Source organism: Trichosurus vulpecula, chromosome 1 (assembly GCF_011100635.1).
Source record: "Trichosurus vulpecula isolate mTriVul1 chromosome 1, mTriVul1.pri, whole genome shotgun sequence".
NCBI classification, from domain to species: domain Eukaryota; kingdom Metazoa; phylum Chordata; class Mammalia; order Diprotodontia; family Phalangeridae; genus Trichosurus; species Trichosurus vulpecula.
The window spans coordinates 382,557,489-382,614,956 of NC_050573.1; the positions used below are offsets into that span (position 1 = coordinate 382,557,489).

General features: G+C 41.7%; 1 protein-coding gene across 1 annotated transcript; it reads right to left on the reverse strand.

Moving 5' to 3' along the window:
- Positions 1 to 12,074: 12,074 nt before the first annotated feature.
- ACAA2 (acetyl-CoA acyltransferase 2) lies at positions 12,075 to 45,341 on the reverse strand. The gene is made up of 10 exons (XM_036765333.1): positions 45,105 to 45,341; positions 38,333 to 38,499; positions 36,235 to 36,363; positions 33,127 to 33,243; positions 32,333 to 32,480; positions 29,360 to 29,535; positions 25,151 to 25,280; positions 20,072 to 20,142; positions 16,660 to 16,814; positions 12,075 to 12,728 (listed from the first exon to the last, which is right to left on the reverse strand). The coding sequence occupies exons 1-10, from the start codon at positions 45,112 to 45,114 to the stop codon at positions 12,644 to 12,646; spliced, it is 1,188 nt and encodes a 395-aa protein (XP_036621228.1). The 5' UTR covers positions 45,115 to 45,341; the 3' UTR covers positions 12,075 to 12,643.
- Between the last annotated feature and the right edge of the window lie 12,127 nt (positions 45,342 to 57,468).

The following is a 57,468-nucleotide window of genomic DNA, read 5'->3' on the forward strand; positions in this document are numbered from 1 at the left end:
TGGTAGCTAACCTGTGAATAACCAGAGCCACAGACTCATTTTCCACAATATTAAGGAAAAAGAGAAATCCCTTTGAGCATCAAATCCAACAGCTAGAGAAAAGTTTGAGTGGTTGGAATATAATAAAAATAAAGCTTCAGAGGAGTATAATGAACACTTGGGGGTGGAAGCAGAGATACAGAATGGAGTACCAGCTCCCCCACCTCCCCAGCTGTGTGACCATGGGCAAGTCACTTAATCTATCTGAGGTTCATAAGATCTTAGAGCTCTAAGGGACTTTAGAGTTCATTTAGTCGGAGCATCTCATTTTATAGATGAGGCAAGCGAAGCCCAGAGACCTGAGGCCACACGCACGTGTACACGCACGCGCGCACGCACACGCGCGCGCACACACACACACACACACACACACACACACACACAGAGTCAGTGCAGAGTTGGAATTTAAATGTAGATTCTCTACCTCTGACTCTGGATCAAATGTTCCTTCCCCTGCACCAAGATGGCTCTTCCATGGTGCCACAATGTCTCAATGTCCTTATCTGTAAAAGGTGGATAGGAATACTTGCATTATCTACCTCATGGAGTCATTGTGAGTAAACCATAAAATGCTTTATAATGTTATAATGGAGTACTATCCCTTCTCATCTCCATCTCTGGGCTTCCCTGGCTTCTTGTAAGTCTCAACTAAAAGTTCCTCTTCTGCTTTTCCAACCCCTCTTTATTCCAGTGCCATTCTCCTTTTATTTCCTTTTATCCTGTAGATGGTTTGTTTGAACATATCTGTTTGTACATATGGCAGCTAGGTGGCACAGTGTATAGAGTGCTGGGTCCTGGGGTCAGGAAGACTCATCTTCTTGAGCTCAAATTTGGTCTCAGACACTTCCTAGCTGTGCAACCCTGGGCAAGTCACTTACCCCTATTTGCCTCAGTTTCCTTATCTGTAAAATGAACTGGAGAAGGTGATGGCAAACCACTCCAACTATCTTTGCCAAGAAAACTCCAGAAAAGGGGTCACAAAGAGTTGGACACGACTGAACAACATATTTGTTTGCTTGTTGTAACCCCATTAAATTGTGAGCTCTGAGGGCAAAAATTGTCCTTTGCCTCTTTTTGTAGCTCCAGCATTTAGCACAGTGCCTGGCATAGAAATAACTACTTATTGATTGGCTGACCAATTTACTAGGGAAAGAACACATTCATGTATGGCCAACATTGAGGATGAAATTCTTGAGATTATGGCAAAATGGAACAAGTGCTGTATTTGGAGTCAGAGACCTTAGGTTCCAACCCTGCCCCTAGCTCTTATTACCTGTGTGGTTTTGAACAAGCCAGCCTGCCTCTCTGGGCCTCAGTTCCCTCGTTTGCAAGTTAAAAAGTTTGAACTGGATGACTTCTAAAGTGCTTTCTATATCTAGATCCATGATCCTATGAACCATGGGAGGGGAAGAAGAGTTAAATCATGTCCTCCTTTTTGGTGATTAGTTTACTGTTAATCTGTGCTTTGGGGGCAGCTGGGTGGTGCAGTGGATAAGAAAACCTCGAATGGGGTAACAAAGAGTCAGCTCAACAGCAACGAAAACAATCTGTACTTTCTGTACAATGAGAATTTATTTTTGTAATGATTCCATGCAAATTTATTGAGTAACAACAAATATATGATGACATTTTGGATGCAGCCAATATGGGAATTTGTTTCATTTGACTATGCTTATTTATTACAGGGTTTTGTTTTTGTTTTTCCATTGGTGGAAGGAGGTAGGAGGGAGAAAAAAATGCATGATAATTGAAAAAAAAAAAGCAAAAGTAATTTAAAAAATAAGCATATGATGAATGAGTTCTGTACTAAGTATTGAAAGGGATAGAAAGACTCTAGCCTCTATAAGTCTTCGGAGTGCTTTCTGAAACATCAAAGAAATCATATTTGGTTTGGTTTTAGTGTTGCATGTTTTATCATATTCAAACGCTTTGAAAATTGATGGTCCATGGAGAGTGTGGGTGGTCATATTCAGAACACGCCATCCTCTGATCACGCCAGATAACAGAGAGTTTACTGGATTAACAGATTTAAGGCCAAACTTGGTAACTGAGAGACACTAGAAAAACCCAGAGAACTGGCTTTGAATTGCTGAAAGGCTAACTGGGAAGCCAAGGCACAGTAAGTGAGCATCCACGGCACAGGACATGCTCTGGGGTGGAACAGAGAGACCACAAGAGCTGGGGTCATGGAAAATGGACAAAGATACCAAGAGAGCAGACAGAGGCAGGAAGAAAGGAGCAGAAAATGGTGCAATGTTAGTGCTAGAAGAAACTTTAGGAATCGCTTTGGTTTAGGTCCTTCTTTTTACAGAAGCATGACCCGAGGCCCAGTGAGGGGATTTGACTTATTCAAAGTCATGCAGCTAGTTAAAGGGCACAATATCATGCCGCTTCCCAAGGCAGGGCTTGGAACTCATTCAACCTGAGCCTTGCCTGACAAATGGCAATTAGCCATTAATTAATTAAATTAATTAATTAAAATTAGCACAGGATGCTGAGAACAGAATAAACGGAAGGAAATGGTGACCTCCAAGGTTCTTTCCAGTTCTCAATCTATGACTCTATGGCATATTCAACTTTTTTAAAAGTGTGAGAATTTGGGGGAAAAAGCAATATCCCCAGTGGTTTATCTCCCCTTTTATGTATTCAAGGAAGGATATGAGGAATTATTCAGTAGGCTGTGCGTAATGAGTTCAACAAAAACATCAGGCGGTGAGGGGTGCGGGTGCAAAACATATTGTCAAGTGACCAGATGGAGAACAGGAGTCTGTGGTCTGTTTCTCCACTTCTCCTGACCAGCCTGACCCCATCCTCCAAGCATTCTCTGTACCAAAAAGAACAGCTCCGAGCTCCAGCCTCTCCCACAACTCCAGCTAACTCAAAGAATATTTGAGCTTGAAAGAAGATCAGAGACCACCCAGGCACAGGTTAAAGGTCAGATGATTTAGAACTGGACCTTGGAGATTATCTGGTGTGCTCTCCTTTAGTTTCCACATGAAGAAACTGAGGCCCTGGGAAGGAAAAGGAACTTGCCTGAGGTTATGCATACTAGTCAGAATTAGGGCTAAAAACCAAGGTCTTCCCATTACCATGGGCTGCTCCTTATTCAGGACTAGAAGGGATTTCGTAGGACCAAATTTCCCCATTGGCCATCATCTCCTCAATTCCCGTTTATGGTTGATATATGGACAAAGCTGGCCCTTGACACAATTATAAAATTTGCCAGGGTTGTTTTGACCCTTTAGTTAACCAGTTAGACTCTCTCTTATCCTCTACTCTGGAATCTCTTGCTCCCTTAATCCACCATTGCTTGTACTTTGCTCAAACCCATCCCCAGGTTACTCCCACCAAGGACATCCTCTGCTCCTGCTTGGTTGGTTGGTTGGTTGTTGCCCTTTATTCTCGAAGAGGACCAAGATGGCATCACAATGCTAGAGTCAAGGTTTCAATGTGTCCCACTGTGGCTGACCAGACCAATACGAGCTCAGAATGCTCTACTATAGGTCAGGCACAAATAGTCAGTGTAAACATTTGGGATGGATACTCCAAATTTTCGCATTCTGCATTTCCTTTGAGCTGTTTCAATTCTGCTTTGCTCATGGAGCACAACACCTTCTCTGATATTGGAATGCCATGCTGAGTGGTCCTGTGCCAGTGTCCCCCATGTCACACAATTCCAAAGTTCTGGAGAGAGACCTTGAGAGTGTCCTTGTATTGCTTCTTCTGACCACTATGTGAGCTCTTGCCCTGGGTGAGTTCCTCATAAAAGAGTTTTCTGGCAAGCATACATTTTGCATTCGAACAATGTGGCCAGCCCATCGGAGTTGGGCTCTCTGAAGCAGAGTTTGAATGTTTGGCAGTTTAGCTCTAGTAATGACCTCAGTGCTCCTACTTAAATGTTGCTGAGAAGAACTCAAAAAAACAATATGGCAACTGGGTCCACTACAAAATTATGTTATTTAATCTCAGCTGTGTTTATTATTTGTCGATTTTTAAAAGGCATTTGGTTCAATGGAGCAAAACATTGCCTTATAGGCTCTCATTCAACAAAGAATCTCCTATGGGTTTGTGAAAGTCATTTGAGATTTTTTGATAGATCCGACAGCTGACAGGGAGAGATAATAACTTTGTTCTCTGATGGAAGCAGCATAGTGCAGTGAAAGACTGCTGAATTTGGGTGGATGGATAAGTAAATAGAGCATTTTATGTACCAGGCACCCTGCTAGCCATCAGGGCTACAAATATAAGGAAACAAGACTGTCCTTTCCCTCAAGGATATTACATTCTATTAGGGGAAAGCAACACATAAAGGATTACTGACAAGTGAGAGGTGGGGAAGGTATTCATGAGGAAGCAAAGCAGCAGGTTAGAAGAAGCAGAAGGCTGGAGAGAGAGAGTCCAGGAGTGCTTGAGGTGAAGCATAGCTGGTATCCTTAGACCTGGGTTCTGCCTGATTACAACTCATGTGACCTTTTAAGTCACTTAACCCAGGGTGTGGCCCTCTAAGTCCTCAAGTGTGGCCCTTTGACCAAATCCAAACATCACAGAACAAATCCCCTTAATAAAAGGATTTGTTCTATAAAACTTGGACTCAGTCAAAAGGCCTAATCCACAGACCCAGAAGGCCACATGTGGTTTCGAGGCCGCAGGTTCCCCATCCCTGACTTAACCTCTGCTGGCCTCAGTTTGTTTCAGGTTCCCCACCCTCGACTTAACCTCTGTTGGCCTCGGTTTATCTGTAAAACAAAGAGGTTGGACTAGATGACCTCTGAGGTCCATTCAAATAGAAAGTTATTATTTTATGAGCTTTTTATTATCAACATGAAGTGTGTTGAGAGTGCCTATGGCATAGTGGATGTAGGGCTGGCTCGTTCTCAAGATGCCCTGTGTTCAAGTTCTGCTGGTGATATACACCATGTGACTGCTGGGCAAGTTACTTACCCTCTCATTACCCTATGCAACTTTCTAAGACTCTAAGTTACAGAATAACAGTTCCCCACTCTGATTAAATCATAGCTCCAGAAAAAAACTTTTAAAAAATGGATCAAATGAGTCATAAGACAGGGAAATGTATACCTCTTAAAGGAATTTATCACTGTCTTAGAGGGACCCTTACCTGCTTCTGTGTACAGAAGGAAAAAAAAAGCTGCTCTCTCCTCCTAGTGTGGCTCTAAGAACCTTGTGGGTCTCCAAAACCCTTTCACAGGATCCACCAGATCAAAAAAATTATTTTTACAGTAATACTAAGCCATTTTTATTTCTAACATGGTAGATATTGATAGCTATGACCTGTATAAATAGAAACACTTTGGGATTCCCAATAATTTTTTAGAATTTAAAAGGGTTCTGAGGCCAGAAAGTTTGAGAAACACTGATGTAGGAGAAATCTGATTAGAAAGGAGCTGAACTGGTGAGGTACCTAAGCGTGGGCTGGGAGATGGGCAGTCTGAGCACTCTCCGTGGAATGTCAGATCTGGAGAGCATCGCAGCACATTGCCATCCTCGCTGGAGAGAAATGATGCGAGGACATGAACAAGAGTAGCACAGGATGAAACGATGCATAGGCTGCAACTTGTACCAAGGGAAAGAGTACCCACATTGAGAAGATCTATTGGAGTATCAAAGCCTGTGGACATGGTATTGTATATGTGGAGCGTGTGACACAGCTCTGAATTCTCTTAGAATTAGAGAATGTTGAAGTGGGAAGGAGCCTTAAATATCCCCTAAATACAGCCTTTTCATTTTATAAATGAGGAAGGTAAGGCCCAAAATTCCCTCCTTTGTGAAATGAGGGGATTAGACTGGATCCCCACTTTGGTCCCTTCTAAACCAAAATCTATAATACTAACCAGGGCCATAGCCAGTTGTCCTGACCTACGTCTTGCCACTGGACCCCATTGAGTCTGGAGGAGAGAGGGAGGCTGGTGACTCTGCACAGCCCTGCCTCACTTAAATCCAATTCACTTGCAAGTTAAGGCATCACCCTCCTGATGTCACTGGTCCTCTGAGAACGAAGGACCACCAACGACAATAACCTTAGGATCTTATGAAGAAGTGAGTGGTACCTTGCAGAGGTGTGTGAGAATCAGGGAAGCAGTTTTCACTATTCATGGAGCAGCAAAGAGAAGCTGTAAAAGGGTGGTGTATCCCTATCTGTAACATGTGATATTTATTTATTAGTATACATGTTGTTTCTCCGAGTAGAATATTTTTGTCTTTGTTTCCAGAGTGACCAGTGCTGTGCCCAACATAATCAGTGCTTGATAAATGTCTGTGGGGCTGAGTTGGCATGATTTGCCCAGTCATCCAGCTCCTTAGAGGCAGAGCAGGGAGTCCAGCATCTAAGAGAGGCAACAACCTCTCCTGGAGGAAAGACCAGGAAACCCCATGATTCTGGGGTCTGGACAAAGCTTTTGGCAGTGAAAGCCTCTAGGCCATCCTTCGGGGCAGAGTAGGAAGGGCAGGAGCTGTCCCTCTAGAGCTCTCTGCTGCTGGCCCTCCTTCTGAGTGCCTCAGAAAACTTCGGATGAGTCCACCATCCTCCTGAGCACCTGCCTGGTACCCTCCCTGGCTTGGCTCTCTGGTGACTCCCTGCAACATCCCTCTGTTCCAATAATACATCCAGATGGGGCACAAAGAACGAAGAGAGCTGCACCCTTCATTCCCTAAGACTATCTTCCACTGACAGTCATTGCTACTGACCCTAGACCCTTTTCTCTCCTTATATCTTGTGAACATCTCCACAGATCCAGTGCTTCTTCTCCATCTCCCTGGATATGACCCCTCCCCCAACTTTTGTTTTTGTTTTGAGGTTTTTTCCTCCCGGCAAAACAAGCTCAAGTATGGCCTCCCCAGCAGCCGCAGTTTGCCTTCGGGATCGGCATGTTCTCTTCTTCTTTTAGTATCTGATTGTATTTGGTTTGGTATTTCTCAGGGGGCCTCTGAGAACTACATGTCCAAGGCTTTTGCTGCTTTTTGATAAAAGCTCTTCTCAACCTGGCCTTGTAGAATGTGGGCCTATTCTTTACCCTGTGTGGGACTGAAACCTTGGCTCTGGGTTTTGGGGCCTTCTACTCTTTGCCTCTCCTCTAAGTTACTGGAACATGATGAAATATTGGATGACTGTGTGGTCCAGGCAGCAGACAGGTTTGGCCTCACTTTCTATACTGGGCACATACCTGAAGAGTTCTGCATCGATCAAATTCTCTTTTCCCAACCACGTTTGATTTCACATATGCTTGCCCCTTTCCTCCTTTTAGTCAATCATAAATATTTATCCAGGACCTGTTCTGTTCCCTAAACTTGGCATTCTTTCTGTTGCCCCTGTGAATCTTCACAGACTGGTCCTCCTGATCAGGAGGACTGGAATCCACTCAAGCCTCGTCTTTGCCCCTCAGAATCTCTCTCTTCCTTCAAGGTTCAGGTCAAGCATCACTTCTTCCATTGAGCCTTCCCTGATCCTTGGTGCTAGTGCTTTCTCCCTCATCAGATTACCTCATACTATATTTATTTGTGTACATACTTGTCTTATCCCTCCATTAAAATATAAATTCCTTGAGATTGTTTTTGCTTCATTTTTGTATCCTTTAGCACTTAGTCCATGTTGTTGTTCATCTTTTGTTCTTGAACAGGACCAATGACATCAGGAGGGTGATGTCTTGACTTGCAAGTGAATTGGATTTAAGTGAGGCAGGGCTGTGCAGAGTCACCAGCCTCCCTCTCTCCTTCAGAGGCATGGGAGTCCAGAGGCAAGTCATAGATCAGAATGACCGGTGATGGCCCAGGATGCAGTGGGAGACCTTGGTCTTTTTAAGCTAAGACTTTTCCCGGGTTTCAGTCTGTTTGAGGCAATGCCTGTTAGATAATTAAAGGCTAGGTAAGAATTGAGGCAAAAGATGGCCTAGTTTGCCATTACAAAAGAATCAATCTGGGAGGTGAAGACCCTCAGAGTTTCTGGCCAGAACAGAAACAATTACTTAGCACATTGTGATTTGCACAAAATAGGTACTTTACTAATGTGGGACAGCTAGGTGGTACATGCATGAAATGCCTGATTAGAGTGAGGAGGACCTGAGCTGGAATCCTGTCTCATGGTCTGTCCCAAGATACAAAGAGAAAAGATGAAAAGATCAGACATCATGGCCTTTAAAACCCATTTGAACTTGAAATCAATGAACAAAATGTTTGAGTTGAATATTTGTTAAATTGCCGAAGAAAAACGAAGACAATATTTATATTCTTAAGGAAGTATAGTTTGACTCGTAGATTGGGAAGGGACCTTAGAAATTTCTAGTCCAATGTCTTCATTTTCCAGAGAAGGAAACTGGGACCCTGATAGGTAACTTAATAAAGTCAGATGGGCTCTAAGTCTTTTGGGGGACGTGATAGTCATGCCAATGAAATAATCAAAGGACACAAGCAGTGGTCTATGACCAAGTACTACAAGACTATAAGAGCAATGAGCAGTACAGAGAAGAGAGTGGAGAACTTGACCAGGTCTTCGGGCCAAATCCAGACACCTACCCACCACACTACACGGCTGTCCCAGTAGATTTTGGAAACGCAAGCCCCAGAGTGGAAAAGAAAGGAGTCTCCATAGGCACTCAGGGCTGTAGAAAAGCATATTGGACACAGATTCAATCAATCAACATTTAGCAAGCACCTACTATGTGCCAGGTACTGTCCTATATGTGAGTGATACCAAAGCAAAAATGAAATAGTCCATGCCCTCCAGGAGTCAGAAGAGCTGGGTGCAAATCCGGGCTTTGCAACTTAATCATGTAGATGACTTGGCAAGTCATGTCCTCTCTGGGAAACCCAATTTCCACATCTTCAAAATGGGCATAACCATATTTGTTTTAGATCTGCCTTCCAGGGCTATTGTAGGGGAAATGCTTTATAAAAGCACCACAGAAACAGGAGGTATTAAGAGGATTCTGCCATGGGGAAAATTTGGTATTGGACATTGTTAACAGATGCTTGGAAGGCAATATTATTGCCCCTGTTCTTTCTGGTCCTTCTCCTGACCATGAACCTCTCCCCAGGGACAGGACCTAGCTAAGGAAAATGCGTGGTTGTAAGTAAAACAAAATGAAACAAGTTTCTGGGGTCAGAGAAGAGTAAAGAAGGAGAAGAGAGGAAGTAGGAAGGTCTGAAATCCAGCTTGGGCAAGGGGCAAACCCAGTGGAAGAGCACCTTCCTCACACCAGTCATGTGAGCGAGGTCATGAGCAAGGGTTTGGGGCAGGGACTGGATTTCTTTCCACTGCCAATGGGAATTCCCAGATACGAGAACGACCCTCCCACTTTCTTGATGACTTAGTGAGTTGTACAGAGTCTTAAGGGACTAGATACTGCTTCCTCTACTCTATGGCTGCCTCTCAATGGACAAGATTAGCATTTCCATCTTACAGACTGTAGGTTATGCCCCATCTTGCAGATAAAGAAAATTAGGCTCTAAGAGATTTGCCCAATGGTAACAACCCTGCTAAAATGTCCAAGCAATTACCTGCTTCTTAAAGTGAGGCACGCCATTAAAATGGATGGTTTTCTATCTCTGAGGTAGATAAGGAAACAGATTCAAAGCTTGAGTGACTTGTCTGTGATCCCAGGGCTAATAAGTATCTCAGCCCGGGGTGTGCCTGCTATACCCCCAAAGCATCATCACAGCTCAGCATCAGAACCAATCTTCTACCAGACCATGACTGTCCATACTGCAGGCTCCTCTCCTTCCTTCTTCAAAGACAAGGGAAAATGGGAGGTTGGGGGAAGAGAAATAGGTGATGTGGTACTGGAACTCTTATTTTCCATCAGCAGCTGTGCTTGGCTCATCATGCCTCCCCTAGGATGGGCTGATTACCTGAAATCTCATCGCCATGCTTATTGCGTCAACACCTTCTCAACTCCCTCAGTGTTCTGTCTCTCTCTGATGGGAGGGCTGGAGAATGGAGCAGTAAACTCCTCCCAAAGCCCAGGTAACCCTCCATTTTCCATCAGCATCTCTGTTTGGGTTCAACTCCAAGGAACCTCATATCTTCTGATTCTCCACCCCCCTCCCCAATTAAATTGGAAGCTCTTTGAGGGCAAGGACTGTCTTTCTTTATCTTATATTTGTATCCCCAGAGCTGAGCACAGTGCATGGCATTCAGTGGGTGATTAATAAATGCTTATTGAATTGAAAAGAATGATGGAATCAGAGTATCAGGGTTTGGATCCTGCCATGACTTTGAATAAGCCACTTATTCTCCTTAATCCACATATATGAGAGGTTTGGACTAGTTGAAACTATTATTCATTGCCCTTTTGGTGGCAGAGAGTATTAATTTTGGTTGAAGGTTATTCAGAGCCACCAGCAGGCATGTACTGCCACCTAGAGGAATAGACCTGTCCTTGCACCCACTCCTCCTACAGGTATATTTTGCTTTAAGCCACCTCAATATATGGAAATCTCAAATGATCAATGGGGTGAGAAGGGAGTTAGAGGGACTGTTTGCTTCATTTTCAAAAAGGATTTCCTCTAAAAGTTCCTGTGGTGGTTTCAGTACTATTGAGGTCTCCTCATTGTGTTGAGTGTTTTACTGGTTAATATTCTCCAAGGAATGACAGTATTGGAATCAAGTCTTGACTTTTACCCATTTCCCACATTCAGAGTCGATAGCTAATTTAAATTGGTTGGGTTGGAGCAATCATCTTTGCACATAGTATATCCTCATCTTAGCTTTCTAATTTGGTGTCAGTTTTGACCATTGATCAAATCAGTCAATGATCTGACTTCATAAAGACAGCGAGCGGATTCTGAAATGACTCATATCGGTAAACAGTCATTTCCTATTTGATAAAGAGATAATTAAATTTCACAAGGGATCGAAACAAAGATAATCACAAGACACTGAGAAATAGTCCACCAAAAAAAAAAATGTCACCCAGAATAAAGACAGCGAAAGTGTCCTGTTTTCCAGCATCTAATTTGACAGCTTGGAAACCCCGACACCTAGAACTATTTGGTGACTATGGGACAACTCTATACTTCCTAGTTATGGCTTGGCTGACAGAAATGTGAATTTTGTTTTCTTACAGTAAGATAGAGGTGAATAATTTCACACAAGAGGACTTGCTTTGGAGTGGCAGAGCTGGTCAAGACCAGACCTCAGAGCTTGATCTGGGAAGAATTCTCAGAGCTGGGACCAGAAAAGACTTCCGGATGGATCCAGGAATAGCTTTCAGGACCTACACTGCTTGGGAGAGCAAACTAGAGGAAAAGGCTTTGCACAGCCATCTACTACTTGGAAGAGTTTACTGGAAGAAAAACACTACGGCTTTGCTTTTCCCTGTTCTGCTTTTTTCCTGAGAGGTAGCAGGTTTCCTGATGAGCATCCTTTGAAGCTCCTTTGGGAGCAGACCTGTAAAAGCTCGGAAGATCCCAGGCTTAGGATTTCTGTTTTGCTGAAAGAGCTTAACATCGGCTTTGGCAGCCCGAAAGAGTAGCTAACAGAAGTAACCCTTCCCAGCAAGAAAGTGGGCAGACCCAGAAAAGCAACGGCCTTGTCCATCAGTGAATTATTGGGCAGACTCTCTCTGAGGGCGAAAAAGAATATAACGGGTCACAATCCAGAACTGAGTTGTCTTGGGCCCACGTGTCCTTACGCATGTGTCTTCATGGCATGGTTCTGTAAGTTTGTACCCACTAACCACTAATGAACATTACGTGCATCAGTAAGAGTGTGTCCTCAGTTTACGAGATGTGATGTTATGCAACCGTTATTCTTTCTTTGCCTCGTGTTTGTGAATGAGTTAATGGTTTCATCTTTGCAGACTGGTTAAATGAGAGCCACACGTGTCACCAGTGAGGACCCAGCAGCTACGGTTGATCGAGCCAAATTCACCCTTAATGGTTATAGATAACTGTGGGCACGTCACTTGATCTGTCTGAGTCTATCTATAAAATGGGTATAGGAATATTGACACCACCTACTTGCTAACGATGAGAGGAAAGCCCTGCGCAAATCATAAAGCACTATAAAAATGAGCCGCTTATGGTGACTTGAAATTGAGACGACTTTTTATTGGTATTTCATGATGATTTTGGTCATAAATGTCACAAATGATCTATGAAGTGAATTTAGTACACTTTAGTACACAATGAGATTTCAAAAATGATCAATAAAAGCCTTCTGACTGTAATGAAATGGAAAACATGTCTTCTAGGAGAGGAGTGAACCAGGTGACTAATTAGAGAGTTAAGGCAACTGCTGGTAAGACGGCCTTGCAATTGTGCAGTAAGGCAGACAGGTATGTTGGGTGGCTATAAGGCAGGAGTCCTACTTTTGCTAAATTCCTTCAAAAATATACTTTATACTGTTGGTGCCAAATCTGGAAAGAGCTTTGTTTCAGGATGGGCGCCCACCCTGGATAAATGGGTTTCTTTGCCTTTTCATCCTCAGGATCCACTTCTGTCTTCACCCCCATCTAGGACCACCGGAAGTATCTTTGGTAACACAAGATCAATGTCAGAAACTTATGTGAAGGTTATTACTTTTCTTTCAGGCAATTTTTTAGCAAATAAACATTTAGAGGCTAAGGACTCTAGTCGCCGCGTCCTCGGGTCCTCAGGCTGTGTTCTCAATGATGACAGCGATACCTTGGCCGCCACCAATACAAGCTGATCCCACGGCATACTTTCCACCTCGACGTCTAGAAGAGAAAGCAGCAGAGAAGGCTTACTTTATGGGACGCAAGCACACAGCTTCCCCATCCCTGGAATCTTCCAATGAATAGCGTTTTAGATGCTGGGCTTTGCTGGAATGAATGAGTCTAACGAAGAATAGATAACTTTGGAAATGTTTTGCCTCTCTTTGAAGAACTAATCTCCTTTAGAGGATGTACCATCAGGTTCCAAGTATGTTAGAGAAGAGCCCAGACTCTAGAAACCGTTTTGAAGACGCTTCTCATATCTGAAATTGTTTAGGGAGATGGAAAAGGGAATACACGTTTATGAAGAGCCTACTATGTGTCGGGCGCTGTGCTAAGCACTTTTGCAAAGGTTATCTCATTTGACCTGCATAACCCTGAGAGTAGGTGCTATCATCATCTCCACTTTACAGCGGAGTAAACTGAGACAAATAGAGGTTAAGTGACTTGTCCAGAGTCACACAGCTAGAAAGTATCTGGGCCTGGATCTGAACTCAGGTCTTCCTGACTCCAGGCCCAGCTCTCTATCCGACGTTCCACTTTGAAATCATTGAAAGGAATACTAGACCAGGAGTCACTTGATCTGAGTGCCAATCCTAGCAATGCCACCAAAGAGCCACGTGACCATAGGCAGTCATCCGTTCTTTGAGCCATTTCCTCATTTACAGAAAAGGGGATGCCCTTTGTCCTGGTGACCTCACAGGATAATTGTGAGCGTCAAATAAAATAATGGACGTCAACTGCCGTACAAGTTTAATGTCATTATTATGCCATGTGGTTCAACCAGTGAATAGCTTCTTTACTGATCCTCATGCATTTATGGCCTTTCAGTCTGGATTTGACTTCATCCTTCCTGCAAAGCAGGGATGGGGGGTGGGGTCACAGTTTTGAGGGCTAGAAGCGGCCTCAGAGGCCATCTAATCCAGCTGTCTCATTTTATGGATGGAGGAAAGTGACTCCAAGGGAGATTGAATGACCGTTTATTAACTTGGGGAGGTTGCCCAAAGACACGCAAGTAATGATAATGTTTGCTAGCAATTACACGGAGGCAGCTAGTGGTGCAGGGGATGGAGCGCTGGGCCTCAGACACCGACTAGCTGTGTGACTCTGCATAAGTCATTTAGCCCTGTTTGCCTCAGTTTCCTCATCTGTAAAATGAACTGGAGAAGGAAATGACAAACCACTGTAGTATCTTTGCCGCGAATACCCCCATACAGGGTCATAAAGAGCTGGACACGGCTGAACGACTCCATAGTAACAATGAAAGCATTTATATTGCACTTGGAGGTTGGCAAGGCACTTTACACAGCTTAACTCTTGATTTTCACAACACCTCTGCGAGGCAGATCATATGTGATTATCCTCATTTTACAGGTGAAGAAACTGAGGTAGACAGAAATCAAGTGGCTCGTCTAGGATGACAGAACTAGCATGTCAAATGTGAACTCGGGTCTTCCTGACTCCAGGTCCAACATTCCATTGCCTAGCTGCCTCTCCATCAGGAGGGACGTGGAAGGAATTCCTCTCATTCCAGGGTGACTAATGGTCAACAAGCATTGATTAAGCCTTGAGTATACATCAGGCAGTGGTTAGCCATGGGATTTCAAAGAAGGACAAACAGATGGTCCCTGCCCTCACGGCACTTACATTTTAATGGGAGAAACATCCTTCAAATTACTGTGTAGGAACACATTACCTACAGAATAGATAGGAGATGGAAGCGGGGTGGGGTGGGTGGATAGGAGACTGGGAAAGGCCTCTTGCAGAAAGTGGGATTTGGGCTGAGTCTGGAAGGGAGTCAGGAAAGTCAGGAGGTAGCGGTGAGGAAGGAGAGCATTCCAGGCATGAGGCACTGGCATGGCAAAGACACGGAGATGAGAGTTTGCGTGTCATGAGCAAGGAACAGCAAGAAGCCAGTGTCACTGGATCACAGAATCCTGGAGTGACTTAACTTTTCTTGAGTCTCAGATTGCTCATTTATAAAATGAAGGGGTTGGATGAGATGGTTTCTCAGTATTTTTTTGGCTGACTGGCCCTAAGGGCTCTAAGTTTATGACCACATGATTCTCTATGCTTTCTTCTACTTCAATCTCTCAAGGCTACTATGCAAACCTGAGACCGCCAGCAGGGGGAGCCCTTGTCTTAAAATATGGGAACATTGCCAGGGCTCTCATAGTCTCCAACATATGCTGGGAAGAGAATAAGAGCTTAGCTCTGGAAGGTCTCCTCTTTTAGTCTTCAGCCACAATGTCTTAGAAATCAAAGCTCTTCATCCATTTGGTTTTTTGATGCATAATGTTCATTCCTTTCATGTCAGTTCCATAGCAATCACTTCAATTCTTTAGCTTATGAGACCGCAGCTTCCTTGGTTAATCCTAAAATCCCCAGCTACTGGCACAGATCATGGAAGCCATCCTAAAGCAGCCCTGCAAGGGACTACCTGCTCACCTGTCCTGAGTGGTCTATTTGGAGGCTATGTGGTCTATACGTCCTCAGTGGTCTGTATAGATGCTCTATATGGTGGCTATGTGGCTTCTATGTCCTCAGTGGTCTATATGGAGGCTATGTGGTCTACATGTCCTCAGTGGTCTATATAGGTCATCCATATGGAGGCTATGTGGCTTCTATGTCCTCAGTGGTCTATATGGAGGCTATGTGGTCTAAATGTCCTCGGTGGTCTGTATAGGTCATCCATATGGAGGCAATGTGATCTATACGTCCTCAGTGGTCTATATGGAGGCTATGTGGTCTAAATGTCCTCAGTGGTCTATATAGGTCATCCATATGGAGGCTATGTGGCTTCTATGTCCTCAGTGGTCTATATGGAGGCTATGTGGTCTAAATGTCCTCAGTGGTCTGTATAAGTGGTCTGTATGGAGGCTCTGTGATCTATATGTCTTCAGTTGTCTATATGGTAAGGTGGGCCATATGGTGATGAAGTAGTTTTGGTTACAACAGTTCTGAAGATCATCTAAAGGCATGGAGGGGTTGTAATCTACATTGGTGAAGTAACCAACAATGAGATTTTGAATTACTTCCAGTCAGTAGAAATAGCATGGTTACAATGGCAAAGGCATTGACTCTGGAGTCAGAGAGCCAGGGCTCAAATCCCACCTCTGATGATTATGATCTGTGACCTAAGACAAGTTTATTTAATTTCCCTGGGCCTGTTTTCCTCACTTGAAATTTTTGAAAATTTTGAATTTTTGAAATATTTGAAAAATAAGGGGGTAGGACTAGAAGGGAAGGGGCTATGAGGCCACTGGAAAGGAAATGAGCCCTAATGTTGGATTCAGAAGACCCGGGCTCAATACTGCAAAGACAAATATTAGGATCATAGACTCACATTTCTAAAGCTGAAAGGCCTTCTAGTGCAACGACCTCATTTTAGAGATGAGGAGGCTGAGGCCCAGGGTGACTCCCCCAAGGTCAAACAGGTTAGGATTTGAACCTAGGTCCTTTGACTCCTGAGCCAAAGCTCCTGTTCCTGCACATCACACTGCCTCCTAAAATGCAGCCAGTTGGAATATTATTAGTCTCAACTAAATAACCTGAGACCTCTGTGATAGAAGCAACCTCTGAAGAAAAAAGCAAAACAGCAAAACACATCCTCATTTTATAGTGTGACTGTTTTTAGACCGGGCCAGATACTCAAATCCCAATTCTGATGTTTCCTTGTGTGAACTTGAACTTGGGCACATCAATGACTACCACCAAACCTCAGGTTCCTCATTTGGAAAATGAAGGAGTGGGACCAGATCGTCTCTGGGGTCCCTTCCAGAAAGTATGCAATCCAGCATGCTGATTTTATTAGGCACCTCCTCTCCTGAGGTTGGAATTGTGACATCTAACCAATTTGTGCTGCGAAGCCCAGAAAGATGTGGCTGTTTAGAAATGAGAATAAAGCTGAAACAGAGCAACTGCTTATGAATACCTTAATTCATGAACCAGATGAGCAGTGATTCGTGATCCAGAGGCTGCCAAGGGGTGGCCCAGGGAGATGGCTCCTCCATTCACGTTGGTTTTACTCGGGTCAAGTTGCAAAGATTCTTCCACCGCTAGATACTGAGGAGCAAAAGCTTCATTCACCTTCAGGAGAGAGGGTAAAACATTGGTTAGCCGGAGTAATTCAGGCTGTTGTTGTCTGTTGTTACATTTGATTTTTCATGACCCAATGTGGGGTTTCTTGGCAAAGATACTGGAGTGGTTTGCCATTTCCTTCTCCAGCTCATTTCACAGATGAGGAAACAGAGGTAAACAAGATTAAGCAATTTACCCAGAATCGCACAGCTAGTAAGTGTCTGAAGCTGGATTTGAACTCAGGAAGATGAATCTTTCTGACCCCAGGCCCGGCACTCTATCTACTATGCCACCTAGCCACCCAACAGCTTTAATTCATACTTCTCTATCTCTTTTCATACGTTTTACATTTACTCTTTCTACATAGATTTACCTTTTAGACGGCTTTGTAAAAAGTATTTGTATTTGCACCCAGTGTGACCTGTGTCCAGATATCAGGTTAGATCTCTGCTTCAGAGATGCTCCCCATCAAATGTTTCTTTTCTAAGTCAGAAGTTCTCTGGCTCTATTCTTGTTTCTAGACCTTAACTGTTTCTCGACAGTGATTACAGTTTCTAGACTTTTTGACTAGATATCATTGCAAACAGAAACAATCTGAGGACTGGGTTGCCTAAGAGTCACCACTGCGACATGTCCCCCCAAAAGCTACTGCTCTCCTGACCTCCATTAACCAGAATTCAATGTTCAGAATGAAGGAGGATGAGATAGTTCCACTATATTCTGCCTTGGTCAGACATCATCTGGAGTACTGTGTTCAATCCTGGCCACCACATTTTAGGAGGGGTGAGGACAAAAACGGAAAGTGCACAGAAGACACCAGGAATAGCAGGGAACCAGAAAGTCTGTCACATGTGGATTAGTGAAGGAACTAGGGACAGCCAGCCTGAGAACAAAAGGCTTGGGAGGGAACACAATAATTATTTTTAAAGACTGTGCCCTGGAGCCCTGCTATCCTGATGTGAGAACACAGAGCTACACGCCTAGCTGCCAATCTTTAAGCATACCCCGCCACTCTTCTTCCCCCCACAGGCCAAGGTTATTATCTAGAATCCCAAGGTCATCGTCTCAAGGCAGTATGTTTACAACTGTGCACCAACAAGAAGGTAGGCAAATAAACACCTGCGGGTTTTCTGAGTTGCTACACCTAGCACGAGGCCTGGCAACATGGCAGGTGTCTAATAAACTAGGCAGCTGGGTGGCACAGTAAATAGTGCAGTGGGCCTGGGATCAAGACCCGAGTTCAAATCTAGCCTCAGAAGCTCACTATGTGTGTGACCTTGGGAAGTCATCTAACCCGTTTACTTTAGTTTCCTCAACTCTAAAATGTGGTTAATAATAATACTACTTTCTTCCCAAAGTTGTTGCAGGTATCAAATGAGGTAATATTTACAAAATGCTTAGCACACAGTATGTGCTTAATAAATGTCAGTTATTATTATTAATAACAATACATCTGTTAATGGATTGATTTTATTAATTCTCCTCCCTACAAAATGGGGATTAAGTTCCACGAAGGAAGTAGAGGCTTTTAGTGGCAAGCCTCCTTAGGAGTGGGGAAAGGTTCTGGGATGAACCATGGTATCTGAGGTGAGTCAATCAATGGATCTACATGGCTATACTCATGCCGATGGAAATCATGTGTATAAACAGAGTACCCTGAGGGTACCCTTCCTTTCTATTTCCCCCTCGGTATGGAGATTCCTCACAGAATTGTCAGAAAATAGGACACAGAACAACTCCCAAGCTGGACCAGCATGCACTCAGCCCCCTAATATTTTCCAGTGAACTGGGTTGCAGTGGACAGAAATGTACATGTTTCTAAACTTTGACCTTTTATTTTTTATTGATGCTTGTTTTTTAAATCAGACTAATTTCCCAATATACCATGCTGCCTCTATTCTCCTTTGCTAAAAAGAACAAGAGTTAAGTAAAACTGTTATCAGAACTACACTTGACACCGTACACAACAGCTCACACCTGCAGTCTCCGTCCCCCACCTCTCTACTGGAGAGGAGGAAGAGGTTTCACTTTTTGTCCTCCAGGACATATAATCTGAGTTTGGCTTCCTAATCACCCTTGATCTGTATGGTACTATAAATTTATGAAGTTCTCTGATCCTCAAATGGAGGTCAGCAGGATTACAAATAGCCCCATAGAGATTTTAACTACAGAAGTTTAAGTCTCCAAATCCATAAATTTAAATGAAAACATGACCTCATCACTCAAAGTAGAACCAGTAGATATCACTTGATTTGGGTTATATAAATCTCTAGGTATTAGGGTAGCTAAACTGCTGGGCCTGGAGTCATGAAGACCTAGGTTCAAATCTAGCCTCAGGCACTCACTAGCTGTGTGACCCTGGCCCAGTCACTTAATTTCTGTCTGCCTCAGTTTCCCCAACTGGAAAAAGAGGATCATAATAGCGCTGACCTTTCAGGGTTGTTGAGAAGATCAAATGAGATATTTTGTGAATTGCTTAGCACAGTGCCTGGTATATGGCAGGCACTTAGTAAATGCTTATTCCCTTCTATAGTCCTTAATTGAAACAGTTACCAGATTGATTAATGACCATATGGTCTAGTCTAGTGGACAGATTATATGAACAGGGTGCAAAGAAGCTTGAGTTCTATGGTTGACCCTAGCACCTACCTACTGAAGGACCTGAAGTCAATCAATTAATCAATAAATATTTATTAAGTGCCTACTATGTGCCAGGCACTGTGCTAAGCTCTGGGATACAGAAAGAGGCAAAAGAGAGTCCCTGGACTCAGAGAGCTTTTGCTCTAGTGGGCAGGTTACTTTAGCTGTACGTATCCTCTCACTTCACCTGTAAAATGGATTCAAACCCATTTTTCCTTATTTACATGCTGGCATACAGACTAATAAACCAAGTATAAAGAACTCTAACACTACAATATTTTAAGGATCTATAATTTCATTCATGTGGGTATTCTTTCCACCAATGCAAACTGCAACCTCTTTCTAACTTTGCAGACAGTCTTCAAGAGAGTGTAATAATAAAACAATCCCACAGCCTTGCAGATAACCTGGCAACGAGCTGGGTCCTCAGGCAACAGACATGCAAATAAAGGTCTGCTTTGAGCTGGATGGGAAGACTTGGGACACATTTTTGAATGCTAGCAGTACTACTTTGCAAACTTTAAAGTGCTATTTGTGCCAATACAGAAGAAAGTACTGAGGTGAAGAAAGCCCCTGGGCCATGGTCATGGGTCCCTCATTCATACGGTAAAAGGCAGGATGCTTACTTCGACCAAGTCCATGTCTTTCAGGCTCAGCCCAGACTTTTTTAGTGCTCCACTGATGGCAGGAACAGGACCTATAAGAATTAAAAAAAAATATATCAGCGATCTACGCACCACAAAATATCTCCTTTTCCTGAGCAGAGAAGCTAATGTCCTAACAGAATGATTAATTTGTTCTAATATAGGCTGGACTAGATAACATTGGGTCCCTTCCAACTCAGATTTTGGGATTCTATAATCGCCCCACATCCTTCAGCACACCGTTGACTGAGTCAGTCAACTTGTGATTAAGCATTTTTTTAAAGCAATTACTATGTGCAAGGCACTGAGCTAAGTGCTAGGAATACCAAGAGAAGCAAGAAAATAGACCCTGCCCTCAGGAAGGGCATAACTAGATACGTACCAGATATAGACAGAGTAAAGTAATCAGAAAGGGGAAGACTAGCAGAGGGAGGACTAGATTGGGCAAGGCCTCCATGTGCAAAAGATGGGATTGGAGCTGAAGGAAGCCAGGGGGTGGCAGCAAGGAGAGAGGGCATTCCAGGTATGAGGGACAGGCATGGAGACAGGGGACATTTAAGAAACTGCAAGGAGTCCAATGTAGATGGATGGTAGAGTATGTGGAGGGAGGAAGGGGAGAAAGAAGGCTGGAAAGGTAGGATGAGGCCAGGGGAGAAGGGTTTTAAATGCTTTAAATTTGTGAAATAGAAAACTTGACCCCAGTAGCAAGGCTGTCTAGGATGTCATCACTACGGTACAGAACTGAAGACGAGGGGATGGTAGTAAACAAGTGTTTCATGCTCTTTACTCTGCTAAAGCTTCCTGAACTATGCTTGTATCAGGCAAGGGCAAACCCAGTACGGCAAAGACTGCAGCGATGTGTTCTCAGTCACACTTGGGCACAAGGAGGGTAACAGCAGCAGAGGCAGCAGCCTCTCTTAATGTGAAGGTCAATGTTAAATTAACTACAACTGGCTATGGAAAAAAACTATGAGGTGCCTTGTGGAAAAGATGCTAGAAATAATGGAGAAACTTTACATGGAAAGGACAGGGAAGGGAACAAGCAATTATTAAGCACCTACTATGTGTTGTAAGCATTTTACAAATCCTCATTTCATCCTTGAGGAAACTGAGGCAAATGGAGGTCACAAATGGAGGCAAATGCCCAGAGTCACAGAGCTAGTGAGTGTCTGAGGCTGGATTTGAAATCAGGCTTTCCTGACTTCAGGCCCAGCGCTCCATCTGCTGCACCATCTAACTGCATCTTTGAGAATTTAAACAAGACGAATCAATCATCAATTAAGGAATTAGGATAATAACATGCTTGTGGCTGGGTCTACCTCCATGATCACTGTTTTTGTTTGTCCTGTTTTTGAAGAGGACCAATGACATCGTGGGTGATATCTTGACTCCTGGATGAACAGGGTTTAAGTAGGCAGAGCTGCACAAAGTCGTCAGCTTCGCTCTTTCTTCCAGGGTCACTGAAGTCCACTGACAGGACAAAAGTCCAGCTGGTGATGGGCAGGTATGCAATGGATGACCCTGGTGTCTTAGATGTCTAAGGTATAAATGCTCCTTCAGCCACCTTCATGGCTATTGGAACAAACTGTTCTCATCTGGCCATCCCACTGAGGGACGTCTTCACATGCCTGGGAGTTAGGGGGACACCCCCCCCCAACTTACTGACAGGTTTGAGGCCTGTCAGTTACTCTCAACCTGGCTTAGTCTGCCTGCCAGATGGTTTACAGGGGTGTAGCCGCTGCGCATGCCACAGGTGAGAGCCGGGTGAAAGGTAGAGACCAAAGGTGGATGAGCAGCCCTGAAAAGGACTCATCAAACCTTCACACCAGAGGTGCTAGTTCTCCTGGAACACTCCATATACCCCATCACACATTCTATCAGTAACCGCATAACTGACTTCAAGGATTTGTGACCCATCAGCAGAACCCTCTGCTCTCCATGCAGCTCACAGCACTTGTGTGCTTTAGTAGAGGGTCGGAGTTGCCACGGGCAAAAAATTCATCTGCTTCCTGCCTGCCTTGTGATATGATTCTTTGAACTGAGCTCGGCCGGTTCTCAGATAACAGAAAGCTCTGAAGCCTCTCCACCTGCCAGGGCCCAGGCTACCTCGGCATAAATGTTGAAAAGCCAGCATCCCCACCCCACCGACAGGAGGTATGAAAGAAGCACTTTGGTAGAGGATGGACATACAATGGTCATGCATTCTAATGTAATAAGGGGCGAGAATTCTAAGACCTGGGGTCATGAGAAAAAAAAACTGAGTAGAAATGCCAATTTACAATTACAATCTCACATACACCAAAATATTTCTAGTAGCAATTTTCCTGATAGCAAAGAACTGGAAATAAAGTAAATGCCCAAACAACCATTAAATACTAAAAAATTAGTTTTATGGTTCACAATAGGAACTGTTAGCAAAGCATTTTTAGAAATATGGAAATCTAATAGAGCAAGACACGGTATAGAACAGCGGTGAGTTAGCCTTTCTATGCCTCAGCTTCCTCATCTGTAAAGTGAGGGGGTTGGACTTGATGGCCCCTAATAAATCCCTTCTGTCTCTAAATCTATTATCCTATGACTAAAAAGACAACATTGAAGTTCTCAAGTTTGGGAGAAGCCCTGTTGCTGTTCAGTCATTCAGCCATGACCGACTCTTCATGACCCCATTTGAGCTTTTCTTGGTGAAGATGCTGGAGTGGTTTGCCAGTTCCTTCTCCAGCTCATTTTACAGATGAACAAACCGAGGCAAACAGGGTGAAGAGACTTGCCTAGGGTCACACAGCTAGTAAGTGTCTGAGGCCAGATGTGAACTCAGGAAGATTAAGTTTTCCTGACACAGACCTGGCACAGCATTCTTTCCACCGTGACACCTAGCTGGAACAACAGGCTTACTTCACTTCTCAGACAAAACTTCCCGAATGTTGCCTAGACTAGTCTATTAAACCATATCGACTTGATTCTCTAACTCTGTTCAGGAGATGACTTGATAAAAGATCCAATGAAAGATTCTGGACTCCTTTCCAAGCATAGAAAGGCATGGTTCTTATAGTCATGTAATGGGTCAGTTACCTTGCACAGCTGGCATGTTCAGTTATCAATGTTCTAAACGAGTGAAGTTAGTTAAAGGTTTTCAAGTTTAAAATTTAATTTTAGCCATTTTCCATCAAAATCTATCTAAAATATAGAACATGCTCACCCGCCTTAGGAGAGTATCCTGAACAGAATCTAACCTTTTCTGGATGACTCAGGCTGATCATTATGAATGTTAATGCCTGTACAACACGGTATGAAGCCCTCGGAGATTTAGACTTAGCAGCAGGACTTAGTACAGTCATTTAGATAGTGAATCCACTGCTCTAGAGTTGAGAGGAAGTATGGGACAATAAATGTGAGTTACAGTAGACAAGGGGTCTGAACTAGATCAAAAGACATGGATTATGGTGAACAGGCTGAGTTTTTGGAGGCGTCGCTAGTTAATGAAAGCATTTCTTCCTCTATCACTTCCAAGATCAAATATAAGATCCTCTGTCTGGCACTCAAAGTCTTTCATAACCTACCCCCTCTCCTTCCTTCTTTCCAGTTTTCTTACACCTTAACACATGCTCCAGGTATTCTGCAATCCAGTGGCACTGGCCCCCTTTCTGTTCCAACAAGATACTCCACCTCCTTCCTGACTGTGGGTCTCTTCACTGGCTGTTTATCACGAATGGAGTGCCCTTCCTTCTTACGTCTGCCTCCTGGCATTATGATAATTGCAAACAAGACTCTTATGCTATGTATCCAGGTGCAGGGAAGTACCTGATGAACAGAGAGCCTGTTTCTCTGCTTATTCCCCCTCAAAATAATAATAATTATTATAATTATAATAGTAGTAGTAGTAGTAGCTAACATTTATATAGGGGCAGCTAGGAGAGTGCTGGGCCTGGAGTCAGGGGGATTCATCTTCCTGAGCTCAAATCTGGCCTCAGATACTTACTAGCGGTGTGAGTCACTTAATCCTGTTTGCCTTAGTCTCTCATCTGCAAAATGAACTGGAGGAGGAAAGAGCAAACCACTCCAGTATCTTTGCCAAGAAAACCCCAAGGGAAGAGTCAGAACAACAAATCATTTACGCAGTGTTTACTATGTGACAGGCCCTAGGTAAAGAGCTTTACAGTTTTTATCTCATTTAATGCTTACAACAACGATGGGAGGTGGGCGCTATTAGTATCCCCCATTTTACAGATCAGGAAACTGAGGCAAACAGAAATTAAGTGACTTGCCCAGGGTCACAAATAGCTAGGAAGTGTCTAAGGCTGGATTTGAACTCAGGTCTTCCTGGCTCCAAGCCCAGAGCTCCATTCACTGTGCTGCCTAGCTGCCCCTAAAATACAGGAGTTTCCCTTGTTAAACTATTTAATCATACACTGGCGCTGACACTGCAGAGCTGGTGGACAAGGCTGGGTGAGGAGAAGTTGGAGGCTATGAAAGACCCGCTTTTGTTGCTCTATGCAAGCCCAGGAAGAGAAAGCAATTCCTTCACAGTAATGTCTGATCACTCTTGTTTAAACAACCAGGCCCTCAGACTTTGAGACAGCCTGGACCAGAAGGATGGTAAGTTAACCTTCTTTTCTCATTGTGACATCTTTGCTCTCTGTGTCAGTCTATGATAAATCACGTTGAACTTGAAGAACCAGGACCCTACTTCCATGCCCCCCACACACACCTGCAGGGGGCATCATGGTCCAGTGGGAGGAACACCAGTCTTGGACTGTCGGACTTGGGAATTGGCCATCTCCCCAGTTAGATTATAAGCTTCTTGAGAGAAGGGACTATGTATATTTTTTTGGTGGGGTGGTTATTCTTACAGTTAATAGAGAACAGTGTTGGGCGCGTAGTAAATTGCTCAATAAATTTCTACTGGTTGAGCAGCTGATGACCTGTCCCTTTAGAACTTATTAATACGTCTACATAATGGACCTGGAGTTGCCCAGGGGCATCAGGATAAAACTGCCAGAGTGATTACTGTAAAAATCCATCCAAATCAATTGAAGCGGGCACTTTGTTTTTAGGGTAACTTACCAATGCCCATGATATTGGGATCACACCCGGATACAAAGTAGCTCACAATCCTGGCCAGCGGGGTCAGGCTATGCTTTTTCACAGCATCTTCACTGGCTATGATCACTGCTCCAGCTCCATCAGACACTCCCTTGAAAGGAAAAGCAGCATGTTAAGCGGACATTATAATAATCCAGACAGGCCTGTGCCTGAGCAAAGGTAATGACAGCAGGGATGGTGAAAATGAATGAAAATGATACAGAAAAATCAGTGCTGTGATCTGAGATGTGCCAAAGCGAAAGAGGGAGAATTTTGAAGGGCAGCTTGCCTGGGGAAACCGTAACTAGGAGAGGGTGCCAAGCCCTGTCTGATGGGCACAGAGAATAGTAAGCACCTTACTAATCCCTATTACACAAGAATGCTGGCATCAGAGTCCAAGGAGGAAGGGCATCCGGTGCCTAGAGATGACCAGTAACTGGCAGTTAGAATTTTGTGACAGTTTATAGAAATGTGTATGTAGGGTGGGTATTATATGGCTTGCCTTATCAATAGGTGGGGGAGGGAGAATTTGGAACCCAAAACTTTAAAAAATCAATCAGGAATTTAATGATAATGTGAAGGATGAATTGGACTATACCACTTTTGTTGTCGTTGAACGGTTGTGTCCTACTCTGTGTGACTGCATTTGGGGTTTTCTCAGCAAAGATCCTGGAGCAGTTTCTCATTTCCTTCTCAGCTCATTTTACAGATAAGAAACTGAGGCAAACAGGGTGAAATGCCCAGGTCACAAAGCTAATGAGCGTTTGAACCTGGATTTGAACTCGGTCTTCCTGGCTCCACGGCCCTATCTCCTGAGCCACCTAGCTGCCCCCTATATCAGTTTACATTTTGCTGTATTTCCTGAAATGAAGACAGGAAACATTTTCACTGAGGGGTGGCTTGGTGTCAGGCTTACTAATTATGTATTATGTTTTACTTACTAGTTATTAATTATGTTTTATCTGCTTGCTGCCCAAGTTTCCAGCCAGTTCCTTTTCCAAATTCTTATTTTTTCTAAATAAGCTTGGTTCAAAGCCGTAATACTCCTGTGCTGTTGCTCTCCCACCTCTACCACAGAGACAAACACTCTCTGGTCTACCTACCTCTCTCAAAGGGGTGGCGGAAAGAGTGACTGATTTGGAGTCATGGGTCTGAATCCTAACTCTGCCACCTGGGTAACCTCGAGGAAGAAATTTCATCTCTTCGGGCTTCAGCTTTTTTCTCATCTATAAAATGAGGCCAGTTGGACAACATGACCTCCGAGGACCCTTCCAAGTTTACAATCCTGTGATTTGTGTATCTTTTTAAAAAATCACGAACCCTTGACTCAGCAATGCCGCTATTAGGTCTCTTTTCAAAGATGATCAGAAGAAAAAGAAAAGAAGGTATATGTTCTAAAATATTTATATCAGCTCTCTTTGTGGGGGCAAAGAACTGGAAACTGAGGAGATGCCTGTCAGATGGGGAACTGCTGAATAAGTTGTGCTGTAGAATTGTGATGGAATACTATTATGCTATAAAGAATGGTGAGCTTGATGACCTTGGAAAAACAAGGAAAGACACGCAGGAAATAATGAAGAGCGAAATGAGCAGAACCAAGAGAACACTGTATACAGTAACGGTAATAGGGTTTTAAGAATATCTTTGAAGGCATAAGTCATTTTGACTATTAGAAATACCCAAATTAATTACAAAGCACATACGAAGGAAGGGAAGACACTATCTGCATCCTGAGAAAGAACTGATAAAAAGAAGCATGTATAGAATGATTTTACATATATATGTATATGTATGTGTGTGTGTATATACACATACATATTTGTGTCTATTGGCAGCCTACAGGCATCAGAATAAAACTGCTATATTGAAGGAGAGGGAGGAGGGAAGAAAATTACACAATAACTTTATTATATATTTAAGAGAAACAGCAATCAAAGATTTATAGCTTCATGTGTAATCATCTTTTTTTTTCAATTCTACTATGTTATGGAAATATGTTTTATTTAAGTTCAGAATAAATTTTTTTTTTAAATCATGAACCCTTCAGAGTTAGGCACCACAAGACAATCCTGTCCCAAGATAAGTAAGAATCCTATTGTCTGAGGTGCAAAAAAATCATTACCATTTTTGTGAATTAAAAAATTTTGAGATTCTTTTGGGAAAAATCTGTATACCTGATAACTCAAAGAAATCTTATTTGCTTTTTTAATAACCAGATTTGTGATTTAATAACCATAGTTCTGGAGAGTTGCTTGTGGGCACTGGAAAGCTGAGTAACCGGCACTGGGCCACCCAGCCAGTATGCAGGAGAGGCAGGATTTGACCCTAGGCCTTCCTGACTCAAAGCCAGCATTCTGTCCACTCTGCCAAGCTGCCTCACTCAACATAAAAGGATTATTTAATTATTATTTAATTAAGGGGCACAACCTATTCTCCAAATATTCAGAATAAAAAGGTTTACTGGGTATCTAATATTTTTGTGTTTACTCAGGATGAAACTGAATAGACCAAACCAGAAGAGCAATTCATACAATAACACCATAAACACAAACAAGTTTTAAAGACTTGAGGACTTGTAATAAAAGTTCTAAAGACTTCAGAACAACATAATGACCAACAATGATTTTGGGGGCCAGCGATGAGGCATGTTCCCCTCCACCTCTCGACAGAAAGGTGATGGACTCAAGATGCAGAACAAGACATGCATTTTTTTTAACATGGTCAATGTGGGAATTTGTTCTGTTTTACTATGTTTATTTGTTTCAAGGGATGTGCTTTGCTATTTTTACCTGTTAATTAAAAAATTAATGAAAAAGAAGTGAAAAGGCCAATAAATTTTTGTCCCTGCTATTCATTTCAGGAATGTTTAATTACAAAAGAGTTCAGAAAAACCAACAATTATACAGCAAAAACCAAGGCTATAGATTTTGACGTGCCCAATGTTTGGCCTTTTCCACATTTACACGGGTAGAATGAGCCCAATCAAAGCTACGCTCAAGTTACAAGATACTAGGCAGAAAAACCCTGAAAAGGTCATTCTAATAAGCATTAATAAATATCTAACACAATATTCGGTAAGAAGAGAGCTCACAATGGGCAAACAATCGTCATGTTCTAGAATTCTGGCAAAAGATAAAAGTCTTCTCCTTGAGTACCCTTAATATGCTCTACTATACAGAGAACCTTTTGTTCTTAATCTGGCATAATCTCAATAATTTTCTTCCCTTTCAACAAAACTTCAAGAATCAAAAGAGAACTCAAAAACAAAGAAACCCGGGTTGCACTCAGGGGGCGACAAGAAAGTTCCCCCAGGCAATGGGAATGGCTAAGATCCACCAGGTAAATCAATAATTGCAAAAGCCATAGCATAGTTAAGCCTCAGGTAATCCTGTACTCTAATAGAATGTTGACCCAGCCTTGCCAACAACTCCTGCTAAAATAGAAAAATTGCCAGTCACAACTGTTCATCTATTCTTAGGACCTTGGGAAAAGGCCCAGACTAGATGGCAAATCATAGAGGACGATCAAGGATGGTTTTGCTTTTAGAAGGTAAAGTGTATTTTGGTCCTTATGGTGGAACACAGTCTACCACACTGTAAAAAACCAAGTGTGTTTTTCTCTCCTTTGGAGATCTGGCAAGAAGTCGAGGCCTTTCCACGAACATCATTGGAAATGATCAGATAAGAGTTTATGGCACAAGTTTGGAGAGACTGGTGCTACTGTGCACAAAGTGGATGCAGATGGTGGTAGAGATTGTTCATTCTAAAGAGCAATGCATGTTTCTATACTCTATATCAAGTAAGCTGGAAATCAGAATCTATGTGCTTTAGGCATCCCTAACCCAAGCACCTCAATGGGTGCTGCCACGTTGCCAGGATCCTAGAATTATAGAAACAGCACTGGGAAGGCCCTGGGAGACCATCTAGTTCAATTTCTTCTTCTTACGGATAAGGAAACTGAGGCCCCCTGGGTCACCTAAGGAGTAAGCATCAGAGACAGAATCTGAAGTCAGGTCCTCTGACTCCCGAGCTGGTGCTGCTGCTCTTTCCGTCAGTCTATGCTGCCTCCCAAACTTTAAAAAGTTCAAACACTAGTCTAAACTAAATAACCTAAAACCGCTGTGCCAAAGTCACATTGCCTTTGTGCTGACTGCTTTTAGATTAGGCTGGATGTCCTACAGTTAACACCCACCGAAGCATTTCCTGCAGTGACAGTTCCGTCTTTCTTGAAGACTGGAGGGAGCTTGGCCAGCTGTTCCATCGTTGTTTGGGGCCGGGGATGCTCGTCCTTTTGCATCATCTCTTTTCCTTTCTTTGCTTTCACTTCAATCGGTGCCATTTCATTGTTAAAGTAGCCAGCATCATGAGCTGAAACAGCAGAATGAATTCTTTTAAGAATAAAAATTTTAAAACATGAAAAAAAATCTCTATTCTTAAGAGAAAAGAATAAACCCTACACAATTTCTGGCCCGTTCTTTCCCTTCTACTTAAGTCTAAGTTTCTATCAATTTACCTCCATGATAGACTGTTAAGGTACTTAAGCTATTAAAAACAACAACATTCTTCCCATACTTAAAAGACCTAGTACACTGCTATGTGCCTATGGGGAGATACATGTGTACAGATACGATATATGATATACAAATGATATATTATGTATATACTAAATTATATAAAATATATAATCATATTATAAATTATATAACATACCATATAGGATTATATACTTTTATTATTTACGTCTTGCATGTATATGATTATATAAAATTTTTTATATAAACATACACAGATACATACACATGTCCCTCTAGGTACGTAGTGTGCTAAGTCTTTAAGTAAGAATGTTGTTGTTTTTAATAGGTAATGTATATGATAAATAATTATACATGTGTGATTTATATACATAAACATCATATATACATATGATTGTTATATGTGATTATGTGTAATACAGATATAAATTATATAAGCATGTGACATAAAATTTATATATACAAATTTCTCCATACATACCTATACATGTATATACACATATGGACATATATGTATATATACAGATATATATGTACTTATAGGTTTACACAAACACACTGAATATACACATAAATAAGCACATCCACGTTCATATAAACATACTTGTATACATACATACACGTATATACACACATATCTGATGGTGCATCATCACATGTGTACGCATTTATACTCACTACACATTTTAAGCAACAAATGCTTGATTTAAGTTAAATAGTTTTGTTTCAGAGCAACTGTTTTACTGGGGTATCTTTTTCTTCTCCAACTAATATTCTTCTGTTCACATGACTGAATAAGGTGATAAAGTACATCCTTTTTACAAAGTTTATTATAAACCAACATTTTACATGTGTACTAAAAATGCACAAGTATTTTTCAGGTTATATTAATAGAAAAAATATCATGTCTAAATTAAGAGAGGAAACAGTCTTAATGTACTCTACTGATTAGACCTCATTTGGAAGACCATCTAATTGGGGATGCCTCTTTGGAAGATGGATATTGGAAAACCTGAATTTGTACAGAAAGATGACTTTATTATGGTGAAGTTTTGAAAACCTCATATGAAGAGTGGTCAAAGGAATTCAGCATATTTAGCCTGGAGAAAGCTAAGGCATGATAGCTTTCTTCAAATATTTGCAGAGCTACCATATACAAGGAAAACCAAACTTTTTTGTTGAACCAGAAGTAAAGTAACTAAGTAAAGGATCAATGGGCAAAAATTACAAGGAGTTTAACATATTAATAAATGTTTTAGCCATTTGGAGTCTTTAAATAATGAACTGCCTCCCTGGACCATCCAAAGGTCCCATCTGTTGGAATCACTGGGGAGGCTGGACCAGATGAACTTCAAAGTCAACTTGCGATTCTAAATTCTAGGATCTCAAACCAGCAACTCACACTTATATAGTACTTTCTGGTTTGCAAAGAGCTTTCTTCAAAAAGTCATTAGATCGATGATGTCAATATTATTTCACTTTTATATGTGAGAAACTCTGAACATTTAAGTGTTTTGGACACGGTCAGGCAGGACCCAAATCCAGAGCTTCTGACTCAACCTCAGGAGACCTTACTTCACTAGAGAGGCTGTTAGGTATGATGAAAAAGGCACTGGATGTGAAATGAAAGGATTCCTGGCCTCCTGAACATACTACTTATTACTTGTATTTTCATCCAAACACTTCACAAATACTTTTTCATTCATTTATCTTTTGGTAAGTCATTTTATGTCTCTGGGCCTCAGTTTCCATAACTGTAAAATAAAGGGACTGGACTAAATGATCTCTGCCACACTGTCTCTCTATGAATAAAGACTATAAACAAAAAACTGGTCCATTAAAAATAAGGATGTTACATTGGAAAAATTGTCTTGCTTCATTCATTCAAAAAGAACCAGATTGAGAATCTATTACTGAATTTAACAAATATTTATTCAAAGTATATGCAGCTTGTAGCTAGGCACTAAGGAGAAAACAAGAAATCAGACAAGACCCCTCCCCCTCTAGGAACTTAAACTCTTTGGGGGAAGCACACTAGCTAAACATGAAACTTAAGTTTCAGTTAAGCCAGGAGGACAGGTCTATGGCTTATACTCAGGACACCTCCTCCTCCAGCACCACTCTACATAATCTTGTAGATGGAATTCTCCAGCCACTCACGACTCACCCAGGCTTTTCAGCTTGCTTACATCCTAAGTCGTCATTCTTAATGATCTTTTGTTTTCTTGCTGGCAAGTTTTTTTTTCTATTTCACAATCATTTTGATAATGACACCACTATATTGTTGCTCTGTTTATGTACAACTGGACTGTTGTATGGGGAGGACATACTTTGTATGTCCTGAACTATAACCCTACAGGACTCCTGAAACATGACTATCTATGGTGCTAACAAGCCTCTAGCTAAGAAAAATACCCAACTCAATTGACTGATCAACAAATCCCTTATCTAATCAGCTAATACAACCCAAAAGGAGCTATGACAGAAAACCCCAAATCTCAAAATGTTACTTTGAAATAAGAGATTTATAATCATCATCATCATTATTCACACTAAATAATTATAAACATTTTGATTCAAAACAATAAATGTTAGAAATTCCAGGATTTTTTTTATCGGTTAATTTCACTGACCAGCTTTCCACCTCTGTTGTGACTGCAAAGCATATTTATCACAGGTTTCTCTGCTTATTTTATGTTTTACAGCAAGATTCTCAGCAGTAATTGCCATGGGGGTTTTAATATGCTGATCAGTCAGTGATGACCACAAGGCGTCTTCCAGCTACCAAAGACATCAGTTAAAAAAAAAATGTTAAAGCAGGTTTTGTAAAAATAATATGCAACAATTCATTTAAAATTTACTTGTTTTCACAGCTTCTCAAAGTTAAAAAGCAAACTGACTTTGTAAAAACACATTTAGTAGCATTACTATTTAAATTAGGTTCTCTAACATTCTAGGAAAAACATAAAATAAACATCCACAAATGTGTAAAATTTCTCAGCCTTGAGCCCTTTCAAGATAGCCAATAATACCAGAGGATTATACTGCAGTATTTGAAAAATACAGTTAAACTTCTTTCTAACCAACTTGTCAGAATATAATGACTACTTTGTTAGTTACATTTTTATCAATCGGGAGAAAAAGAAATTTATCCTAACCTTTTTGTGAGATCCTGGCCACTTAAAGTTATGGTGTGAAGAGAGTACCTTTAAGTGACACAAACTACTATTATCCTTGGTTATGATGGGACTGAGGGTCCCTGATTCACAAAAGGCATAACTTTCCTGCATTAATTCAGCTCCCCTATTTCTCCTGATTGTCCTCTTTGCCACCTTCCTCCCTGCCCCTTCCCCCCTAAAAATTCCTGTCAAAACAAAAGCACAGCAACCAAATGGTAGTAATAACAAAAATCCAGCATGGTCCCTACCTTGAGGTCTGTTCCAAGCCTGGTACCAAAGCGTATGTTTCTGACACAGTAGGGAACCTGGCTCATGCTTTCTGTTCCTCCACATAGCACCACTTCAGCATCCTTGAGACAAATTTCCTGTAAAAAAAAGTTTTCCAGTGAAGCATTTTTGTTCTATGTTTATAGCAAAATAGTTTGGAAAACTAATAAGAATCCCAATAGAGACAGTTCAGTAGAATGACTTATAATTTAAATGTCACTTCTGAAGTCTCTGAATTCGCTGTCAGTCTATTTATTAAGCATTTATTAAGTACCAATTATGTGCTGGAAAACTGTGCTAAAAGCTGGATATACAAGATAGAAAATGAGGTAAATGACAGTCCCTGCCCTCAGAAAGCTTCACAATCTAAGGGAGAGCTCATAATCTAATGTGACTCTACAAAGAAACTCATCGGGTACTAAAAAGAAACATCACTTTGTGGGATATTTGGTCATTCCATATTAATGTGCACATAAATATTTACAAAACGTAGCTTATATTAACATGTTACAGAGGAGGAGATAGAGACAGTCTATGAGCACTCAAAACTCATTCCTTCCAAATTAATCGACATGGACTTTGATTGCAATGTAAAGGCAGGCCTAGGGGAAGAGGACAAGAAATATGATGGAAAATGTGCCTCAAGAGGCTGATGGCTCCATCTTCACTTCTTCCTTGAAAAAAAGAGTTGAGATGCTCTGGACAGAACCAAATAACAGCGCAAAAATGAAACATTTCCACCTTTAAAAGACAGGAAGCATCTAGTTACTTGGGTGGATGTCATTTTCAGGTCATCCGTGTAGAGTCAAACCACTAGCCTGATAAGCAAAGTTCAAGGTCAATGCCAAACTGGAAAGAAGATGAAAAATTGGGGAACTATACGGTGTTTTGTACAACCTTGAGCTTCTCTGTGAAACAAAGGTTCAACTTCTAAAATAATATTAATCCAAAGATTCTATACAGCTTTAAACCATGGAATAACGTGGTCTTCAAAGAACCCAAGAACAAAGGGCAAGGGAGTGGGGGTGGGGACACACAGTGGATTTGAACAACCTACCAAATACTACAGGTGACCCATACAGGAGCGACGTAAAGGATGTCACCAAAAATGTATGACCACAGAGAAGAGTACGCCACCAGTCTCACAAGGAGGAGAGGTAAGGGATGGACAGCAAACACATTTCATTGCATTCTACTAGCAAGAGAGAACAAGCAAGACCCTCCCCCTCCCCACCCCCACACATTGGGTGGACCTCCACTGGGGATATTATGGGAGGACATGAGTGAGGATGCCTCACAGGATAGGCATGCATGGATAGGTTGTAATACATCAGTCAATAAGCACTTATTAAGCACTTACTATATTCTAGGCACTGCCTAAGTGTTGAATTATGAAGGGAACACACTGAACAATGAGATCACAAAACCATCCGAAGTAAGGAGGACAGGAAAAGTAACTGGTCTAGGCAACTCCCAAGGGGTAAAATTCCTTCAAGCAGTGCCAGCAGGCACCAACTCTGAAACTATAATCAGAGAGGTGTTTGGGGCACTAAGAGGTTAAGTAATTTTTCCCAGGGGCCACACAGCCTGGATGTGTAAAGACTTGAACCTAGGTCTTCATGGCTTCAAGGGTAGTGCTCTGTCTGTTAAGGGAGGCTAGGAGGAGCCTAGAAGACTGGAGACTGGATCTTAATAGTGAGCACCCTAATCTCTAAAAGTAATCTTAGAGATTCTAATCTCTCCTTTCTCTTTCCCCTGTTATTTCTGATTTTGGTGAGAAAACCTACTGTTAGCCACGAATAGAAGCGAATAATACAAGTGTGAAGTCATAGATTTTACATAGATGCACTCAGAGTTTCCGATAATATGTAAGAATAAGTATGGAAACACCAAGTAACCCATTAATAGTTACTTCATGAAAACATCTATGGTTTGACATAGTTCATTGTTTGAAAATGTGTAGTAGAAGGAATGCTTTTACAATGTTCTTTCCCTGCATCTCTTAGCCTGGAGTGAGGGACAGGAGAAAGAATGAAGGACCCGTCGTCAGAGCATCTGGGTTTGAATCTTGGCTCTGCCACCTATGGCTCGTGTGAGACCCTGGGCAAATGAAACCACCTCTCTGAGCGTCATCTGTAAAGTGAGGGGGTTAATCTGCTCACCCTTTCCAGAGTTCCTTTCCAGATCTAAATCTCATGACCTTCATATTTGCTGGCTCACCATTGTATTCAGCCTGAAATAAAACATCCCACCCCTTTAACTATGATGTCCCCTTAAGCTGCTCTAGCATTCAACCCATATTCTAACATCTATCTAGTACTTTTCTTTTAAAATTAAAAAAAAAAATTTGGGTTCTAAATTCTGTCCCTCCCCCATCCCCTCTCCCACCCATCATACATGTGAAATCTTTTTTTTTTATTTTTTAACACTCATTTTTTAAAATCCTCCTACTTTTCAAACTTATTCTCTGTCACAGCACAGGTTTCCTTCAATTTTGGAGTCACCTCCCCCCTCCACCTCTATTCATTTTTTCAGAAATAACTCACAAAAATGCAGAAGTTGTTTGCTTCCTGACAAACTTTCCCCCCCTCAAATCTTTCTATATCTGTATTTTTCCCCCAGGAAATACATGATGTGGTCTTACAGATGACATTGACAGCCTGAGTAGATTTGGCACAGGAAGGTCTGCAAAGCATCACCTCATTTCATCCTCACACCAACCCTGGGGGGCGGGTGCTATTATTATCTCCCTTCTGCACATGAGCAGAAAGAGGCTAAGGCACGTATCCAGGATCAGACAGCGAGGCGGTGTCACAGGCTGGATTTGAACTCAGGATCAGACAGCAAGGCAGTGTCACAGGCTGGATTTGAACTCAGGATCAGACAGCAAGGCAGTGTCACAGGCTGGATTTGAACTCAGTTCTTCTTGACTTTTTGTGCTATGGCACCTACCTACCTTTATTCTGGACTTCTACTGAGCACAGTAGGAAAGTAAAAGCTATAGTGAGATATTTATTGATGAAGTAAATTTGTCCCCCTGAGGTAATTACTGTCCTTCCATAAAAGTCAAACAGAGAGTATTTCCACACCTGACATCCGCTGATAACAGACTGGAAGCCAGAGCCACAGAGTCTATTCAGAGTGAGAGCTGGTGAGCTCTGAGGGACCCCCACACGCAGACCAACGTGCCTCGCCAGGTATATAGCGTCTGTAGAGCTCTGAAAGATGGGGAAGAGATAAAAATGAATCTGTCCCTGCAAAGTGGGGTTAGAGCGAGAACAATGACATTACAGATGCAAACACTGGCTGTCTACGTGAGGTGGAAAATAGTTCTAGACAAAGCATCATATGTACAAGGTGCCCCTCACGTTTCATAATAGATATATCTATTCCTGAAAAGTTGTACCTAAAATGAATTTTAATGTCAATACATTTTAAAATCTACTAAGGAAAACCTGTCAAAGGAAAGGGCTAGACTAGATGAACTCTCTCCGGCCCTATTCAGCTCTAGCTTTCTTTGATTCTATGAATACTGTCAGAAAGCAAATGAAGACTTCATTTTACAAAATCAAATTTTTGTTTAAAACAGACATTTTCATCAGTACCTTTATAAGACCAATATCATTAACGCCACTCCAAGAGGTCATGATGTATCAGACTGCATGCCATCTTGGGGAGGGAGTGGGAGAAAATTTAAAACTTAGGGAGATGAATGTTGAAAACTGAAAGCAAATAAATTAATAAATTGGGATTAAAAAAGCGCATGATGGCGAGGTACACATTGCATTTATGTCTTTTCCCCTGAGACTATACTGAGGTCTAAAATGTATGGCCAAAAGCTTTCACTTTAAATGAAATAATGAATGAAGGACAAACACCTAGGGCAGAGTGAAGGGAATGTATCACAGGAGCCCTCTTAATTGGGGGGGGGGGAACAATTCTGAATTCAGGGCTTAAGCAAAATTCCTAATGAGGGTAAATAAAACTACGAATCACAACTCAAAAGAGCTTATAAGAAAATGATTAGTCAGCAGTGTAACTTCTATGATATATTTATAAAGGGCAAAACAAGGATTTTTAAAAGGGATGAATCACAAAAGAAGAAAAAGTACCAAATTCAAATACTGTGTTCTCTGACTTCTGTAAGCAGGAAGACGGCATGCTAGCAGATAGGTCTAACACTGACCTGCAGTTTTCTGAGAATCTGAATAATAACTCAGATAATTAATCTTAGCCTCTTTGCCCCCAACAGTTTAATACACTCCAATCCCCATCCTTCAATCTCAGGCCCATACTTAATTATTCGTTAAGCAGTTGTTCCCGAGTATCTGAAAAATAATTCAGATAATTAAAATTAGCCTGTTTGTCCCTGATAATTTAACCCAAGGCAGAACGGGAATGAGCAGGGATGACAACACAGCAAAATTTGTACCTCCTTTTTTGTCAAGTTTTAAAACTTAAAAGTCCCCCAGAAATTCAAGGATAAAAAACTCAACCCTGCTCCAGTGTAGCAGAAGGATTCAAGTTTCCCAAAAGGACAGGCTAATAGTCCATCTTTATTAAATTCATGCCAAGGCCTACTTGAGTCAAAGGTAATTAAAAATTAAATGGGGGGGGGATTGAAGGACATAAATACCAAGATGATTTAATGAAAATACTTTGCCTTCTATGGGGGACTCTACTTCAGAAGAAAAAGCCATGGCTATGAACCAAGAACTACCTAAGTGCTCAGTTTTAATGGATCTAACCAATGGATCATCATCGATTAAACCACAGATTGGTATCAGGCTTTACTTTCCTTCAGATATTTACGGAGTATTCCTGAAGTATAAAACACCCCTTGCTAGATACCTGCGGGGAATATAAAGAGGTATAATCAAGACCTTCTCCCTACTTCGTGCGTACAAATTAACCTTAATATTAGCTTTAGCAAAATACAAATACGGGAGGCAGAAAGTTTTTTAAAACACATTCCAAACCAAATATTTACAGATTACAACTGCTTTAGATTATGAAGGCAGCAGCATCACTTCTTCTATTGAAAGATATTGTCAAGAGCTATATTGCATTTCAAATTTCAAAGTCTTTTCATTATTATCTATTTGTTCTGATCTATAAATGGAAGGGGTATATTTATAAACACATAAAGAAAGCAGAATGGGCACACTTCCCTTCTGTCCTACTAACCTGTGCCACATTGCCCACGATCACGCTGTCAATGATTTCTGGAGGGACTTTGCCAGCGGACAGGCTAGCCCTGGCAGCCAGTTCAGCCAAATCGGTGGCTGTGAAATCCTTCAATAAACCTCCATAGGTCCCAAAGGGTGTTCGCTTGGCAGCAACTATGTACACACCTACAACCACCGGGAGAAAATGATTAAGGATTTTACGTTAGCCTGTGACCTTTCACCTTCATTTAGTTTACCTCGATCCGTATAGATCAAGGCCTTCGCTGTAGAGCAGAGGTCATGACCAAGAAAGCAGGAGTGCCTTTTCACCTAGTTACTTCACCTATATATAGACAGAGACAATCAACAACAAACAACACCGGGAGCTAAAGTACTGGGTTAAGAATTCTAATTTAGACCCTGTGGAGTGGAAAGGGTACCAGAGTTAGAGACCAAAAAAACACCCAAAACGTTAACTACGAATCTGCATCTGCAGTTGCCCGCTTAGGACAAGTGCCTTCTCCTCTGAGGGCCTTGGTTCCTTCAGCTATGGGGGGGTGGGGATGGGGAGGAATGAACAGGCCATCCATGACTGGGGATTGTTTTGTTCTATGCATGTGTGTGTCCAGGGCCTTGCTCCGTGCCTGGCATGTAGGAGGTGCTGAATAAATGCTTGTTAATTTTAGCAGGAGAAGCTGGGTAGAATAATCTGATACTACCTCTATGACCTTAGGTATTTCACCATTTTTCTGAGCAAACAGTTTTCTCATCTGTAAAATGGAGTAATAATATTTGCAATACTTACTTGTTTTCAGGAAAGCATTTTTGCCAACCTCAAAATGACCTGTGGTATTGCAAGTTAACCAGTCCAACTTTCTTATCTAATGCAAAAATTCCTTCTACTTAATACACCTGTCAATAAATCAATCAGTAAGTATGTATTCCTTAAGTATCTATTATATACCAGCTTGGTGCTAGGCGCAAAGAACAGAACAATCTCTACCCATGATGAATTTACATTGCAACAGATGGCCTGCTCATTTCTGTTTGAGTACTTCTATTTCATGGGCAAAATGCTCTAAGCTTGTTTTCACAGTGACTCAAAATCTACCTACATCTTTCATTAATTGGGTCTCGGTGTGACCTCTGGAGCAGCGCAGAATCTACTTTCTAAGGAACAATGTTTTAACTAAAAACATCCCTCTCTCAGCAATTCCGCCTTAGTGCCTATTATGTGCTGGATTACTGAGCTGGGGGTAGATTCAAAAGTTTAGATAAGGCCAACTCCTCGCCCTAGGGAAGCTAGGTGATGTTCAGATCTGGTCTTAGAAACTTACTAGCGGTGTGACCCTAGGCAAGTCATTTAACCCTGTTTGCCTCAGTTTCCTCATCTGTAAAATGAACTGGAGAAGCTAATAATGCCAAATCACTCCAGTATCTTTGCTAAGGAAACTCCAAATGGGGTCCCGGAAGAGTCAGGCACGACTGAACAGCAACAACATATAACCAAGCTGGGACAAAAGACAAGACTGAATAACAAGCATGTGGGGGATGCTCTCTAAGGAAAAGACCAAGGGGTAGCTAGGTAGCACAGCAGGTAGTGCTGGATGTGTTGTTAAAAAGACCTGAGCTCAAATCTGACCTCGCACGCTTAGAAGTTATGTGACCCTGAGCAACTCACTTAAATGCTGCGTGTCTTATAAGATGGGGACAATAGCACATAATGCAAAAGGCTGTTGTGAAGACCAGGTGAGATAATACTTGTAAAGCACTTGGCACATATCAGGCGCTTAATAAATGGCCTTTTCTCTTCCTCCCTGCCATATCACTAGAAGCCCCCATAATTCTATTTCCTTCTTATGTGTTGCTGTTTCTCTCTGATTGTCAAACACAGCAGATTTTCTCTTAAAGGGTGGAAAAATTATGTGTCACACTAAAAAGATCTATTGTACTTAACAGTTGTACAACAGTTCGAGGACAGCATGTGAGGACTTGCTATCCTATAGTCCTGAGGGGCCAGTGACTACCCAAACCACTGTGTCTGATAAAACAAGATAGATAGTACTAACTTGGATTACAAATTGGGAAAACTTGATCTTTTTTTTTTAATTCTTTTAAAAAGTGTATATTTCAAAGAAGCAGGTACCAAAGTTCAAAAGATCTGAGTTCAAATCCTGCCTCTAACACATACTAGGCAAGTCCCACTTAACTTCTCAACATTCTAGGCTACAGAGAAGGTGCCAATCCTCCCAGGAGAATTCTCTATGCCAATGAAGTCATAGGTCTATTCCTTATGCTGCCCCTATATTTCACAGGGTAAGGGGAAATGACTTTGCTTTTCCTTTACTAATTTCTGGGATTTCCCGTACTATGGGTTCTAATTTCTGAAGTTAATCAGTCACTCAAAGTCAAAAGTTTTTAGCCATTTGTTTGAGCCAAGGGCCCACTCCATGTTAAAGTTAAAAGGTCTGTGACATTACCAGCTCCCTCCACACATCAAACCCTTTTTGAGTCTGCAGAGTTCTGAAAATGTACGGAAGGTAAGGAATGCAAACGTGGAAATGAAAGCAGGAACAAAAATGGCATTTCAAACATCAGTCCAACGTACAGAATCCTGGTGAGAAAGTGCAAGATGTTGCGTAATCCTGATGGAATGGACTCTGAGCGCTAACATCCTAACCTTACCTTTGAGCCCTGTTTTTTCCTTTCTCATCTAATCTAATCTAATTAATTCTAATCTAATCTCAGACAAGAGACAGTCTAGGGAAGGAGTCAGCAATTTTTTAATAGAGAAAAGCCAATTTTGGCAACATTCTGCTAACTTTTTGAAGATGGGAATTACATATGGTGTTTGATAATGGTTAAGTGAGCTGAATCAACAACCTTTGTTTATTCAAGGTAAAAGGGCCCAAAGAAAGAAACATAGTTCAGGCCAGTGTTCTTAATTTAGGTTCTACGTTGCCTGGACAGATTTCAAGTGGTTCCTTAACTTAAAAAAATTACACCATTTAAATTATAATTTTCTTTGCAATCCTATGTATTTTATTTCATGCATTGAAGATCATTATTCTGAGAAATCCCTACCAGACTATTAAAGGAGTCCATGACACAAAAAAGTGAAGAACTCCTTTAATTACAATGGGACCTTGGACATTTGCTCTAAGGGTCAAAAAACTAAAAAAGAAAAAAAGAAAAAAAAACACATCAACTTGGCAAGTTAAGAAATATTTCCTACCCCATACAATTTCAAATAAGAAATTTAGTAATAAAGTGGCCATTTCTACTGACTGCTTGAGAGATAATACAAAAATTCCTTAAAAAGTGAAAAGAGTAAAATGAAGGCTAAAGAAAACATAAGTAATACTTTACAGTAAAGTAGTCATGGATAGGGCTGTGAGGGTAATAGCCTAGTAAAAAGTTGGGCAGATTTTCTCCAATCTAATCGGTAACCTACCAAAGTTAACCACCATGTCACCCAATTTTTCGGTTATAATAACTAGCTAACTATTTGTCTGTCTTACGCATTATTCCTGCAGGTGGTGCTTTTACATATGAGCAGGAAGAAAACTTTAGTTCAAACCTTCATTTTACAGATGATGATGAAGCAAAGTTAAATGATTTGCCAAATCCAGGGATATTTTCACGTTATATTTTAATTGCACAAATTCTAGCCAGACTAACTCAAAATATGCAGTAAATCCACAGTACTGTGATTTATATGTTGCCATTCCTCAGCAGACATATTTCCGGAATTGAGACTTAGGTAGGCCTCTTACACATGTGATTATGGTCAAGTCAAGTGACTTCTCAGTTTCCGTATTTGTCAAAATGGTGACAATAAATAATACTTTCAGTATCTACCTCATAGGGTTGTTGTAGGGCTCAAAGGAGATAATGTTTACAAAGTACTTTGCAAATTTAAGTTGTTATATATGTTTCTCACTACATTATCAGTTTACACGAGAGAATCAATCAAAAATCTATTCTTTAAAAGTTATTTTGATTAAAATATAACTTTTAAAACAATAATAATTGGGACTTTCTAAATATTTTGCCTGAGAAGTTCCTATATAGCTTCACTAGTGCGTTGGCAATCAAAATGGGCTCTTAGCACTTAGTTCAACCAAGTGCCCTTGAAGAGTCTGGCCTTTATTTCCTTGATCTAATTAGGAGTCCTCTTTGCCTCAAGGGAAAGCCTAGTTTACATGGGTTTGAGTGACATGTTTGTGATATCACAGGCTTTGGGGGTTGGCTTTCTCTTTCCCCAGGAGCTCTGACCCACAGCCGTGGTGGCGAGTGTGACTCTGGGCCAGCCTTTGTTATGAGCTCCTGGCCTGAACTCAGATGTTGGTAACCATGAATTGCATTTGGCCATCTGTCGATGTTTGTAATTTGCTCGTATTTGCTCCAAAGTTTAGGGTACTGGCTTTTTCCCCTGAACTAAGTGAATGGTATTTGTATGCTGAATTAAAGTAAGTTTGTTAACCCCTTAACATTGCTTTCCTTAGTAAAGCAGATCAAAAGAACCTGGGCTTGCAGTGTTCTGTGAGCTGGTTGTTGGTTTTACACCCCCCACAGCAGCTGCTAGCCGGATTGCTGAAACACTAGGGAAACATATTGCAATATTATTTATGCTGTATCTATGGGATACAGAAAGTTCAACAGACACAACTGCTGGATAAGTAATCATTTTATTAATAATGCTAGTATTTTATTAATAAAAGGTCAGTGATACATGCCCTTGGAAGACAGGGTGTCCCTGAGGGTAGCAATCAACTCAGACTGGTTAATAATTAATGACAATGAATATTACAATGAAAAGCAGACCTTTTCTAATGGGGGGTTGGAGGGGAAGGTGGAGAACGTAACTGATTATTTACTTCTGGACTGCCCAGTCTAGGGCAATCTAATTGAAAAATTTAAATCCCCCACTCAAGCCTGAGCAGAGCACTATGCGCCAGGAGTCTCACCTTAGACTAAAATTTTAGGATTTTAGGATGAGGTCTGAACAAGATTTGAGGAGAATGTTAATCCTATCTGCTACCATCAATCCCGTCCTTCTGAGGCTGAGCTTTGAAATGAAGACTTTAGAAAAAGGGGGAACTCTGGATCTCCCCGAATCATTGGTTAATAATCATCATTTCTCTCAATGTGTAGTAGAAAGAAGATCTGGACGCTACCGGGCCTCCTACTAGGACTCCTTAAAAACAAGAGCTGGAGACTGGGCTAAATCATCTCTCAAGTCAATCAATTAATCAACAAATGCTTATTAAGCACCATGCTGAGCGATAGGGATACAAATACTCTCCTAGATCTAAGATATATTCTAGGATTGTAAGGTATGGGGCAAATGAAAATTGAGCAAATGAACAATTCTTGAAGTCTGGAAAATCATAAAAGTCTTGTCTCAGAATCTCATTTCATATGGATTGCATGACTGCACATGTATAATCTATATCTAATTTTTGCCATCTAAGGGAAAGGAGTAGGGAGGAAGGGAAGGAAAGAATTTGGAGCTCAAATTTTTAAAAAATGTTAAAAATGGTTTTTACATGTAATTGGAAAAAGATATTAGAATCCTATTTCATTACTTGAATCTCTATGACCTTCTGATCTTCTACGACCATAATAATGCAGTGGAGGCATAAGGGTTGTAGAAACAATCACATGTCACAAGTTTACCTGTGCCTTTCTATATGTTTGGATTAAGAGCGGCTTGGCTATCCAGACTTCTGCACATATATTTTTGAAGAATGCCATCTCACTGGGCAACCAATTCTATAAGACTTACGTAGGCCACAAGGCAAAAACATCAAGCCTATCTGCAAATGCATATTTGCAATATTACTCATTAAATGCAAGCAACACATTTAAGATTATGTAGGATAAGAAAAACTTTAACTGTACCATTAAGGATTATTTTCACTTAAAATGCTGGATAGGCACTGTTGGACATCTGGTAGATAATGTTCATTATTAATTATTAATCCTTTATTAATTCCATTATTGGGAGAGCTAGGTGGCACAGCAGATAAGGGTGTCGGCCCTGGAGTCGGGAAGTCTCATCTTCCTGAGTTTAAATATGGCCTCAGACTAGCTGAGTAAATCCCTTCACCCTGCTGGCCTCAGTTTCCTCGTCTGTAAAATGAGCCGGAGAAGGAAATGACAAACCCCTCCAGTATTTTTACCAAGATAAAACCCCAAATGGGGACACGAAGAGTCAGAAACTACTGCAGCGAGCGAATGTTGCACAGCACCCTTGTAATGCTGCAGCCCACATGGCAAACAGTCTGTAATCCCTCATTAAACTTAAATGAATTTGCATACCGTACCAGGCTCAGCCGGTTGGACTATTCTTAGGCTTAAGTCCCTAGCAAGCTTCGCTTTTCAATCGCCCTCCCCCCAACAATACAGAAGGCACGTGGACGCTGCGCATGCAGGAGCTCTCCGCTGACAGCCCCAGGGAGGCAGGGATTATTCCCAGATGAAGGTAAACGATCGCCAAGTGCGTGCTCGCTAGCGAGCAGGGTCGGGGCCAGACCTGTGCCCTGACCACGAATGAAGGCTCGCTCGGCGCTTCAAGGCTTGGGCCGTAGAACACAAGCCGCCCTAAATCCGAATGGGAGGAACGATCGGTCAAGGTCAGCCGTGCTTGGGGGGCTGCACAGTCACCCGCCCCGCGGCCCTTCCAACGCGGCCGGGCTTCCGAGTGCTCGGACCTGGCGCCAGGGGATGCGGGGCCAGGCAGGGCGTGTGTGCTTCCTCGCCCCTCTCCCGGGCAGGGAGCTTACCTCGGAGCATGGCTGGGCAGGAAAGATGCTTCTTCCTCCGCTCGGGGACTCGCCTCTGCTGCTGTGCGAATTGCAAGAGGCCCCGCAGCCCCGCACTTTGTAGACAGACCGCAGGCTCCGCCCGGCCCCCTCGGTTGCCCTTTCACCTACTTTCTCCTCCCACTCAGGCTCGGGAGGCGGCCGCTCCTCCTCCAGCTGCAGGGGGCTGCCCGCTCCTCTCCCGAGCCCTCCCCTCCTAAGCCTGAAGGGCGGATCGCACGTTCCTCACCCCGCTTCTCCTCCCCAGCCCTTCCCTTCCTCCCTTCCGGAGCATCGACACGCACCAGGGTCCGGCTTATCGAGGAAGACACCGGGGAGGCAGGCCTGGCCTTTCTGTAACTTTTTACCCCACCCTTGGAGAGCGCCTCCCTTTTTTCATTGTCGCGTAAGGGCGCTTTTCTTGTCTATGTATGTGCTTATGTATGTATGAGGGCAGCAGGGGGATGTGGCGGATAGAATACCCGGCCTGGAGTCAGGAAGACTCATACTGAGTTCAAATCCGGCTTCAACACGGACCAGCTGTGTGACCCAGGGCAAGTCACTTGACCCTGCTTGCTCAATTTCCTCATCTGGAAAATCAACTGGAGAAGGGAACGGCAAGTCCCTCCAGGATCCAGTGTTCAAGAAAACCCCAAATGGGTTTTCAGCTCTGTCCTACAGGACTGAAAAAACCCATATATACTTATCTATACCTATATCATATTGTGGAACATTTTATACCATTTTATATCATTTTAATTTCAACCAGATCCAGAGCCTGAATTAATGAGTAACTGGAAGAAGATCCAGGACCTGGGCTTCTTTGTTAAGGGGTGAGACCCTGTTTCAACAATCTGGCTAGCAGCTGGTGTGGGGGTGTAAGATGTACCCACAGCCAACACCCAGAAAGCTGCTGGCATGCTGCAAAAGCACAGGTTCTTTTGATCTGCTTTAATAAGGAAAGCAAGGTTAAAGGGGTTGACAAGCTTACTTTAATTCAGCATACAAATATCATTCACTTAGTTCAGGGGAAAGATCCAGCACCCTTAACTTCAGAGCAAATTACAAACAAATTACAAACATCAACAGACAGACCGAATACAGATTCATAGTTACCAACATCTAGGTTCAGCCCGGGAGCTCGGAACAAGGGCTGGCCCAGAGGCACTCCAGCCACCACTGCTGTGGGTAAGAGCTCCAAAGAAGAGACAGCCAACCCCTGGTTTTATATCTTTTTCAGGGTCAGGGGTGAATCACACACGTGACTCACCCACGTGACCTAGAATCGTCACAAAGAGGTGACTTAAACCCACGTGGTCTAAAAGCTTTTGCTGTCCCAGACATGTAAACTAGGCCCTCTCTGGAGTTAGCCCCACCTTGGGCCCCACCTTAGTTGCCAATCCATACCCACTAAGGTTTTACACCTAATAGGAGTTTGGGCCTGGACCTTAGCACCTAGTAAGGCTCAATGAAATACACAATTACTCAAAGGGAACAAAAGCCAAAAAATTCAAGGGTACTTGGTTGAACTAAGTGCTAAGGAGCCCATTTTGCTTACCAACACAGACCCTAACCCCAAGAAAGACTACCTTGATTAATATTAACTGACCTTTGTCAACATTCTTTAAAACCCTATTCCATTAAGGAAAATCCTCTTGTATCATGGTTAAACATACATGGGGGTCATAAAAGTGAGGTAATACAGGCTTGCTGGGTCTGCTAAAATAACGTATATAAGTTTTCTCATTCCTTTATTCAGCAGCCAAAGCTTATGCTCTGACTCCTTGTAATACAAGTAAGTTAGCTTAGCTATGCTTTAAGGGAAAATAATAAACAACATGGATTTTTCTATCACCTAGCTTGTTTGCCTTCTTCAACTAAACTTTAAGGTTTAACAGTTATGGTGCCGTGAACTTCGGATGGAACTGATGGAAATGGGACAAAGCAGCCCAACCTTGCCAACGCTTTGGGTGCCACAGGATTAATTTTTCCTGGAATTTTGGCCTTGACAAGTTGGGGGGTAAGTTGTCTCCATTCCCAGCTTCCAAAAAGGACTCCCACAAAATTGGCTGAACTCTGAAAATTCCCTTTAAGCTAGCTCTGGGGGCAGGGATCAAATCTGTGGTAAAACACAGATCTGAGGTCAAACCCACATAGATCCCCTGGAAACACTGACTGATCTAGAAAATTAGCTATGGATCAGTCAAAAACTAGTATTAGAAGTCCATCCATTCTTCCACTCCCTCCACCCTATTCCTCACCCCCTCCCTCCCTTCCTTTCCTTGGAGGCCCAGATCTGGGGAAGAAAAACTGCACTTTGCTGTTACCCTCTCCCCCTCTGCCTCCCAGTAAAAGCTCTGATCCGGAGGGAGATAACTCTATTCTGCTACCATTGCCTTCTCTCTTCCTTCCCTTCCCCTTTTCCCCCTTTCCCTTAAGGGCTCTGTTTTTGCCTTCTCCCTAGTCTGCTTCCTTCCCTTAAAGGCTCTGATTATGGGGAGGATAAATGCATTTTATCCTTACTCCTAGCCTTCCCTTACCTGCCCTAGTCTTCCTCCATCTCCCCTTTCCCCATTCCTAAGGGATAGGATATGGAGAGTCAGAAAAATCAGGAACACCAAGGCTTCCCCAAAGACCACAGGGGTGCTAATAGCCAACTCATGAAAGCTTCTAATTATCTGTTGTTTAAACTCTGGGTTCAGTCTGTATTTGTTTGTAATTGTCTGTTAATTGTCTGTGTGAGAGCATGTGCTGTATGTCTATACCGTGTAAAATCTGAAACACAGGTAGCCAGAGAATTCTAAGGCTGCAGTTAGGGAAACAGAGTCTGGTCTGGACAACGGGACTTGCAGAAAAAAATAGAGCTGAAACATTTTAGCAGATTCTGGGATTGATTATTCATTAAAAGTTTGGAAACTGGTTAGTTGGATTTTGGGAGAGAACTCCTGAGACTGTAAAATCACTCCAGGAGCTCACTCTTGAAACACCTCCTCCCAATGCTGATCACTCATCATTCCCCACTCCCTCCCCAGAGTTAAGAGGGAATCTTTTCCCTTAGATTTAAGTGCAAAAAGTTTTTAAGGAGTGAGCAAAAGGTGAAGTTTACTTGAGTTACAATCATGAGATCTTTCACCATTGTTGTCCTGTCTCTGACCGAGCCAGGGCTGTAGTAAGAGTTAGAGCAGTTAAAACAAACTTCTCTCATCCCAGATCAGATTAGGAGAAGAGAATGCAGGAGAACTGTAGGGAAAACTTAAATCACCCTTCCCCACCTGGCAAAAGGAGGAGAAGGACAGAAATTCACAGACTGACAGTATCCTGACAGCCCTGTGCCCCCTGGGTACCTTTGTAGCCCATCCTTTTTGGCAAAGCTTGGAAATGTCACCCAGGTCCTATGCATTCTGCCCACTCTGTCCCCAACAGCTGCAAACTGCCCTAGGCTCAGTAACTTCTGCAGTTGTGGGGGAAGGGCGAAGTAGATGGATTTGGACTTTTGGCCTCCCAGAATTGTCACCACTGGGATACCAGCTTCTGTTCTAGGTAACTTCACACGTCTTTGTTCCAGTCGCAAAACTGTATTTATATCTGTTTGACCTGTTTCCTGATTTGTAAAGGGAAAATAACAATGATGGCTGTTATGGGATCAAAATGATAATGATTGTAAAATGCTTAACATAATATATGTTAGACACAACCTTATTATTATCTCTCTTTAAATTAATGTAATTGTTAATTTGAAATGGTTTTTAAATACCAAAAGTAATAAGCTGAATAATTTCTATATGTGGTAATCTGGAAATGCAATTGATGTCATCTGAAAATTATTGTTTCTGTATTTCTAAAATTGCTTTGTGTTTCTAAAATTCTCTTAGATCAAGATGGCCGCATGAAGGCAGCGTCTTACCGGAGCTCTCTCACAAGGTCTGTCAGATTCCTATAAAAAAGTGAATTTGAGCAGATTTGAGAGAGTCAGAAACCGCGAGCAGTCTGCGTGGGGCAAATTTCTGAGCCGGGAGAGTCTGAAAGGCTGGAGGAACGAACCTGCAGGCTCGGAGAGTGCTCGGTGCGGAGCTGCTCCAGACCAAGGCGGAAGTGGCCGGCGGAGAAATCCACGTGGGAGACGGGCTGGGAGAAAGCTGGGCGCCCGGAACCTGGCAGAGATCCCCAGGCCTCCCAACACAGTACGGCAGTCTGTGGGAGCGACGAGAGGCAGGGCAACGCCACCGGCCGTGAAAACACCCACTCCTGACGCTTGCAAAACCCAGGAACTCGGCTTCTTGAACTTCCGGAAGACTCAATGGCCAGGTAAAAGGCTCTAATCCCTCCCCCCCTCACCCAGAGAATTCCTCGGGGAAAAAAAAAAGAGAACTGAAACAGAGGAGAGAGTAGTGGGGCCTCACAGGACAAATACTAGAAGTTCATTAGTCCCGCAGAGTCGGCAGGGGTCAACACCCGGAGCCCAGACGTAACCTTGCTCCCCCAGGGGAAGTGCCAGACATCAGCTAAAACAACAAACAGCTGAGACCATTGCTGAAAAGCAAGTGCTGGAGAGCACCCACAGGGAGTGAGACGCCAGGGAGCCAGACCCCTCCACCACACCTCAGGAAACTGAAGGTTATAATTCTAGACTCACAATCCCCAGAATAAGAAAGCTGGGACAGAGAGCCCAAAGATAGAAATTTGTTGTAACGCCAGGAAAAGGGAAAACAACAAACATGAAGAAGAATACAAAAAAACCGAGGACAATAGATTCTTTTTATGGAGACAGGCAGGTTCAAAATATCGATATGGAGGAGGACGGTAATGACACGGTAGATACATCAGATACCTCAAAAGCTAATATGAACTGGTCTCCAGCCCAAAAAGCACTGCTGGAAGAGCTAAAGGAGGATTTTAAAAACCAAATTAGGGAGCTAAAAGAAAATATGGAAAAAATGGAAAAAAGGGAGAAAAAATCCACTGATGAAATCAAGTCCCTAAAGAATAAGATTGGCGAAATGGCTACGGAGATTCAGAATCTAGAGAGAGAAAAGGACACCTTGAGAGGCGAAATCAACCAATTGAAAATGGAGGCTCAAAAGCAAAATGTAAAATTCTCTTAGATTGTGAAATTTGAGAAGACCATTGTGTGGTAAGAAATTTACATCTGGTTTTGATATATGTGAATTGGGTTTTTAAAGGGATGTGATAAAATTTGACAATTTGGAGCTATTATATTTGGTTATAACAAGAAATAATTAATGATACTGATATTTAACCATGAGAACAGACTTTCTATGTGAAAAAGTTTTGTATTATGAGAATATATCTGGTGATTTAAAGTTATAGTTTCAAATGATGAGATGAAAGATTCTCTGTGCAAGGAGATTTAGAAATGTGTTCACCTAAATTGATAAATGGGTTGTTTCAAGTTTTAAAATGCATAATTATATTTTGGGCATTGTTACATTTCTAATTTGTGTAATTTGGCAAACAGATGTATCAGCAATATGGAAGAAAAAATGTGATTTTATAAATAATAATCTTTTACAGCACTAAAAGTATTGGGCCTTAGAAGTTAAAATGTTACCACTAGTGATTATGAATCCAGATTTGATTTGCTCATTCAACTAAGTTATAGTGTGTTTCAAGTTTTAAATACATGATAATTGCTTGTGGTGTACTTGTATTTCTAAATTTGTTATATTATGCCACTTGGTTAACATACCTATGCTGTTAGAAAAACAATTCCTCTTATAATCTAGATGTTATTAGATTAAGAATTGTGCCTAATTAAGAAATTGAGGTTGTTAACTGAAACAAGAACTTTTGGAACCACCTAGCCATGGATTCTTATCCATCTTGTATAAAGTTTCTGTGTAGAGGAATTCCTATGAAGTAAGGTTTTAAAGTCCTGGTAAACTTTATTATTGTTAATTGGGTATGTAATTATAGAAACTAAGCGTCCTCCCCATTACAATTCCAGTGTTTAAGGGTTAATTTGCTTTAAGGAGAAAGAAGATGTCTATCATTTTAAAACCTTCTAAATAATTGTCTTCAGAAAAGTTTAGTGAGTATTCCTTTTAACATCAGGATAAATTTTAAACTGTTTTTAAGGAAGGGAAATAATTCTAGAAATGTTTTGGAAAATATTTTTGTGATTTTGAGCAAAAGTTAGAGCTTATCAGTGTGATTAAGACTTAATTCCTGAAGTGTCTCTTTCCTCCAGAATGAGTAAACAGGGTGTGTTGGCAACCAAAAATGGGCTCCTTAGCACTTAGTCAACAAGTGGCCTTGACTAGTTTGGCTTTTTCCCCTGAACTGAATGCTGTTTGTATGTTGGACTGGAGTAAGCTTGTCGGTCCCTTCACCTTGCTTCCCTTGCTTAAGCTGATGGAAAGAACCTGTGCTTTCCTGGTCAACCCCTTCACCTTGCTTAAGCTGATCAAAAGAACCTGTGCTTTCCCGGTCAACTCCTTCACCTTGCTTAAGCAGATTGAAAGAACCTGTGCTTTCCCCGGTGTACCTTACACCCCCGCAGAAGCTGGATGGTTAAAAACAGCTTCCCTTGGAGCCAGAGGCTGCTATAGCGACAGCCACAGCCACAGCCACAGCCGAAGCAGGAGCTGCCAGTGGCAGAGCTGACCTACGGGAGGAAGCTGAACAAGGACTTCAGGCCAGTGGGTAATCTTTTTACCATAGAGGGAGAAGCATGATTTTGCTTTACGCAATCATGCTTCTCTGTAGCCTCCTGGTTACTCTTTCAAGGTGTACTTATTGGGCCTGGAAACTTTTCATTAATATGTCAAAATGGGGTTGCTGGTTCATGGGTTGGTTACTGTGGAGCCTAAATATATGCTTTGATTCTTCTGCCTCCTACTTTGAGAGTTTCTTATATCTGGCGGTTCCGAACCTTTCAGACATGTTTATCATCCTCTTTGAGATTATAAACTCTGCCCTCCTAATACACAGGGGACATAAATCCATCAGCCTGTGAGGTTGGTCATTAACCTCTTTGCTTTATTTAAGCTGGAATAGATTCTAGTACAGACAGTTGTGTCAGTAAAAATCACTAATTTATGAGATATTTTGTCTTATGGCTGAAATGTAAAGGAAGACTGAATAATGGGTTTGAAAGATTTGGAAAGGTAAATAAAGGTTTGATTGGAAATACTAAAGGCAGATAAGAAGGTTTGGGGACAAATTAGAGTTAGCTAAGCCTCTCCTGTCCTGAGAAAATACTAGTTTCAGATGGTTTAAGTAAGTTGAGAAAGAGTGTGAGAAAGTATTTTAGAAGACAGAAAAGTTATGTAGCTTAATTTGATAGTTATTAGCTCAATGAAATTTGGGACAGTCCTATCTGAAGGATTTTTATTTGCTGTTTAAGATTTTATGGGACTACAATTTAATGTTGTTTTAAGCTCTGATTACAGGGATAGATCACATGAAGCCAGTAGTAGAATGGCAGGCATTACAGGCTAAGAACTTTGAGGGTGGATGTCTGTGCCTGGGAAAAAGTTTTGAAATTGACCTTGGACACAGCCTAGGTAGGATCTTCCTGATTCTATTTCCCAATTCTGCTATTTCCTTTCTGAAAAGGAAAATTCCCCACCTGTTACTATTTCAGCATCTAATACGATTGGCTATCAGATATGACTCATGCCTGGAATCAAACAGAGCTAAGGAAGTTCTTTCCTTCTGTTAAGATATATGACATTGTCCCTCTTTTCTTTCGTAGCAAATTTATATTATCAAGAAGTTTTGTAAGCACAATGCTAAATCTATTAGGTAGTAGATGAATATTGGAATATCTCTGAGTTATTATAATAGGATGCAGGAATGAATAGCTTACAATTTTAACCTATGTTCATGACCAAATAAAGATTAAAAGAATATAGAGATAACATCCTCCAAAAGGAGGAAATGATTAGACAAAGTAATAAGGCAAAGATGTAATATGATGAATGTCTAATAAAAAGAAAGGGGATAGCAAATTTTGAAAAAGGCAATAGGATCAGATTGATTCCTCTAAGAATTATATACAGATGTGTATGATTGGCTCCAAAATTTATCAGTCATGGAAATTCAAGCTAATAAGTGTGTGTTGGTAATAAGAGCTTAAATTAGGATTTTTGCAGAAAAAAATTGTATAAGATATTGTCACAAGTGAAATTATATCTTCTTTATTAAAGTGTCTGTCTGATAATTTTAAAAGCAAGATGAGTTCAATTTATGGTTGGACCTTCACATTTTAAAGGATTCTTATACCAGGTACAAAATTTAGGTAAGGATAGAAACAGCAGATGATATGTAAACTGAAATACTCTGAAGTTTCAAAAAAAAAAAGGAGAACCAAATTTAAGTGATTGTACTAAGTTATATTAATTAAGAATTATCTGAGAATTTCTAGATCTGAACCAGAGAAGCAGAATTCTCTTTTACTATCTAGGGACCAGATAACTACAATCAGGCATCTGGAAAAAAAGTACTGCTTTAAATGGACATTAGAAATGTGTAACTGGGATTTAAAGTTACTTTGTATACAAATTGTGCAATTAATTGCTAGAATTAAATCAGAAACATTTTAAGTTTTGTTAAGAATGGTTTGTGGATTATTTTGTGAATGCCATCAAAGAGACATGGCATGACTAAAAGTTTATGATGTTATATGTACTGTGCTACTGGAATACGAGGAATTTAATGTTAGTCAACGTTGTTAATAATGATTGCATTACTTTGTATGGTTCATGTTTAAGTTTTCTTGGTTATCTAATGTGTAAATGCAAAACATGTGACATGCAAATTTCCCCCTCTCAGTACCAGTCTATTGTGAGCCATCTAAGTGGTTTGGTTTGTACCTGACTTATTGTAATTGTACAAATTTGTGAATTATGAGAAGAACTTTATTGTATTTGTTTAAACTCAGCTCTGTGTGGCTGGGATAGTGAACCATTCATTTCACTGTTTGAACTTAGCCCTGCGTGGCTGGGACCTATGTTGTGCTGTTTTTCTCTCAATTATCCAATCATATGTGTTCTGGGAGCTCCTGTCGGATCTGACTACTCCTATAGCTGCCAACTTGTGGATATGGACTCCTTGATCCTTCTGTCACATCTGAGGATTACCCCTGCTCCCAAGTGGACATCTGAGCCCATAGGAGACCTTGCCCTCTGGTTTCAAAGGAGCCTGAAGGGGATAGCATCAGACGCAGGCAACCCTCCCAAGAGCCCGGACCAGAACCTGAACGAAGAACTGTTCTTTCCCTTTCTGAGTCCCTTTCATGCCTGTAGCCAGAATGGCCTTTGTTTTCTTTGAATGACTCAGCTTACCTCATTGAGCCTCTGGACACTGTGGCTTGCTCTTCCGGGGCAGGAAGCCCAAAGAGCATTCCAGGAAGCAGACAACTTCCTGTGTGATGAGTCATGGGGCTGGCTGAGGGGAGGTGTTAACGGCTACGCTAGGGGGAGGGGCCAAGTCAAGAACCAATCGGCCCTGGTCGTTCAGGAGGTGCTTGATGATGTCAAAAAACTCTATAAGAGGGGAGAGGACAGCTTGAAGATCCTCTTTTCCTTTTCCGGTTGGAGCCAGAGACAGTTACAGCGACAGTTACAGCGACAGTTACAGCGACAGTTACAGTTGCAGTCACAGTTACAGACACAGCCACAGCTGAAGCAGGAGCTGCCAGTAGCAGAGCTGACCTACGGGAGAAAGCTGAACAAAGACTTCAGTCCGGTGGGTAATCTTATTACCATAGAGGGGGAAACATGATTTTGCTTTACGCAATCATGCTTCTCTGTAGCCTCCTGGTTACTCTTTCAAGGCGTACTTATTGGGCCTGGAAGCTTTTGATCAATATATCAAAATGGGGTTGCTGGTTCATGGGTTGGTTACTGTGGAGCCTAAATAAATGTTTTGATTCTTCTGCCTTCTACTTTGAGAGTTTCTTATATCCGGCGGTTCCGAACGTTTCAGACATGTTTATGATCCTCTTTGAGATTATAAACTCTGCCCTCCTGTTACAATGCCCAAGACTGTTTACCTGTACCTTTGGTGTCTTTAGCTTATTTTACTTAGCTGCTCTAGTTTCCCCATTATGGTACCTACCCTGATCCCCCTTGCAACTTGCTGCCTCTGCTGGTTTACAATTAGTTTACAATTATTGCCCATCTCTGGGGATGTCCAACCACAGAAAGAAAAAAAACCTGAATCCACCTAGATAAGGATTTTTTAGAACTTTACCCCTGAGGAAGATAGAGGTTTTTCCATACCTTAATTAGTCTTCAGGCGAAACTTTCAGTTTGCCTTTGACCAAAAGGAGGAAATGTGGAACATTTACACCATTTTATATCATTTTAATTTCAACCAGACCCAGAGCCTGAATTAATGAGTAACTGGAAGAAGATCCAGGACCTGGGCTTCTTTGTTAAGGGGTGAGACCCTAACCCCAAGAAAGACTACCTCGATTAATATTAACTGACCTTTGTCAACATTCTTTACAACCCTATTCCATTAAGGAAAATCTTCTTCTTATATCATGGTTAAACATACATGGGGGTCATAAAAGTGAGGTAATACAGGCTTGCTGGGTCTGCTAAAATAACATATATAAGTTTAATCATTCCTTTGTTCAGACAGCCAGAGCTTATGCTCTGACTCCTTGTACGTACAAGTAAGCTAGCTTAGCTATGCTTTAAGGGAAAATAATAAACAACATGGATTTTTCTATCACCTAGCTTGTTTGCCTCCTTCAACCAAACTTTCAGGTTTAACAATATGTATATACATATGCAGTTTTTAGAATTTTGTATATGTGTATATATATATATGCATGTGTGTATATATACAAGTATATATACATATATAGATAGGTATGTTTTAGAATTTAAGGTTCTAATCAGAACAGTGACCAACCACAACTCCAGAGAGCCTATGAAGAAACTTATACCCACCTCCAGGGAAGAAAGGTGTTATGGTCTCAAGATGTACGATGAGACAATAAATTTTGGACATGGCCAGTGTGGCAATTTTTTTTTTGCTCGGCAATGAGTTATTACAAAGGGTTTTTTACTTTCTTTTAATATAGACATACATGTGAACATACACAAACACCCCACACACCCACACAGCTAACTGTGTATATATATTACACTTGTATGTATGTGTGTGTGTATATATATATATACACACACACATACACACACACACACACACACACACACATATATATATATATATATATATATATATAGATAGATCTTATATGTCTTATCTGTCTACCTGACTATATCTATCATCTTGTCTATCTGTCCAGGGGTGTTGAGAGGTTTCAGGGATATAGCAAGTGGCCTGGAGGACTGAGGGGTGCAAGCTAGCATTTTAGCCAGAAGTCTAAGGCTGGCTCTCTATGTACCGCTTCAGGAAAGATGCCCCAGTCCGGACCTGTAATTTCTTAGGTGTAGTAGGTATGTTTCTGGTGAGGAAACTCCTGTTAAGGCAGATGGGCATCGGCTCTGCAACTTATAGTCTTAAATTAGAATTGTCTGGAGCATGAAAAGGATTAAATCATTTGTTCAGCATCCAGGAGTATGTGTCAGAGGTCAGGCTTGAATTCCAGTCTTTTCCACTCTGAGCCCGGTGTCCAGTAAAGGTTCGGATTCGTACGGACAAAACACTCAGCACTCCAAGAAGCCCAAAACGGTTTTTTTTCTTTAATTATTAAAATACAGGCAAGAAAGACAGAAATCAAAAGTAGCAGAGAGGGAGGCTTAAGAATAATAATAGCAAGGCAATTACTAGATTAGAGGAACGGCTCAAGAGACAGGGCTCCAACCACCTCATCACCATCCCACAGGCAAGTACTAAAATCAACATATTTACGGTCACCACCTATGCTGTGAGCTCCAACATCTGACCACACAAGCTGGGGAATCCCCGGGGTACAGCCCTCAGGGTCCCGCTCACGGAAGTCCCAGGCCAGACGTCTCTGCCATGGGTGAGATTCCAATTTGGGGTCCGAATCTTATGGCATAAATAATGCTGGGAACAAAGAAGGCATCAGGCCAGGTGTTTTTGGCAAATGCTGCATGTTTCGCAAGGCCCTGAAAGGAGGCCAATCCCTTCAAGGTCTCTAGTTCCAGGACAGGGCTCTGTCTCAGGGTCTTGGCCAGGACCCAGGGTGGAACCTCCTTCTTGTGTTCCCAGGGCTTTCTACTTTAGGAGATAAGACTTGTGCCAGATTTGCAATTGAGTCAAGTTAAGAGGGGCTAACTTTGCAGTTGAATCAGGCCTCCGTTTGTATATTATGTACCTAAGAGGGGTTAAATCTTACCCCTTCAGCCGGTTCTCTCTGTGCACTGCACCATGCTCT

Excerpts from the sequence above, each read along its gene's own strand:
- ACAA2 (XM_036765333.1), bottom strand. Across the intron at positions 32,481-33,126 it reads GGCTTGGAACAGACCTCAAG|CTGGAAGACGCCTTGTGGTC; the intron begins GTAGGGACCATG and ends TGTCTTTGGTAG. Across the intron at positions 25,281-29,359 it reads TCACTGCAGGAAATGCTTCG|GGAGTGTCTGATGGAGCTGG; the intron begins GTGGGTGTTAAC and ends TTTCCTTTCAAG.